The sequence below is a fragment of the Hypanus sabinus genome, chromosome 22, assembly GCF_030144855.1.
Source record: "Hypanus sabinus isolate sHypSab1 chromosome 22, sHypSab1.hap1, whole genome shotgun sequence".
Taxonomy (NCBI): Eukaryota; Metazoa; Chordata; class Chondrichthyes; order Myliobatiformes; family Dasyatidae; genus Hypanus; species Hypanus sabinus.
The window spans coordinates 28,600,636-28,654,757 of record NC_082727.1 but is presented as its reverse complement, the minus strand read 5'-3'; the positions used below and the strand labels follow the sequence as shown (position 1 = coordinate 28,654,757).

The 54,122-nt window shown below is 41.9% G+C and overlaps 1 protein-coding gene across 1 annotated transcript; it reads right to left on the bottom strand.

Moving 5' to 3' along the window:
* Positions 1 to 260: 260 nt before the first annotated feature.
* Positions 261 to 42,395, bottom strand: tmem26b (transmembrane protein 26b). The gene is made up of 6 exons (XM_059947381.1): positions 41,592 to 42,395; positions 25,186 to 25,315; positions 9,492 to 9,560; positions 9,024 to 9,220; positions 8,863 to 8,939; positions 261 to 1,753 (listed from the first exon to the last, which is right to left on the bottom strand). The coding sequence occupies exons 1-6, from the start codon at positions 41,780 to 41,782 to the stop codon at positions 1,413 to 1,415; spliced, it is 1,005 nt and encodes a 334-aa protein (XP_059803364.1). The 5' UTR covers positions 41,783 to 42,395; the 3' UTR covers positions 261 to 1,412.
* Positions 42,396 to 54,122: the final 11,727 nt, after the last annotated feature.

Genomic DNA, 54,122 nt, shown 5'->3' with positions numbered 1-54,122 from the left:
AGCCGATTACTGGATTTAAAGGGAGCACACTCACTGAAGATATTCACAGAAGGGAAGGTGAATCCGTTGAACAAAAAGGCTCCACAACACAGAATGAGCATCAGGAAGTAAACATTGTTATTGTGGAAAACATGAGGGAAAAGGATCAGGTTAAAAATGAACCTGTGATGAATACTGATTGAGCCCGGTCAGTAATTTCAGAAAATTACAATAAAAATCTATTACTAATAATCTACATATTATAAAATAATGAAAACAGGTAAATATAAAATAGCTCTATTTCTGGCTTTTGTTTAAGTGAAATACATTCTTTTGATCCAAAGCACTTTTGACTTTAAGTGAGAGATAGTTAGGCACTGAATCCAATGAGACTTCGCTGGATGATTTACAAAAGGAAACGCTGCCCCAGTGCTTTTCATCAAGTGTTAAAGATTCAGTGTCTGCACAGATTGGATACAGTAGCAGTACAGAAGATACACTGTGCATTCAACAGAATTCACTTAACACACACGCCCTGTTATCAAAGAACAGGCTGGCCTCCATCTAATCACTGCACTGCAGCAACAGTGCAAGAGTTCATGAAATTTACATTTATTCAGATAAACAGTAATTCTATTTTGTCTTCCTATGCATCTGAACACAGAATAACCCACAACAGACAGAAAGTTACATTTTCAACTCCACATGAATCCTTACAAAGAAATAACAATGTTAATTCAACCAAACTTTGAAACAAGGCACAAAGGGTGTTTTATGAAATTTACTAGTTACTTTAAAACATAAAAAACAAATAGAGTACAGACAATGCATTGGCTTTAGTTTGACAGGTAGCTGTGTGACCATTGAACCTTTAAAAGAAGTTATCTTCTGAATAAGGTGTTAAGCTCTCAATGTAAGTGGTAACTAATCAAAGAGGGATTTGCCTGATGCTTAGTCTGCAGTTATCTGTTACAAAGTTCAGTTCCTGTACATAAATTAGCTACCATACTTCCTCTAGTACAATAAGGGATAGCTTTGGATTTTCCAAGATGATGAAAGATGGCTCAAGAAATTAATCCTCTGATTTGGTTTTGGATGAGCAGGGACAGCGGTAGAGTTTCCGGGTTGTAAAGCAATATATTTCTAATCCTATTATTTCAAACGGAGGATTGGTCAAAGAACTGGAGATACACCAATACCAGTCTGTCTCTAACTCATAAAATCACATGCTGAGAAAATATTCCTTAAAATGATCCTCTAAATAACCCTGGAGGTCTACTTTCCAGCGCTCCTACTTTGGCACGTTAGTAAGCGTGTGATCCAACTCTGATGAAAAGCTTTCTATTTCAACCAATTGGACATGATGGTGGTAGCAAAATCTTGGTAAGTCCATGTCTAGTATTTCTTTTTTTTGCCCCAGTTAGAAGCACCTTTTACTCACAGACTTCTTCCAGCTCAGTGGGAGCAGGAGCAACATTGGCCTCAGTAATCGCTTGGTTTTCTTTCTGACAGGGCTGGCATATTTCTAAATATATAACAACCAGCCGATAAATCTGCAGCGTCAGCACTAAGCTATTCTTGATTGTGAAGAATAATAGCATCTGGTGAGCTATCTTTCTATTTAACATTAAAAACAGTCGGAAAATGAAAAAAGGTCCATCTTGTATAAATATAGTTATAAATATAGTCCAGAGGTCTGCTCTGTATTTGTATAGCTTTTCTTTCCATACTGGGAAATGATATTCTGTAAGTTTCTCGTCTTCTTCCTGCATCACTGGAATTAAATGAGCAACTTTAGAACTGTTGAAATTAATGTGTTATTTGGTGGATCCAAATGTTTTTGTGATCCAAAAGTTCTTCAGAAGTTAAAAATGAGGCATAAAATTTGTTGCTTATACACATTTTATTAAGTGTTACAAGAACAGAGGAGAGGAAGGGAGAAGCATGGCGAGAGATAGAAAGGGAAAGAGAAAAAGTGGAAAGAGCATGGGGGGTGGAGGGGAAGAGAAGAAGGTAGGAGCAAGACAAAGGTGTTGTGGTCTTCTTATACTAGAACATTGACAACAGTAAATAATAATGAAATTCCAATAGATAACATTTAACAAATTAGCCAGATTCAAGCAATGTGGCATCTGAACAATGACGTGCATGGCATAAAGGTGATTGAAAACACAAACAAGCATTGAAATATTAAACTACAAGAAAAATACATATCCTACACCTGAATCCAACAATACTATTTTCACTTCTTCCACTGGAGAACAACATGAAGAAGTAGGATGATTACAGGGTGACTAATCAACCAACAGGTCATAATTGATGTCCATGGCTATCACAGTGTGGTCTACCTAAGCACGCCTCCCATCACATCTCACTCCATAAACAAATGCCATAGAAAACAAGCTTCTGAAATCTGTCTCCCTATAATCCATCACATCTCGTTCCACAAACAAAATGCTATTCACAACAATCTGCTCTCACACCGTCAAGTCAGCAGAAAAAGTCATAGACTGCAGTCTACCATCACTGCACAAATTGTATGTGTCCAGGAGAAAGAAACAGGCAGCATAATTCATTGAGGACACTGCCGACCTTTTCCAAAATCTCCCTTCTGGAAGTGCTATAGGACTTCTTAAACAAAAAAATTCATGCTATCTTAAAAGGCTCTTTTCCCAGGCAGGCAATCTGATGAACCACTCCAGTCATCCCTCAACTTCTCTCTGTCTATTATCCCCATCACTGCTCTGATCAGTAAACACTTCAAACTGTAAATACATGCTGGTATTTATATAATTATGCCTTTTTATTCCATATTATTACTTAAAGCTCTATATTTTTAATATAATTCTGTATAACTGTTGAATGTTGTTCTTTTTGTTGCTTGCTATGCCCTGACCAACACAGCAAATTCCTAATGCATGCCAGTAAATATATATGGCAAATAAAGTTGATAAAAGTTGTGCCAAACCTCAATTCATAAAGCAACAGACAAGTGTCTATCACATCTTATTTCATAAAATATTTCATAAACTGTCACAGTATGTTGACAGGCTGACTAGGGGGAGTGCCATATTAGATCTAGTATTAGGTAACGAACCGGGTCAGGTCACAGATCTGTCGGTGGGTGTGCATCTGGGGAACAGTGACCACCGCTCCCTGGCCTTTAGCATTATCATGGAAAAGGATAGAATCAGAGAGGACAGGAAAACTTTTAATCGGGGAAGGGCAAATTATGAGGTTATAAGGCTAGAACTTGTGGGTGTGAATTGGGATGATGTTTTTGCAGGGAAATGTACTATGGACATGTGGTCGATGTTTAAGGATCTCTTGCAGGATGTTAGGGATAAATTTGTCCCAGTGAGGAAGATAAACAATGGTAGGGTGAAGGAACCATGGGTGACAAGTGAAGTGGAATATCTAGTCAGGTGGATGAAGGCAGCATACATGAGGTTTAGGAAGCAAGGATCAGATGGGCCTATTGAGGAATATAGGGTAGCAAGAAAGGACCTTAAGAAGGGGCTGAGAAGAGCAAGAAGGGGGCATGAGAAGGCCTTGGCGAGTAGGGTAAAGGAAAACCCCAAGACATTCTTCAATTCTGTGAAGAACTAAAGGATGACAGGAGTGAAGGTAGGACCGATTAGAGATAAAAGTGGGAAGATGTGCCTGGAGGCTGTGGAAGTGAGCGAGGTCCTCAATGAATACTTCTCTTCGGTATTCACCGCTGGGAGGGAACTTGATGACAGTGAGGACAATATGAGTGAGATTGATGTTCTGGAGCATGTTAATACTAAGGGAGAGGAGGTGTTGGAGTTGTTAAAATACATTAGGACGGATAAGTCCCCGGGGCCTGATGGAATATTCCCCAGGCTGCTCCATGAGACAAGGGAAGAGATTGCTGAACCTTTGGCTAGGATCTTTATGTCCTCGTTGTCTACGGGAATGGTACCGGAGGATTGAAGGGAGGCGAATGTTGTCCCCTTGTTCAAAACAGGTAGTAGGGATAGTCCAGGTAATTATAGACCAGTGAGCCTTATGTCTGTGGTGGGAAAACTGTTGGAAAAGATTCTTAGAGATAGGATCTATGAGCATTTAGAGAATCATGGTCTGATCAGGGACAGTCAGCATGGCTTTGTGAAGGGTAGATCGTGCCTAACAAGCCTGATAAAGTTCTTTGAGGAGGTGACCAGGCATATAGATGAGGGTAGTGCAGTGGATGTGACCTACATAGATTTTAGTAAGGCATTTGACAAGGTTCCACATGATAGGCTTATTCAGAAAGTCAGAAGGCATGGGATCCAGGGAAGTTTGGCCAGGTGGATTCAGAATTGGCTTGCCTACAGAAGGCAGAGGGTAGTGGTGGAAGGAGTACATTCAGATTGGAGGGTTGCGACTAGTGGTGTCCCACAAGGATCTGTTCTGGGACCTCTACTTTTTGTGATTTTTATTAACGACCTGGATGTGGGGTTAGACAGGTGGGTTGGCAAGTTTGCAGACGACACAAAGGTTGGTGGTGTTGTAGATAGTGTAGAGGATTGTCGAAGATTGCAGAGAGACATTGATAGGATGCAGAAGTGGGCTGAGAAGTGGCAGATGGAGTTCAACCCAGAGAAGTGTGAGGTGGTACACTTTGGAAGGACAAACTCCAAGGCAGACTACAAAGTAAATGGCAGGATACTTGGTAGTGTGGAGGAGCAGAGGGATCTGGGGGTACATGTCCACAGATCCCTGAAAGTTGCCTCACAGGTAGATAGGGTAGTTAAGAAAGCTTATGGGGTTTTAGCTTTCATAAGTCAAGGGATAGAGTGTAAGAGATGCGATGTAATGACGCAGCTGTGTAAAACTCTAGTTAGGCCACACTTGGAGTACTGTGTCCAGTTCTGGTCGCCTCAGTATAAGAAGGATTTGGAAGCATTGGAAAGGGTACAGAGGAGATTTACCAGGATGCTGCCTGGTTTAGAGAGTATGGATTATGATCAGAGATTAAGGGAGCTCGGGCTTCTCTCTTTGGAGAGAAGGAGGATGAGAGGAGACATGATAGAGGTGTATAAGATATTAAGAGGAATAGACAGAGTGGACAGCCAGTGCCTCTTCCCTGGGGCACCACTGCTCAGTACAAGAGGACATGGCTTTAAGGTAAGGGGAGGGAAGTTCAAGGGGGATATTAGACAAAGGTTTTTCACTCAGAGTGTGGTTGGTGCATGGAATGCACTGTTTGAGTCAGTGGTGGAGGCAGATACACTAGTGAAGTTTAAGAGACTACTAGATAGGTATATGGAGGAATTTAAGGTGGGGGGTTATATAGGAGGCAGGGTTTGAGGGTCAGCACAACATTGTGGGCTGAAGGGCCTGTAATGTGCTGTACTATTCTATGTCCTATGTTCTATAAACCATAGCACACACACCAATTCTCCATCACACCTCTCTCTATGAACCAAGTCTGCACAAAGCAGTTTCCAACATGCCTCAGTTCTTGAACCAACTGTGCACAAGTCAAGACTCCATCATATTCTTTCCCATGAACAGATGACTCACAAAACAAGCCCAGTGCATACCTCATTCTTTAAATCAAATCTCCGTCACAACTTACTCCATGAAGCATCTTCAAAAGTAGCAATTTCTAATATTGAAAACATTTATGAAATCCATCTCCATAAATTTTATAATTTATTATTTCCTTATGACATTGAGAAAAGCCACTTTGCCCCTTTGAGTCCATGCTGGCTCACAGAGCAATCAAAATCACCCATTCATTCCCCCTATAGTGTATTCTCTTCCTGTTCATCATTATAGGAAGGATGTGGAAGCTTTGAAGATGGTCCAGATGTCTGCTTGGATTAGAGAGCATGTCTTAGGTTGAGTGAGCTAGTACTTTTTTCTTTGGAGCAAAGGAGGATGAGAGGTGACTTGATAGAGGTGTACAAGTTAATACGCCGCACAGTTCGACTGGATAGCTATAAACTTTTCCCCAGGGCAGAAATGGCTAATACACTGGTTTTATTAAAAACCGTCTTCCTTTTTTTAACATACGGCATTTATTTAATATTTTATATTCACCTTCAACTGGGATTCCTGAATGCGTTATTTCTCTCGATGCGGAGAAAGCATTTGATCGTATAGAGTGGAACTACCTCTTTGCGGTTTTAGATAAATTTGACCTTGGTCAAATTGCTGTATCTATATCCTACCGCCTCTGTTTTGACTAATTCTCAGCAATCCCAGTTATTTAACCTTAAACGTGGCACCCGTCAAGGATGCCCTTTAAGTTCCTTTCTTTTTGATTTGGCTATAGAACCTCTGGCGATAGCATTCCGAAGCTGTCCTGAATTGACTGGGATTTGGGGGGGGGGGGTGTTGAGCATAAAGTTTCTCTTTATGCTGATGATCTATTACTTTTTCTTTCAAATCTGTCCACATCCTTACCTCCAATGTTTTCATTTCTTGATCAATTTAGCCAGTTTTCTGGCTAAAAGCTTAATTTACATAAGAGTGAACTTTTCCCAATTAATAAAGAAGCACAAGTATTAATATTTCGTGACCTTCCCTTTAAAGTAGTTCATAATCAATTTGCTTATCTTGGGATTATAGTTACAAGGAAGTTTAAAGATTTTTTTCATGAAAATTTTGCCAATATTTTATACACTACAAAACAGAGTCTGTCACAATAGTCACCTCTATCTATGTCCTTGGTAGGTCGTATTAATGTTATTAAAATGTACGTTCTCCCTAAATTTTTATATTTATTTCAATCTATTCCAATTTTTATTTCTAAAACCTTTTTTGATTCCTTAGACTCTATTATTTTGTCCTATCTGTGGAAGAATAAGCATTCTAGAATTAATGAAGTTTATCTTCAAAAATCTAAAGAAGAGGGTAGCATGGCCTTACCTAATTTTCGCTTATACTACTGGGCAGCTAACATTCGTTGCACTATCTTTTGTTTTTTTTTTCATAGCCAATCTGAGTGCCCTAATTGGGTAGCAATGGAGCTGAATTCCACTAAAGATCTATTTCTGCACTTCTTGGTTCTGCACTCCCTAGTAGTTTGTCTAGACTAATTGTTAATCCTCTTGTTAGACATACTTCACGAATATGGGCCCAGTTTAGGAAATTTTATGGTTTTTATGGTTTTCCCCTTTCTAGTCCTATCTTACATAATCATCTTGTTATGTAAGATGATGTATCTTACCTACTATGTATGATTCAACGTTCTATGATTGGTATAGAAAGGGCATTAGACATTTTGAAGATCTTTTTATCGATAATCGCTTCACATCCTTTCAACAGCTCTCTGCTAAGCTCAATCTGCCTAATGCCCATTTCTTTAGATATCTCCAAATCAGACACTTTATCAATCCTTTAATTCCCAACTTCCCTGAAATGCCCGAGAAAAATGCTATGGATTTATTTCTTTCTATTAATCCACTGGGTAAAGGATTAATATCCTTTATCCGTGATAAATTAGTATCCTTACGGTGTGCCCCGTGGATAAAATTAGAATGGCTTGGGAGCATGACTTAAATATCCCTTTATCTGATGAGATTTGGGACTCGATTCTCAAATTGGTTAATTCAACTTCTCTCTGTACTTGCCACTGTCTTTTACAGTTTAAGATTGTTCATAGAGCCCATATGTCTAAATCTAAATTATCTCGATTTTACCCTAATATTAGTCCTCTTTGTGATAAATGCAAAAGTGGTGAGGCTTCTCTTATTCATATGTACTGGACCTGTCCTAGCTTAGAGAAATTTTGGAAAGATGTTTTTATAATTTTATCCTGTATTCTGAATCACCACTTAGAACCTAACCCTTTAATTGCTCTGTTTGGTTTCTTGGGTGAGACAGATATACGCTGGAGTTCGACTAAATGTCAAATATTATCTTTTGCTTCTCTCCTGGCTAGATGTCTCATCCTCCTTAGATGGAGAGATGTTGCCCCGCCCACGCATGCTCAATGGCTTAACGATATGTCCTGTTTAGACCTTGAAAAAATCCATTATTCAATTCTTAATTCGGATATAAAGTTTCATAAGGTCTGGGGACCTTTTATTGAGTATTTTCATAATTTTCCTCTTAATTAAGTTTTTTCTCAGTCCCTTGCTTTCAGCTTTTTTTTTGGTAGTAGGCATTATTATCTTCTGTTTTTAAGTGTATTTACAGTTTTGGGGGTTTGAATGTTCTGATTTATATTTTCTACATTTTGTTTTGGTTGGTCTGGAGTTTTTTTTTGTTGTGGGGCTTGAGGAGGACAGTAACTTTACATGACTTCAACTTGGGTGCTTTCTCAATTATCTTATTTTGTATTATATTACTATTGTATGTTTATTTTGCACTGTACTCATTTTCTACTTTGTTTTTGGGTTTTTTTAAATTTGTACTGTTGTAGAAAATGCATTAAAAATCAATTAAAAAAAGAAATGGCTAATACGAGGGGGCATAATTTAAGATGATCAGAGTAAAGTATTGGGTGGGTGGCAGAAGTAAGTTTTTTTTACACAGAAGCTGGTGAGTGCATAGAACGCCCTGCCAAGGGCATTTAAGAAACTCTTAGATTGGCACATGGATGAGAGAAAATATGGAGGACTATGTAGGAAGGAAGGATTAGATGGATATTAGAGTAGGTTGAAAAGTTGGCACAACATCGTGGCCTGTACTGTGCTGTAATGTTCTATGTTCCTACCAACTCCCCATAAATTCTACCCTTCTCCCAGACACTGAGGTCATTACAATGATCTTCAATATGTTTGAGGAAACTGGAGCACCCAGAAGAAACACATGGTGAGGGTCAACACAGAGGTCAGGATTGAAACCAGAGTATAGGAGCAGCTCTATCAGTGTGTTCTGTGCTGTGCTAATGATGGAATAGAAAGCACTATTACGGTTTACCTGTAAGATCCAAGGGAAATTGCAGCATACTCCATGTCCACAGGGCCAGAATGGCAAAAACCAACTCAACACAGCACCTGAAAACAGCACCAGAGCTTCTTAGTTAATGATGCATAGCTCCAACAACAATGAGATATTTTAGATCTGCGTATGAAGCCCACCTGACTCCATTATCTGACAGTGTTTCACTCTTAAACTCCAATATATCAGCTGCTGTCCCCACAAACATTAGGAGCAGTTGGGATAGCTGGTCTCGGTTGACTCCTGTTCCCATGGGCAGTATCCATTTCCCGACTACAAGTATAATCAGAAGGGTTTGGTGCAGGCCTAGAATCCAATCAACATTCTCTAGAATTTTCTAAAGAAACATGTGAGATGAGAAGAACATAGGACAAATAAGAATTAAATCAATGATGCACACTCAAAGCTTTTGAGATTAATTTGTTAATTTTTTTTTAAATTTAGAAAAAGAGGTTGTAAACAATATACTTATTGGTGCCAATCTTTGCTATTAATGTTAATTAATGCTGGTTGTTTGCCAGCAGAAATACAGTTAGGAACCAAAATTAAATAATTTTACACAATTTTTGCAAAAATACTAAGAGTAAGAAAAATAAACAGGAACTTACAAATTTGAGTGTGGAACTGGAATTCATTTGACTTCCTCCATGTGGAAGTCTGTCTGGCTGGATAAAGTACTGTAAAAGAATCACCAATAAATGACATTGTTTGGCACTGCAGAAAGGCACATGCAAAAAACTTTAACTCAAGATTGACTGACTAAATGTCTGTAAGACTATAAGACATAGGAGCAGAATTAGGCCATTTGGCCTATTGAGACTGCTCCGCCATTCCACATGGCCGATTTGCTATCCCTCTCAACCTGATTTTCCTGCCTTCTCTCCATAAACTTCGACACACGTTTTAATCAAGAATCTATCAATCTCCACTTTAAATGTTTCCAATGTATGGCCTCTAGAGCCATCTGTGGCAATGAGCTCCACAGAGTCATTACCCTCTTCCTAAAGAAATTCCTCCTCATCTCTGTTCCAAAAGGATATCCTTCTATTCTGCAGCTGTGCCTTTTGGTGCAAGACTCCCCCACTACAAGAAACATCCTCTCCATTTACGCTCTATCTAGGCCTTTCAATATTCAGTAGATTTCAATAAGATCCCTCCTCATTCTTCTAAGCTCCAGTGATTACAGGCCCAGAACCATCAAACACTCCTAATATATTAACCCTTTCTCTTATAAAGGGATAATTCTTGTGAATCTCATCTGGACCCTCTCCAATGTTAGCACATCCTTTCTAAGGGGCTAAAACTGCCCACAGTCCTTTAAGAGAATCATTGCCCTGGATTCTATTTCTCATACCACAGATGTTGATTGACTAGTTTGCACTTGGCATTATTTTCTGCCTTTATTTTTGGCTTTTCCATCTGCCCAAACTCTTTTCCTATATCTGGCAATGCAAGTTCCTAAAGTTCCTAGAGCCTATACTTATCTGGGGAAATTACATGGCATTGGTGGGGCACAAGTATTGGATTATCAGATACACATTGAGATTCTGTAGATGCTGGAAAGCTGGAGGAACACCCACATAATGCTGGAGGAACTCAGCAGGTTGGGCAGCATCTGTACGAGGGGAATGAACAGTTGATGTTTCAGACTGAAACGGAGGAAAAGCCAAAGTAACAAGGTTGGCATAAAGGAAGTGGTACAAGCTGGCAGTGAATATGTGAAGCCATGTGAGGGGGAAGGTGGGTGAGTGAGGAAGGGGAGATGAAGTGAGAAGCTGGGAGGTGACAGTTGGAAAAGATAGAGGGCTGAAGAAGGAACCTGATTGGAGAGGAGAGTGGGCCATGGAGAAAGGGAAGGAGGAAGGACACCAGAAGAAGATGACTGGGTAAGTGAGGGAAAAGGGAGGGGCAAGAAGGGAGCTGGAATGGGGAATGCAAAAGAGAGAAAAGGGAGGGGGGGAGAAATTACTGGAAGTTAGAAGAATCAATATTCATTCCATTAGGTTGGAGGCTATCCGAACAGAATATGAGGTATTGCAACTATAACCTGAGACTGGCCTTATCAGGGCTGTAGAGGAGGTCATGGACTAACATGTCAGAATGAGAATGGGAAGTAAGGTTAAAATGTATAGTTACTGGTAAATCCCACCGATTGTGGCAGACAGAGCAAATGTTAGATATCTGCATTGGGCTGTAAGCAATTGGGTTGAGTTGCCATGTCTAAACTGAGATGTAGTTGTACTGTCAGGGTCTGGCTGAATTGCTGGCGTTTGGGTTGAGCTGCTAATTTCACAACTAGTTTGCAGATGTCTGGGTTGGATGTCAGGATATCATGTCAGATTACAGACGTTCAGATTGAGTTGTCAGTGTTTCAGTCAATTTATAGTTTTGGATTGAGTTTCACATATTTGGGCTGATTTGCTCATTTTTGGCTTGACTTGTCATACCCGGGTTGGATTGCATTAATTGGCTAAATTGTCAATGCTTGGTTAGAATTGACAGTACTTAGGTTGTTTGGTCAGCATCTAGGTAAATTTGCTAGTGTCTAGGTAGAGTTGATTATATTTGAGGTGTGCTGCTCTTTATTCAGGTTTGATTGGCTTACTGCTGTATTGAGTTGTTATTATTTTGGATTGAGTATTTGCTGTTTGAGTTGAATTGTCAGTGCCAAGGTCGAGCTGCCAGATTGGGTTGTGCTACTGTTGTCTAGGTTGAACTGCAGACTTGTACATTCAATTGCCAGCATCCAGGTTAGTTGCTGGGATCTAGGGGGAGCTGTTAATATCTAAATAAGTTGCTAACGTTGCTTTATCAATGTCTACTTTGAATTGTTAAGTCTGAGTTTTGTGGCAGGTGTCCATGTTGGATTGGTCAGAGTCCGGGCAGTTTTCCTGCAGTCTGTTATAATACTCCTCATATTTTGACAGGAATGCCCTTTTCAAACATTTTATTAATGGTGATATTGTTATTTGGTAATATTTTAATAAAGCAACAATCTGTTTTGCAGTACTTACTCACTCGATTCCCTCAGATGTTTACCTTGAACTTATTTGCCTTTTTTGCTTCTGCCTCTAGGGCACTTTTAAGTAAGACCAAGTAGACTTATTTTAAAGTAGGTGCCATGTTAGTGTAGTGATGAGCGTAATGCTGTAAAGTGCCCGCGACCAGGTTCCAATCCCGTCACTGTCTGTAAGGCCTTTATATATTGGTTTCATCCAGTTGCTCCAGTTTCCTCCCACATTCCAAAAACATAATATTAACTGGTCACCTGGCTGTGATTAGATGGCACACTTATTGGGCCGGAAGGGCCTGTTACTGTGCTGTAACTCAAAATAAATAAAAATGCCAGTCACTAGTTTGAGTTTCTGGAATTTAGTTTAAGTTGCCAATGTTTGGGTTGGGTTGCAAGCACCAACAATTCAAGGCATCTTGACAGACTTGTTAGCGTTTGTGTTGAGCTTTTAGTCTCTGTGATAAGTGGCTCATTTTTGACAGAGTTCTCAATATTAGTATTAATATTTGAATTGAGCTATTGGCAGCTGTGTTGGATTGCATGACTGTAATCCATGTTTGCATCAAGACTGCAATGAAATCCAGAGCCAAGTGGTCCTAGTGAAACTCAAATTGCAGATTGGGGAGCAGGTTATTGGACAGAATGTGCCACTTGATAGCACGGTCAACAATGGCAACCATCACTTCTCTGATGACTGAGAATAATCTAATTATGCAGTTATCCCCATAATTAGGTGGATTTCAGTGATGCAATGGTACTGGAAAAGCTTGCTGTTCTGGAGTCTAGATCTCTGGAACTATATCTGCAGTGTTGTCTGGTCCTGTAGATTTTGCTTTGTCCAGTGCTCTTACCTGATCTTTGATACCATGTGGAGTGAATCAAATTGACTGAGAACTTCATTTCAGACAATGCTGTCAAGTGAACCACATTGTTATGGGTCTCCAGTTTTGAAGGAATGGCAGATTTCCTCCCCCAAAGGCCATTAGTGAGTCACAATGGGTTTTTATGATAATCCAGCAGATTTGTGGTCAATTTTACTAAGAATGGTTGTACTTTTAAATTTCAATTTACTGACTGAATTTGAATTCCCAGACAAGTGGTTAGTCCAAGCCCGTGGATTACTGGTCTATCTGTTTAGTCAACTATTGTGCAACCATGTAGCTGTAAATTACATGTACATAATTGCCTGGTTGCCAGCGTGCTGCTGGATTAATGATGAATTGCAATGTTAACAAATTGCAAAAGATGAGCAATAGACTGAGATTGGAGGTTGGGTAATTTCACCATATATGTCAGTGAAAATAAACCCGATTCTGATTCTGATTTTGAAAAAGGACACAATGTTGCATGCCCGGTTGAAATTGCGTTGAGGACCGGCATGATTCAAATCAATGGAGAAAACCAAGTGGAGATTTCTGAACATCTGAATAGGAAGCAGCTTGTAATCACTTACTTATATGGAAAATGGTTGTGCTACCCTGCTAATAACTTAAACCACACAGAGAACTCACACTCAAGTTCCACCTTGGAGGTCTGGAAATTTGATTTTAGTTTCAAAACCTTTTCTCTGGATATACTACATATCCCAAATGTTGCAGCTATAGGATGTGCTTTGTTTTAAGAGTGAAGGATTGTGATGCTTCTTATTTTCTTGTTCCCTTTACCATGATACCTGTACATGCTTTCCATCATTTTTTGTTGTAGCATTTATTGCCAATATCCAATCCTGTCCACTGCAAACAATATGCAAGATTGGTGAAATGGCATCCAAAACTGTACCAGAGTTGTTCATACCTATAAGCAAGCACTAAAGTCCCGAGAAGACCTTGGCCAATGTCATTTCATTTCCCGACACTGCTGTATGCTAATCAGAGAAGAGGGTTATTTCTTAAAGACACGGTCCTCGTGGCAATCAGACACCAGCAACCCATACTTGCCTATCAGACAGGGAACAGAGAATGGAGTGCAGTGAGAAACAACTTGAACCTTCATTCAATGGGACATTCAAGTTCTGGTCAGGAGGAGAATCCTGGGTGCCTGGGCTCAGGGTCCACATGATCCCCACCAAGAGCAAAGCGCAAGGGGCAATCCCTACCTAATGGAGCAATGTTGTAAGCCATTTCATGTACTCAACCTTGGTCAAGATGATCTGCACACAAATGCCTGCACCATTTGCAGAGTGTAAACCATCACAGAAAGATACATTTTTGAAATAGATCTGAATTCTTTAACCAAAGTGTTACTCATTAGAAAATGCAGAGATAATGTACAAGTCAATTAAATAATCAGAACAGGCATTCATTCACTAATGTACAGTAATCAGTGCAGCTGCGTCTACATAGCAGGGAGTCCTTCTAACAAAGCTTCCTTCCTCTGCTCATCTGGGAGAAGAGCCCAGGGATGCTGAGGGAAAATCAAAGTCAAAGTAAATTTATTATCAAAGTACAGATATGTCACCAAATTCTAGCTTCACATTCATTTTCTTACAGGCATTTACAGGGAAATAAATAACTACAACAGAATTTTTGAAAAACTATACATATAATAACTGATATACAACCAATGCGCAAAAGAGAAATTGTCCAAACAAAAAATATATATAAATTATAATATACATATATATATAAAATACTGAGAACATGAGTTGTACAGTCCTTGAAAATGTGTCTGCATGTTGTGAAATCAGAATGGAGGTGAGTGAAGTTATCCACGTTGATTCAGGACCCGGATGGTCGAAGGGTAATAACTGTTTCTGAACCTGGTGCTATGGGACCTAAGGCTCCTGTACCGCCTGCACGATGGTAGTACTGAGACTCTTTGGTAAGCACCATCCGCCTCCTGCTGCTCCTCAGGCTCTGCCTTATGAAATCAAAGTGCTGGCCTCTGTGCCGGCACTGACTGCTGTCAGCAGTTTACTGTACGCAAGTGTACAGTGTCTCCACGCCTGCTTAATGGGTAGCCCCAGCACTGACGCAGACAACAAAATTGCATCTCAGAATAGCCAATGGCAATTTTAATTGCTCTCCTGTCAGTTGTCTTTTCTGAGCCCAGTTGCTGTGATTGGAAATCACACAGGGCGAGGTGCTGGCAAACTCCAGTGTAACCCTGGCATCAGGACTTATCACTGTAGACAGAGCTGGTCACTGAAAATCCTCAGCAGTGCAGTGCCCTTCAGGGTGACGTGGTGGCATCTATGATGCCTGGAGGCATGGCATTCACCATCAGGAAATTGTGAATGAGTAGAAACCTTTCTTGTTCATACCAATGTCCAAGCCCTTCATGAGAAAAGTAATGGACACACGAGTGCAGTCAATGCAGCACCACACTTCTGGGAAGCCAGCACTACCGGCAGATCCTAATGTCCCAGATGCCATCCATTCCATGCTGAAATCAAAGTAATTGAGATGATTTCTTCATAAATACAGTGAACAGTAAATTTAAAAACTTGGTTGAGAATGGATTATTATTTTAATATCAGATTAATCTATTTACTAGTTGTCATAAATAAATACAGTGAAATGCATCATTTGCATTAACTGCCAACAAACCCTCAGGACATGCAGGGGGTAGCTGGCAAGAGTCACCTCATATTTGGGTACCAACATAGCATGCCCACAATGTTCACAAGAGACACAAGCATCAACAATGACAGAACAACATCAAGAAACATTGGCATTTAACATAGCAAAAATTAACAGGAAGTTAGATAGGAAATGGCATATAAACATAATAAGTATTTTGTGTCAGTGCTCACTGTGGAAGACACTAGCAGTATGCCTGAAATTTAAGAGTGTCAAGGAGCAGACCACACTCCCATCCATCCATCCCCAAAGCACACACACAGACAGTCCGCTAATGCCAGGGCAGACCATCTCTGGGAGTTCAGTGGATTCATTGACAAACAGACATTAGGTTTTTTTCACTTCCCCAGTGGGCTTGCAGACCCAGTGCTCCCACCACTGCTCCTCGAATTCCATATATTCCATCAACCTTTGGGCTTTGATCTTCACTATCGGCATCAGGACTCGCTGGTGATGACAAAGGAGCTTCAGCTCTGCACTCACTGAAGTCAGGACCCTGAACGCAAGGCATCGAACTCCAGTCTCTGATTCATGTACATTGGGGGTAACTGGCTCCTCCCCCACCTCCTGTCCTCAAGGAACTCCAACCCCAGAATCTGCTGACAACTTACTGAGTGGGATTGAAAGTATTGTGAGGCAAGGTAGTTGAAAGACAATGTTACCTCCATGAAGCGAGCTGTCTGGCCATGTGACATGGCTGAAGGTCGTATATCTTAGTAACAGCAGCATTGAAAAGCACGGGCCTTTGGAAGTATAGGATGTGGAATCTTAGAAGATTCAGGAATAGCCTCTTCATCGATGGACATGTTTGTACGTCTTGCCTCAAATGAATAAGTTGGCCACCAATGCCCATAATGGTGCCTCCAATAATGGTCTACTGCAAGAGTCACTCATAAAGTGAGTATCTCAGTAGCTACTTGCCGGAGAAAACTGCATACTGAGCAGATTGATTCCACATTGATTCTGAAGCTGGCTGGTCACGGTTTTCTGAGCTAACAGAGTGCCCTTTAAATAACATTGTCCTGTCAAATAGTGAGAAGGGCCATCAACTGGCACTGTGTGTTTCTAAGTTTAATAGGATTGCTCCAAGACAGCTACAGTTTGGAGCATTCAGCTTCAATTCATGTTGAGATCGGTCTTAATCAGAATTACACAAGTAATGAGCTCATTAGGTACAGGTTGGGCCTGTATGCGCAGCAGTTTAGAAGAATGAAGGGAGATCTCATTGAAATCTCATGGTCATTGTGTACTGAAAGGCTTAGATAGAGTGGTCTTTGAGAAGATGTTTCCAATATTGAGAGAGTCTAGGACCAGAAGGCAAAACCTCCGAATGCTCGGATATAGATACTTTATTGATCCGAAAGGAAATTTATACTGTAGTGTCTCAGGCACATTATAAGTGCACAGATATAAATATTAGATGAGAAGTAGAAAGAATAAAATATAAAAGTTATCACAGAACAGTCTAACAGGAGTGGTCATCGCTTCCCTGGCCATAGGTTGACTCATTATGGAGAGTAATGGCTGAGGGTAAGAATGACCTCACATAGCGCACTTTGGAGCAGTGCAGTTGTCTTAGTCTATTCCTAAAAGTTTTCCTCTGTTCAGCTGAGGTGACATACAGAGGGTGAGAAACATTGTCCAGAATTCCCAGGATTTTCCATAGGGTCCTTTATTCTACCACAACCTCTAGTGTGTTCAGTTTGACTCCTATAACAGAGCCATCCTTTCTGTTGGCATCACCCATGTTGACACTATTGCCCCAGCACACCATAACATAGAAGATTGTACTGGTGACAGCAAACTGGTAGAACATGCGAAGGAGAGGCCTGCAGACTCTGAAGGACTTCAGTCTCCTCAGGAAGTAGAGGGGACTCTGGCCCTTCTTGTACACAGCCTCTGCGTTGGTGCCCCACTCAAGTCTGTCACCCAGGTGCACTCCCAGACACTTGTAGGTCCTCACCACATCTACGTCCTCACTATCAATAGTAACAGGGAGCAGTGCAGGTTTAGTCTTCCTAAAGTCCATCACCATCTCCTTTGTCTTATTAATGATGAGCTGCAGATGATTCAGCTTGCACCATTCAGCAAAGTCCTCCACCAGGGCTCTGTATTCATCCTCCCACCCTCCCTTTATACACCCAACTATTGCTGAGTTATCAGAAGATTTCTGCAGATGACGTGACTCAGTGTTGTATTGAAAGTCCCTTGTAAACAGAGATTAGTGGGAATTTCATTTGCCAGAGTATGATGAATCTGTGGAATTAGAACATAGAATACTACAGCACATTACAGGCCCTTCGGTCTACAATGTCGTGCTGACCTTCAAACCCTGCCTCCCATATAACCCCCCACCTTAAATTCCTCCATATACCTGTCTAGTAGTCTCTTAAACTTCACTAGTGTCTCTGCCTCCACCACTGACTCAGGCAGTGCATTCCACGCACCAACCACTCTTTGAGTGAAAATCCTTCCTCTAATATCCCCCTTGAACTTCCCCCCCTTACCTTAAAGCCATGTCCTCTTGTACTGAGCAGTGGTTCCCTGGGGAAGAGGCGCTGGAAGTCCATTCTGTCTATTCCTCTTAATATCTTGTACACCTCTATCATGTCTCCTCTCATCCTCCTTCTCTCCAAAGAGTAAAGCCCTAGCTCCCTTAATCTCTGATCATAATCCATACTCTCTAAACCAGGCAGCATCCTGGTAAATCTCCTCTGTACCCTTTCCAATGCTTCCACATCCTTCCTATAGTGAGGCGACCAGAATTGGACACAGTACTCTAAGTGTGGCTTAACTAGAGTTTTATACAGCTGCATGATTACATCGCAACTCTTAAACTCTATCCCTCGACTTATGAAAGCTAACACCCCATAAGCTTTCTTAACTACCCTATCTACCTGTGAGCCAACTTTCAGGGATCTGTGAACATGTACCCCCAGATCCCTCTGCTCCTCCACACTACCAAGTATCCTGTCATTTACTTTATAGTCTGCCTTGGAGTTTGTTCTTCCAAATTTTACCACCTCACATTTCTCTGGGTTGAACTCCATCTGCCACTTCTCAGCCCACTTCTGCATCCTATCAATGTCTCTCTGCAATCTTCGACAATCCTCTACACTATCTACAACACCACCAACCTTTGTGTCATCTGCAAACTTGCCAACCCACCCTTCTACCCCCACATCCAGGTCGTTAATAAAAATCACAAAAAGTAGAGGTCCCAGAACAGATCCTTGTGGGACACCACTAGTCGCAACCCTCCAATCTGAATGTACTCCATCCACCACTACCCTCTGCCTTCAGTAGGCAAGCCAATTCTGAATCCACCTGGCCAAACTTCCCTGGATCCCATGCCTTCTGACTTTCTGAATAAGCCTATCATGTGGAACCTTGTCAAATGCCTTACTAAAATCTATGTAGGTCACATTCACTGCACTACCCTCATCTATATGCCTGGTCACCTCCTCAAAGAACTTTATCAGGCTTGTTAGGCACGATCTGCCCTTCACAAAGCCATGCTGACTGTCCCTGATCAGACCATGATTCTCTAAATGCTCATAGATCCTATCTCTAAGAATCTTTTCCAACAGTTTTCCCACCACAGACATAAGGCTCACTGGTTTATAATTACCTGGACTATCCCTAATACCTGTTTTGAACAAGGGGACAACATTCGACTCCCTTCAATCCTCCAGTACCATTCCCATAGACAACGAGGACATAAAGATCCTAGCCAAAGGTTCAGCAATCTCTTCCCTTGTCTCATGGAGCAGCCTGGGGAATATTCCATCAGGCCCCGGGGACTTACCCGTCCTAATGTATTTTAACAACTCCAACACCTCCTCTCCCTTAATATTAACATGCTCCAGAACATCAATCTCACTCATATTGTCCTCACTGTCATCAAGTTCCCTCCCAGCGGTGAATACCAAAGAGAAGTATTCATTGAGGACCTCGCTCACTTCCACAGCCTCCAGGCACATCTTCCCACTTTTATCTCTAATCGGTCACTCCTTCACTCCTGTCATCCTTTTGTTCTTCACAGAATTGAAGAATGTCTTGGGGTTTTCCTTTACCCTACTCGCCAAGGCCTTCTCATGCCCCCTTCTTGCTCTTCTCAGCCCCTTCTTAAGGTCCTTTCTTGCTACCCTATATTCCTCAATAGGCCCATCTGATCCTTGCTTCCTAAACCTCGTGTATGCTGCCTTCTTCCACCCGACTAGATATTCCATTTCACTTGTCACCCATGGTTCCTTCACACTACCATTCTTTATCTTTCTCACCAGGACAAATCTATCCCTAACATCCTGATAGTCCAGGTAATTATATCCCTAAACATCGACCACATGTCCATAGTACATTTCCCTGCAAAAACATCATCCCAATTCACAACCGCAAGTTCTATCCTTATAGCCTCATAATTTGCCCTTCCCCAATTAAAAATTTTCCTGTCCTCTCTGATTCTATCCATGATAATGCTAAAGGTCAGGGAGCGGTGATCACTGTCCCCCAGATGCTCACCCACTGACAGATCTGTGACCTGACCCGGTTCGTTACCTAATACTAGATTGAGTATGGCATTCCCCGTAGTCAGCCTGTCCATGTACTGTGACAGGAATCCATCCTGGACACACTTAACAAACTCTGCCCCATCTAAACCCTTGGAACTAATCAAGTGCCAATCAATATTAGGGAAGTTAAAGTCAGCCATGATAACAACCCTGTTATTTTTGCACCTTTCCAAAATCTGCCTCCCAATCTGCTCCTCGATATCTCTGCTGCTACCAGGGGGCCTATAGAATACCCCCAGTAGAGTAACTGCTCCCTTCCTGTTCCTGACTTCCACCCATACCGAATCAAAAGAGGATCCTGCTACATTACCCTCCCTTTCTGCAGCTGTAATAGTATCCCTGACCAGTAATGCCACCCCTCCTCCCCTTTTCTCCCCTCTCTATCCCTTTTAAAGCACTGAAATCCAGGAATATTGAGAATCCATTCCTGCCCTGGTGCCAGCCAAGTCTCCGTAATGGCCACTACATCATAATTCCATGTATATATCCAAGCTCTCAGTTCATCACCTTTGTTCCTGATGCTTATTGCATTATAGTACACACACTTTTGCCCTTCTACCTTACTACCTTTACACCCTTTATTCTGCTTCTCTTTCCTCAAAGCCTCTCTATTTATTGGATCTGGCTTTACTCCATGCACTTCTTTCACTGCCCTATCGCTCCAGGTCCCACCCCCCTTGCAAATTAGTTTAAACCCAACCTACTAGCAAGGATATTGCTCCCCCTTGAGTTCAGGTGCAACCCATCCAATCTGTACAGGTTCCACCTTCCTCAGAAGAGATCCCAATGGTCCAAAAATCTAAAACCCTGCCCCCTGCACCAACTCCTCAGCCACGCATTCAACTGCCATCTCCTCCAATTCTTACCATCACTATCGTGTAGTACTGGCAGCAATCCTGAGAACGCCACCCTTGAGGTCCTGTTCAGCCTTCTTCTAGTTCCTGAAACTCACACTTCAGGACCTCATTCCTCTTCCTGCCTATGTCGTTGGTCCCAACATGTATCATGACTTCTGGTTGCTTTCCCTCTCATACCAGTGTTATGAGCAATGAACAGACCTGATGGAAATGGGATGCAGAGTTCCCCCCCCCCCCCAAGAACTATGAACTATTGCTGTTGCTATGCTGCTACTGAGAGAGGGAGATGCCCAGGCAAGAACATCTACTACAGATAAGACGGAGAGAGAGACTGTTGATTTATTGTATTTTGACTCTTCCTGGATTATTTACCTTTCACTACAAGGACGTTACTTTGCTCATTAACATTCCTCAGGAGACACCCGGAGTGGCCTGATTTGATGGACACAGTCATTCAGAGTTGATGGATAGCTGAGACCCCGTTAGTAGGGATAAAAGGCAGGTCTGGAGAGACACCAATGGACACTGACTGAGTGTTGGGAACCCACAGAAAGGTGGGGGTTTCGGAGACCGAGTCAGGATATCGGTCAATAAAGCTCACAGTGTGACGGCAGGACCAGTCGGGACTTGTGTGTGTGTTCACTCATGCCAGAGTGATGAGTCCACCACAGAAGAACAGTCTAGCTGAAGGACGGAGGGGTCATAACTGAATGGCCACAATGACACGACGGGCTAAAGAAAGCCACAGAAGGTTTGCCTGCTGCAGCTACCTAATCTCTCTCTCTCTCTCTCTCTCTCTCTCTCTCTCTCTCTCTCTCTCTCTCTCTCTCTCTCTCTCTCTCTCTCTCTCTCTCCTCTCTCCCTCTCTCCCTCTCTCCCTCTCTCCCTCTCTCCCTCTCTCCCTCTCTCCCTCTCTCCCTCTCTCCCTCTCTCCCTCTCTCCCTCTCTCCCTCTCTCCCTCTCTCCCTCCCCCCCCCAATGGTTACAATGACCATAACCACCTCAGCATGTATGAACTGAACTGAACTTTATACTTTTCTATGACAATTCATTTACACCTAGACATCGATACAGCTTGTTTATTATTGCTTATTATTATTCCTACACTTTTAGGTTTATTACTGCTAACTTGTTTTATATGTATATTTGCATTTTTGATACTGTATTGTGTAGTTTACTAATGAACACCTTTAGCTTTGGTACCACCAGACTCCAACAGATACTTCTTTCTCTGCTGGTCTTACACCCAGTTATGGGGTACATAACACCATGATATATTGCACCTGGTCAGAGACATCCCGGACCAGTATTGCCACATTGCCACAGACAGCTGTAGAGGTCAAGACACTGGATATATTTAAAATGGACATTGACATGTTCTTGATTAGTAAGACTGTTAAGGAGAAGACAGGAGAATGGGGTTAACAGGGAAAATAAATCAGCTAGGAAAGAATGGCAGAGCAGACACAATGGGCCATATGGCCTAATTCTGCTCCTAGAACTTTTGGAATTTTGGACATATGGTCTTATGCAAGTGTGTCCATTGAAGTAACTAACCCGATTTTGAAATTGGCAGTTTCATCCTGAAATATTAACAAGTGTGACCACTGATGGGTAAATTCAAGTTCTGTGCAATTAGCACAAAGAAATCAATTGTGTACAATCCAGTTCCTAGACATACTGGAAACACTATCAGTAGGAAATAGAATTCTGCATGGATTACTACTACAAGAACAGATATGACACATCATCACTAAACTGTTCTTCCATGACGGTATGTTCCCTTTCAACAAACAACGGTGCTCAGAGCATCTAGTTTTCATGATTTCCGTGAACCAGGGACAGCAGTGCTGCATCAAACTCTAAGGGCACACTTCAAATTACTTAATTAAGGGTTCTTTATTTTTTTTCATCATTTTTATCTCTTACTAAAACACGGTCTCATTCTTAACATGCATTAGGTTGACAAATATGATCCCAATTCCAAATCAGATTTATTGGATTCAGAAGTATTTATCACGTGCACATTGGAACACACAGTGTAATGTGTTGTTTGCATTGGTAACCAACACAGCCAAGGATGTGCTGTGGGCCACACATTCCAGCACCAACATAACCTGCCCACAATGCTTGGCAGAACAACACAGATCACAACAAAATAGAACACAACAAGCGACAAAACAACAACAAAACGGTCTTGTTCCTCCTTCCCACTCAAGCACATATGAAGTTCTGTTACCCGAGGGCAGGGACTTTCAATACAACACTGAGTCATGTTATCTGCAAAAATCTTCTGATGACTCAGCGATAGTTGGCTGTTTAAAGGGAGGACGGGAGGATGAATACAGGGTCCTGGTGGAGGACTTTGTCAAATGGTGCAAGCTGAATCATCTGCAGCTCAACATTAGCAAGACAAAGAAGATGATGATGGTCAGCTTCCAGCCTCCTGAGATTTCGTAGATTTGCAGACACTGGGACTTTGACTTCCCCAGCAGACTCACAAGCATTTGCAAACTCAGAGATCCAGCCATCAGGCCTTGAATACTGGACTTCTTCTTCACTGTCGGACTTCAATCTTCAGTATTGACAGAGGACTCACCGATGATGAGCAATAAGAAGCCTGGATGAGGACCCAACCTCCAGGCCTCAAACGCCAAACTCACCGATGATCTGACCAAATACTGTGCTCACATTCCGGTCTTGCTGTCTCCCGTTCACATGGCATTCTGATGCCAGAACATGATGACCTGGATGGGGGTATCAGTCCTCATCTCTGCTGTACTGCCAGTCCGACATCCAGTCACGTCCATGTCCCTGGCCTTTGGATGTGGAGCGGAGGCTGAGGTTCCAGCCTGTCCTCAGATCCTCCCTCTATCCCTGTCCCTAACCTGATCTCTAACTCCCCTCTCCATCCCTGAACCCATCCTCACAAAACTAAAAGCCTAAAAAACAACCAAGTCTAAGCTGTGACCTTGACGGAGACGGCAGCTCAGTCCCGGTAACTTTTCATGCAGCAACTTTTGTTAGTTTGAATTAAAAAAAAGGTTACTGTATAGTATTCCAATGCCAGCTGTAATTTAACTCTCCTTTTAGGGCAATTATATACCTAGACTAAGTTACAATAAATGAAGCTGCATTATAAGTGGTCCAAGACCTGTATTTCTTTCTTGAGTGAGACTGCTCAGAATACATTTCATTCTCTCTATAGAGTCCTACTAAGTCGTAATACAGCTGTGACATTATTTTATCACCTTTGTTTTCTTGCAGTATGAGCTAAAAATCAAGAGCCTACTAACATTTTGTGTGTTGCATCAAGATATAGCACATTGAAATTTATGGTAAGCAACAATGAGCCACTCTAAATTGAATTCTGAATGAGCAGTGCAATTTCTGAACTTGGAAAAATTAGCTGGAAAATTTAGTTCAATCCCAAATCATAAATAGAAAGTGAATTAAAGAGAAGCAAAAAAGGGAGGAAAAAAAGAGAAAAATCTTCAAAAAATCATTATAAAAATTAATTACAAAGAACTAAGATTCTGTATTTGTGAAGTTAATTTTCAGTGCAAAAGCAATTGCTTGGCATTAAATCTGATATATCACATAAGCTGTAAGTTTATGGGCAGGTACAGTAATTTCATGCAATTTCAGGTTCCAATACAAAGTCCCACGATGACATTTTGTTATAATGTCACTCCTAGAGGCACAGAACCACAAAGACCATCTCCCGTATTTCCAGGTTCATCATTGTGCACTACCGCCATAAATTGCTTATCGCCATTCGTGATGAGCAATGAAAACTCCAGTGTTATTCTTACCAATAAAAATCTGACTCTTTATGTTATAAAGATGAATAGATATTGGTATTGTTTCCTTATTGTCTCATTTACCAAAAATACAGTGATGAGCTTTTGTTTTTCTTTTCTGGACTGACAGAGGTAAAGTGCTGTTCCAATTGGTTGGCATACTATCCCGCTTATTTTAAAGATATAACATTTGTACATGCTACTGACTAGCTGACTTCCTTGTATTTAACATTAATGCTTCATGAAAGATAAATTATTTCAGCTATGTCAATTAGCTCCCCCACACATTAACTGCACCAATTTCTGCATTGAATCTAGGCTGCAAAGTATAAATATAAATATCATTCACTTACAGCAAGATAAACAAGAAATCTGTATGCCCGTGGAATTAGACAGGAAGCTTATTTTTATGGGCATTCAATAACTGTGTCAAATTTCATAAATGGAACACTTATGATACAACTAGGACAATCATACCGCACACGTTGAATTTTCCTTTGAAGCATCACATTCCTTGCTCTGTAATTGCTTAAAAAGCTGATGTACTTCAAGGATCCAAATTGGAGGTATTATGTTGATCAGATAAAAAAACAGTGCTGGAGAAAACCTGTTCAAGTGAGCACACAGAGGTGTTAGAATTCCGTAATAAATTTATTGATAAGCATTCTTTTGGAACTAGTACTTGTTCATCCATATTTAATTGTAATGAAACTTTCAATGAACATGACATTTAATGAGGATGACAAAATCCAAATTGTATAAATGTTGCCAAATTTATCAGTGCTGAGAGAGCGGATCAGCAGTTTGTAAACATCATTGACGCCCCAAGTCAATTGATGAGTTAGGCTAACTTACTAGTGTTAGTGCCTGTTGATTGTGCACAGTTTGAAAGGGCCAATAGAAGCATAATCTCTTACAATACTATGCTAAGGACTCACTAGTTTGCATTTATGTGTATACATTCATATGATTTTAATCTGTCCTAAAAGGGATTATTGCTCAAACAGTCACAGACGACAAATTACCTGTTGGTTGAGAGATCTGTGTGATATCACACATAAAACAGGAGTGGTTGGCAGTCAGGTACAGGAAGTAATTAGCAGAGAAAATTGACATTGAGATTTATTGCTAAGAAGATAGAATATAAAAGTCAGTTAGCTTAGCTACAACTATTTAAACATTCTGTACAATTGTGTTTTCCTTGTTCAGAGAAGGATATAAGACCATAAGATATAGGAGCAGAATTAGGCCATTTGGCCCATCAATTCTGGTCCAACATTTCATCATGGCTCATCCAACTTTCCTGTCATCCCCAATCTCCTGCCTTCTCCCCATATCCCTTCATGCCCTGAACAATCAAGAATCTATCAAACTCTGCCTTAAATATACATAAAGACTTAACCTCCACAGCTGCCTGTGGCACAGATTCACCACTCTCTGGCAAAGAAATTCCTCATCATCTCCATTCTAAAGGACACCCCTCTATTCTGAGCTGTGTCCTCTGGTCTTAGACTCTCCCACCATAGCAAATAACCTCTCCACATCAGCTCTATCAAGGCCTTTCACCATTCAATAGGTCTCAATGAGGTCATCCCTCATTCTTCTGAATTCAAGTGAATGCAGGCCCAGAGCCATCAGGCACTCTTCATATGACAAGCCATTCAATCCCGGAATAATTGTCGTGAACTTCTTTTTACACCCCTCCAGTTTCAGCACATCCTTTCAAAGGGGCTCAAACCTGCTTACAATACTCTAACTGAGGACTCACAAGTGCTTTATAAAGTTTCGACATTACATCCTTGCTTTTACTGTATATTCTAGTCATCTAGAAATGAGTAACATTACATTTGCCTTCCTCACCAAAGAGTCAATCTGCAAATTAACCTTAATGGGCATCCTACACAAGGACTCCCAAGTTCCTTTGCACCTCAGTTTTTTTTGTATATTCTCTCCATTGAGAAAATAGCTAACCCTTTCATTTCTTCTGCCAAAGAGCATGACCATACATTTCCCAATACCATACTCCATCTGCCACTTCTTTTTATATTTTCCTAATCTGTCTACATCCTTCTGTGGCCTCTCTACTTCCTCAAAACTACCTGCCCCTCCACCTATCTTCATATTGTCTGAAAATTTTGCAACAAAGCCATCAATTCCATCATTGACATATAACATAAAATAAAAGTGGTCCCAAAACAGACCCCTGTGGAACACTGCTAGTCACTAACAGCCAGTCAAAAAAGACTCCCTTTACTCCCACTCTTAGCCTCCAGCCAAACAGCCACTGCTTTATCCATGCTAGAATCTTTCCTGTAATACCATCGGTGCATAGCTTATTAAGCTTGTTTAACAAGGTGTGGCACTTTGGTAAGGGCCTTCTGAAAATCCAAGTACACAACATCAACCATTTGTCTATCCTGCTTGTTACTTCTTCAAAAAATTCCAACAGATTTGACAGGCAAGATTTTCCCGTAAGGAAACCATGCTAACTACCACCTATATTCTCATGTGCCTCCAAGTATCCTAAATACCTCATATTTAATAATCGACTCCAACATCTTCCCAACCACTGAGGTCAGACTAACTCGCCAATAGTTTCCTTTCTTCTGCCTCTCTCCCTTCTTGAAGAGTGGAGTGACATTTGCAATTTCCATTCTTCTGGAACCATTCCAGAATCTAGTGATTCTTTAAAGATCATTACTAATACCTCTATGATCTCTTCAGCCACCTCTTTCAGAACTCTAGGGTGTAGACCATCTGGACCTGGTGACTTATCTACCTTTAGACTTTTCAGTTTCCCAATAACCTTCTCCTGGTAATGGCAACTTCACACACTTTTGCCCCATGACACTTGGACACTTGGACACTTGGACACTTTTGAACTTGGGCATATTGCCAGCGTCTTCCAGAATGAAGACTAATGCAAAATACTTATTCAGTTTGTCTGCTATTTCATTGTCCTCCACTACAACCTCTCCAGCAGCATTTTCCAGCAGTCTGATATCCATTCTTGCCTCTCTTTTACACTTTATATATCTGAAGAAACTTTTAGTTTCCTCTTTAATATTATTGGCTATCTTACTTTTGTATTCCATCTTTACCTTCTTAATGACTTTTTCAGTTGCCTTCTGTTGGTTTTTAAAAGCTTCCCAATCCTCTAACTTCCTACTAATCTTTGCTCTATTATATGCCTTCTCTTTGGGTTTTATGTTGGCTTTGACTTCTTGTTAGTCATAGTTGTGTCATCTTTACTTTAGAATATTTCTTCTTCCAGGGATGTATATATTGTGTGGTCTTTGAATTGCTTCCAGAAGTTCCAGCCATTGCTGTTCTGCCATCATCCCTGTCAGTGTTCATTTCCAATCAATTCTGGCCAACTCCTCTCTCATGCCTCCGTAATTCCTTTTACTCCATTGTAATGCTGATCCATCTGACTTTAGCTTCTCCTTCTCAAATTTCAGGATGATTTTGATCATGTTATGATTTCTTTCCAGAAGGGTTCTTTTACCTTGAGCTCTCTAATCAATTTCGGTAAACTGCACAACACCCAATCCAGAATAGTTGATCTCCAAGTGGGCTCAACCACAAGCTGCTCTAAAAAACCATCTCACAGGCACTCTAGGAATGCCCCCTGCTGGAATCCAGCGCCAATATGATTTTCCCAATCTAACTGCATATTGAAATCCCCCATAATGATTGTAACATTGCCCTTTTGGAATGCATTTTCTGCCTCTTGTTGTAATTTGTAGACCACACCCTTACTACTGTTTGGTGGTTTGTATACAATTCCCATCAGGGTCTTTTTACCCTTGCAGTTCCTTGGCTCTATCCACAAAGGTTCAACAACTTCTCACCTATGTCACCCCTTTCTCAAGATTTGATATCATTTTTTTTACCAAAAGAGCAACACCATCCCCTCTGCCTTCCTGCCCATCCTTTTGAAACAATGTGTATTCTTGGACATTAAGCTCCCAGCTACAATCTTTCAGCCATGATTATGTGATGCCTACAACATTATATTTGCCAATCTGCAACTATGCTGCAAGTTCATCCACCTTATTCTGTACACTACACACATTCAAATACAACACCTTCAGTCCTGCATTCACCTTTTTCAATTTTGATACACCATTCTCAACCTTTTGATTTCTAACTTTGTCTGAGATCTTACCAACATCCCCCTACAACTCTAGTTTAAACCCCACTATGCAGCATTAAGAAACCTTCCCACTAGGATATTATCACGTTCAGGTGAAAACCACTCCTTCTGGTTCTGGCCTCACAAGCACACGGCATGGGTAAAAATCCTGAGATTATATCCCTGGAGGTCTGGCTCTTTAGCTTAGTACCTAACTCCCTGAACTCCCTAAGCAGAACCTCATCATTCACCCTACGTATGTCATTGGTATTTACATGTACCAGGACTTCTGGCTGTTCACCCTCCCAATTAAAAATGCTGAGGACTTCATCCGAGATATCCTGGACCCTAACACCCGGGAAGTAACATACCATCCAGGAAACTCGTCTCAGCAAACAGATCCTCCTGTCCATTCCCCTATCTAATGAACCCCCTATCATCACAGTGGGGCTCTTTGCCCCCATTCCATTATGAATCACAGAGGTAGACTCAGTGACGGAGACCCAATCACTGTGACTTTCTTCTGTTGGGTCATACCCCTCGCTTCCCCAACAGTATCCAAGGTGATATACCTCTTGTTGAGGGGGATGGCCACAGGGGACTCTGCACTAGCTCTTTAATCCCTTTCCCCTTCCTGACTATCACCCAGTTTTCTTTCCTGCATCTTGGGTGTAACTACCTCTCTATACGTCCTTTCTATCACCCCTTCAGCCTCCCAAATGATCCAGAGTTCATCCAGTTCCAGCTCCCTTAACACGGTTTGGTAGAAGCTGTAGCTGGATGCACTTCTCGCAGGTGTAGTGGTCAGGGACACTAGCTGTCTCCCTGCCCTCCCACATCCCGGAAGAGGAGCATTGTACTTTCTGTTTGTCATCTCTACCTGAAAATATCTCTGAATAGATATAAAGAAGAGAAGGCTTTCTCTGAGTCAAGCCTTTCTTTGCTGAAGCCTTGAAGAGCTAAAGCCTTAAGATAACCACTCAGACAATGGCCGCTGTGTTTGCCCCTGCCTTCCTTTAATTTGCTGTTATTAATTAACCCCAAACACCGAATGGCCGCTGGTCAAAGCTCTATTACTCTGCCGCGAACCCCTCCTGCCTTTTGTCCTTGGGCGGTGGATGTGATTGAAGACTCCTCTCCTCCAAACTCCCAATGTCCAGATTGGCCGCTGGTCAAAGCACTATGGGCAGTTCAGAAAAGGGTTCCTTGGTTGATTCCTGGAGTGGTTGTGTTATGAGAAAAGTTAAGCAGACAGGTGTATATGCACTGGAGTTCAGCAGAACAGGAGGTGATCTAGTTAAAACATGTAAAATGGTTAAATTGTGAAGAGGCTTGATACCCAGAGGTGGTTAAAATGCTACCTAAAGTATCTCTTCATGAGGGATCTTGGGACAAGGGATAAGGATTCAAAATAAGTGATAATTTTTTAAGAAAGAGAAATTCCACTCTCAAATCATTATGAATATTTGTCCCCAAAAAACTGCATGGGCTTAATTATTAATTGTACCCAATGCCAAAATACCTGGATTTTGATTCATTGGGGAACAAGGTTCACTGCCTTGTTATCTGGAGACAAGGCAGAAGCTGTCAGGTCAGCCATAGTCTAACTATATAGTGATACACATTTACTACTAGATCTTCTCCAATGACTATCTTCTGGCATTTCTCAGATTTTATTTTCTTGACATCAGAATTTATGGCAGACATTGGATGATGCTGCAGCCCATGCAAGTGTCCATGGTTACTCCTTTGGTTTGGAGACAGTGGGAGGAGCAGTAAGAGAAATTACTGAGGGTAATTATCAGGCCTGTAAGCCATTGGAGGGTGGTGGTGGAGCGGAACTGGCTAGGTCTATTGTCAAGAAGAGCGAAGAGCCTTAAGACTCTTAAGACTTCTTAAGAAACTTGAGAAGCAGTGGATACTCCCCGAGTAGATATATTTAAGACAAGGTTGGATAGATTTTTGCATAGTAGGGGAAGTAAAGATTATGGTAAAAAGACAGGTAGGTGGAGATGAGTCCATGGCCAGATCAGCCATGATGTTATTGAATGGCGGAGCAGGCTTGATGGGCCAGATTTCTTACATTCTTATAAGACATTCCAGATGGGGGATAGAAATGTATAAGGACTGGATGTACATAGTGAAAAGAAGGAATCCAGATCAGGGAGCTGAAAGTTACTGAAATGATGGAGGGCAAGTGTCACAGATATAGATAGGAAGGGACTGAACCAAAGGGGACAAAATGGAGTTGAGACAGGCAGACACAAGCTCAGTGGGACAAAAGCAGACAAAAGCAATGGGCCTATGGTGATAGTTAGGTTTATGGATCTTGGATAAGAAGAAAATATGGGCAGTATGGAATATGAGAACAATGAGGTTGGAGGCTGTAAAATGGGAGATCTTTGGAGGAGATAGGCTGTTGATGGTGTGGGAGAAGATGACTTGATGCTTCTGAATGGTTGAGAGGTAAGAGAAGGTGGCCGAGAGCTGCCGTCTGACTTCAGCAAATTAGAGGTCAGTCTGCCAGACTACAACAGCATTATCCTTGTCTGCAGATTTGATCATGAGGTTGTGATTGATGCAGAGAGAGTGGAGGGCAGAGCATTCAGAGAAATTGAGGTTGGAATAGGCAAGAGAGGTGGTAAAGTTAGGATGGTTGATGTGCCAAAGGCTGTTAGGCATAGAGTGGACAGAAGACCAGAGCAGGGTCTTCAAAAGGTGGAGGAGGGTTTAAGGTGGAAGAAAGGGTTATTGGTAAGGAGGTGGGAATTCCTTGCCAAAGAAGTATGATAGAGTCAGGGGCAACAGACAAAGAGCTTGACATCATGACGGACATGGAACTCATTGAGGTCTGTGCAACAAAAGTAAGGTCATTGTTGAGGACAAAACCCTCCTCTATAGAGAGGTGATGGTGGAATCACAGCAGGGGTTGCTAGAGTTAGGGAAGGGTAGAAGGTTGGAAGGGTCAGAGAAGAGAGAAGGGTTTCATAATTCAGTGAGAGTGGAAGGAAGACGGGGGCTCAGAGGAGGGACAAGGAGTAGAGGGGAGCCAGGGTGGCTGACGACTAGTGGTGGAAGTAGTAGTGGGACCCAGCCTGCACGTAGCCAGGGGCCGAGGTCCAAACTCCAAACCTTTAAATGAATAGGCCCACACAAGTCATCAGAGGTCCTGATAAACACTAGAATAACTGGTAAACTCAAGAACCTGTGAGCCTGTGTGAGTGAAAAAAAATGAAACAATCCAATCAATGTAAAAATAATAAGCACTCTGTCCGCTTCTTATTTTTTTTATGATTTATCTGCTTTCCTGTAAAGTATTGTGTTACTGAATCACACCAAGTACCCTTTTCAATGAAAGTTCAATGGCAATTTCTGGCAGAGTTTATTTAACTATTTGATCATGTATAAACCTGGAGAGGCAAGCAGGTAAAGCTAAGAAAGTTAGACAGAGAGCAAAAAAGCAAAATATTTGGGATTGCTGCCTAGCTGCTTCCAAGGTGCAAAAGCCGACAGTTAGAAAGCTGGGCATTTTTTAAGTTAGGAAATACGAAGGGTGATTGATAAGTTTGTGGCCTAAGGTAGAAGGAGTCAATTTTAGAAAACCTAGCACATTTGAATGATTATGCAGAAAATTTGAATTTAATAATTCATCATGGGTGATTGATAAGTTCATGGCCCAATGTAGAAGGAGATGAGTTATTAACTTCAGACTTTCTGCATAATCACTCAAAGAGTTGAACTGCATGTGCATGTAACAAGAGCTGTATAACTCATCTCCTTCTACCTTAGGCCACAAACATATCAATCACCCCTCGTGTATGATAAGTAACAAAGTGGAACCTCAGACAAACAACTAGTGCTGTGGATAGGATTAGGGGAAGGCCATTTGGCCCCCAAGATTTGTTCTGATCATCTAGAATTTCTTCTCTGATCTGTACAAGTTTTTCATGTTCGTATAACTCTGTTGTAAACTTCAGGAGAGGTAAACCAGAGGCCCATGAGCCAGTCCTCATTGGAGGTTCAGAGGTGAAAAGTGTCAGTAACTTGGAAGTCTTGGACAGCACTATCTCAGACGATCGTCCTGGACCTATCATATAAATGTAAATGCAAAGAAAGCACAACTGTGCCTCTATGTCATCAAGAGTTTGTGGCGATTCAGCATAACATCCAAAAATTTGACAAACTTCTATAGATGTGCAGTGAAAAGTGTCTGATTGTCTGCTTCACAGCCTGGTATGGGAACACCAATGCCTTTGAATGGAAAATCCTACCAAAGGTCGTGGATTCAGTCAGCACATCATGGGTAAAGCCCTCCCAACCATTGAGTTGAACTACTTGAAATGTGGTTGAAGGAGAGCAACATGCATCATCAAAGATCCTCACCACCCAGACCTGCTCTTTTCTCGCTGCTTCTATCAGGTAGAAGAACACAAGTGCCTCAGGATTCACACCACCAGGTTCAAGAACGTTTGCCGTCCCTCAACCATCAGACTCTTGAACAAAAGGGGATAACTACACTCCTCTATTGAGATGATCCCACAACCAATGATCTCACTTTAAGATTGCTTTATCTTGTTATTCCCTGCTCTAATTATTTATTACTATTTATTTATATTTGCACTTTCACAGTTTGTTGTCTGACACAGTGGTGTCAAGAAAATAACCTCTCAATGTCACAAAAACAAGGGAGCTGGTTGTGGACTAACCCCTAATGGAGACAGGCTAACCCCTATTGACATCAACGGATCTGGGGTTGAGAGGGTGAATAGCTTTAAGTTCCTAGGCATACACAACACTGAGGATCTCAGGTGGTCTGTATATACTGGCTGTGTGATGAGAAAAAGCACAACAGCACCTCTTTCATCTCAACCAGTTGAAGAAGTTTGGTATGGGTCCCCAGATCCTAAGGGCTTTCTACAGGGGCACCATTGAAAGCATCTGACTAGCTGAATCACTGCATGGTATGGGAACTGTAGTTCCCTCAATTGCAGGACTCTGCAGAGAGTGGTGCAGACAGCCCAGCGCATCTGTACTTCCCACTATTCAGGATATTTACAGAGACAGGTGCATAAAAAGGGCCTGAAGGATCATTGGGGACCCGAGTCACCCCAATCTCAAACTGTTCCAGTTGCTGTCATCCAGGAAACGGTACTGCAGCATAAAAGCCAGGACCAAGAGGCTCCAGGACAGCTTCTTCCACCAGGCCATCAGACTGATTAATTCACACTGATTTGAGTGTATTTCTATGTCATATTGACTGTTCTGATGTACATACTATTTATTATAAATTACTATAAATTGCACATTACACACTTAGACGGAAAAGTAACATAAAAGAACTTTACTCCTAGTGTATGTAAAGGATGTAAGAAATAAAGTTAATTCAATTCAATTTACTTCTTGCTCTTTTATTTACAGTTTACAGTTACTATTTATGTTTGCTGAGGATGCTCACACGAAAAAGAATCTCAGGGTTGTATGTAGTGACATGATTCTGATAATAAATTTTACTTTGAACTTTGCTAGGAAAAGTCTAAACTCAGTTTGAGCCTCAACAACTTTTAAGTATAGCAAATTACAACTTACAAAACTCCTAAGCAAGATTGCTCTAATTTTTATATTCGTGGTATACACTTCACCATTCCCCTCGCCAAGAAATAGTTTCTCCTTCTCTTCTTTGACGCATGATTGATAATACTTCCTTTGGGGAGAGTAAATTTTCATCTACTTCTGGATTTGATTTTGATTCACCATTCTCTACATCCCCTATAACTCATTTAGTCATCTGAAACAAATCAGTCTGATCAGTCTTATAGAAAGAAAAATCACTGCACATTCAAAGAAGTGATGTTTAGTTCTCAGAATATGACCCCCTTACATCTGAAGTAAGATGGAAGGTCATTGATTTTATAAATAAAACTACAAGAGAGTTTTTTCTTTGGAACTTGTTCAATTTTGGTACAATGTGTTAAACATTAAAAAAAAGATCTGTTGTGGTTTATTGACTAGTTCCAATGGTCAAAGTATGCTTCTCTGAAACTATATGGTTTATTGTTAACAGCCAGACAGGAAGTCATTTTTTTAATCTTTACTGTCTAGTGGAGCAGTTTCCATGAGCAGGCCCTCAGTTTTTCTTATCATCTGCTCTACATATTGCCTCACGTTAATTCATTCGTACACTGTATTTTTTAAAGTTAATTTTTACATAAAATTGTATATTGTCTCTTTCAACTTTCATAGAACATTTCCTTCTGGTGTTGCTTAAAACAAAAATGTATTTGCTAATAGCATGTGTTCTAATTGTTCAATGATATGTCCATCAATACTGCAACTGTTTTGCATTAAAATGCTTAAGTTATTTATCTTTTCCATCCAATTGCTGTAACCAAATGCATACACTGCATATCATCAAACTGTCAAATAAATAACTGCTCCAACCTCCAACCTAAACTTTTTGCAAAAGCAAAGTATTAAAGTTGGTCTTTGACAAAAACACTGTCAAAGGAAGAATCATCATAATGCAGGGCATAAATTGGGTGCAGTGTGCATCTATGGACCAGTTTCACAGTTGGGCAAAGAACACCCCCAAACCCACAGGACAGTGTTACCATCGCTAATGGAAATACCACTATCTGTAATTCCTGTCCTACACAACATTCTTACTTGGAAATACACTACTGCTTTTTTTTCATTATTTGTGGGTTTTAATCCCTATCTGGCATCACTGTTTCGTAAAACCCAGGTCCCAAAATTTAAAAAAGAGCTTTCAATAATCAATTTCGGTTTTTTTTTCTTCTTTGAACCTTGCTCAAAGAATGTGAGAAAGTTTTATACAGAAACAGCACAAAGTCTGAAATACTGAAACTCGAGTAGGCCATTCAGCCTCACAACCCTAATCAGATATTCATGAACCTGAGAAAATCTGTAGATGCTGGAAATCCAAAGTAACACACAATTTGCTGAAGAAACTCAACAGGTCAGGCAGAATCTATGGAGAAGAGTAAACAGACACTTTTTGGGCTAAGACCCTTCTTCTGCACTGAGAAGAAAGGGGGAAGATGCCTGAATTAAATGTGGGGGTGCAGAAGGAAAATAGGCTGGCTGGAAGGTGGTAGGTGAAAGCTAGGTGGGCGGGAAAGGTCAAGGGGGGGGAGAAGAAAATATGACAGGTGAAGTGAATAGTTAATAGGAGAAAGGGAAGGAGGGGACCCTGGGGGAAGTAATAGGCAGGTGAGAAGAAGTCAACTGTCAGAGTGAGGAATAGTGGGAGGGGGAGTTTTGTTCACCAGAAGGAGAAATCAATATTCATACCATCAGGTTGGAGGGTACTCAGACAGAATATAAGGTGTTGCTCCTCCATCCTCATCTTGACACAAGAGGATTGAAACGTCGGAATGGGAATGGGAATGGGAATGGGAATTAAGATGTATAGCAACTAGTTAGTCCAGCTTGTGTGGAATGTGCGGAGATTTTCAAAAAAGCAGGCCCCCAATTTACAACGGGACACACTGATGTAGAGGAGGCCGCATCGGGAGCACCAGACACAATAGACAACCCCAGAAGATTCTCAGGTGAAGTGTTGCCTCAACTGGAAGGACTGCTTGGGGCCTTCAATGGAGGTGATGGAGGAGGTGTACAGGCAGATGTAGCACTTGGGCCACTTGCAGGGTTAAGAGCCTGGAGAGGGATTAGTGGGGAGGGTTGAATGGACAAGTCAATCATGGAGGGAGCAATCCCTTTAGAAAGTGGCGGGGGGGGGAGGAGAAAATATGTTTAGTGGTGGGGTCCCTTTGGAAATGGGGAAGTTGCGGAGGATAATGTGGTGCATTCAGAGGCTGATGTGGTGGTAGGTAAGGATGAGAACACTCTCACTATTACGATAGTGGGAAGATGGGGTAAGTACGAATGTACAGGAAATGGAGGAGATGCAGGCGAGGGCAACATCAATAGAAAAGGGAGGGTAACTCCATTCTAAAGAAGGAGGGATGGAAAGCCATATCCTGAGAACAGATGTGATGGAGGTGAAGAAACAGAATAAAGGGAATAGCATTTTTACAGGAGATAGGGTGGGAAGAGGTTCTGATAACTGTGGGAATCAGTAGTTTATAAAAGATGTTGGTTGACAGTTTGTCTCCAGAGATGGAGACAGGGGAATCAAGAAAGGGGAGGGAGGTGTCAGAGATGGCCCAAGTGAACTTAAGGGCAGGGTGGAAGTTACAGGCAAAATTGATGAAATTGATGAAGCTCAGCGTGGGTGCATGAACCAGCGCAGTTGTCAATGTAGTGGAGAGAGTTGGGAAGTATAACCGGGGAAGGCTTCAAACATCGACTGTTCTACATAGGTGATGAAGAGGCAGGCACAGCTCAGGCCCATGAGAGTACCCATGGCTACTCCTCAGGTTTGGAGAAAGTGAAAGGAACCAAAGGAAAATTTGTTCAGGATGAGGACCAGGGTGATATTCATGGCTGTGTCTGCTTCAGCTTACAATTTTCTGCTTATGATCCACATACCTTAATATTTTTAAAGAGGAAAAATATCCTGTTGACCTGTTCTTGGAATTTTCAAATGGCTGCCAGTGTCCAGGGTCATTAATTTCTATTGCCGTATATGTGGAAAAATTGCTTACTGATTTCACTCCAAATTTTTATAACTTCAATTTTAATACTGTGTCTGACTCCAGCTTAAGACAAAAAGGCTTTCTGCAACTAAGACCGACTCCCAAGAATTTCAATTTGAATGCGTCTTCAAGTTTCCATACCCGAGAAAATAGAAGCCAGATTTTAAAAGAACATACTGCTGGAAATGCTCTTCCTCAACTATAAAAGAGATTGAATTCTCAAGAACATAGGAGCAAGAAGAAGAGAGGTCAAGTGGCCTCTCAAGTTTACCTATTATTCAATGTGGTCATGGATGATTCATGCTGTTCTCCTGGTCACACAATTCCTTGATCGTTTTAATATTTATCTATCTCCACATTAAATATATCTAATGATTTCCACCACTCTCAAGAGAAGAAAATTCCAGAAATGCAGTATGCTCTGAGAGGAAATGTCTACAGCCAACTCTCAATCTAATCTTTTCCAGTTGTGACCCCTTCTTATATCCTATAGTGGGAGAGTTTAAGACCAGAGGCTCTGGCATTAGAATATGAGGATGTCCCTTTAGAACAGAGAAGGACTTTCTTTAGCCAGAGGATAGTGAATCCTTGTACTGTAGTTCGTTGCCAAAGACAGCTGTGGATGCCAAGTCATTGGGTGTACTTAAAGTGGAGTTAATAGGTTCTTGATTAGTTAAATGTTATGGGGAGAAGGTGGGAGAATGGGGTTGAGAGGGATAATAAATCAGCTCTGATGGAATGGCAGAGCAGACTTGATGGGTCGAATGACCTATTTCTGCTCCTATGTCTTATGGTCTTCTTTGTGATTCTCACACTGGTGAACAGGATCACCCCTCATTCTGCTAAACTTCACAGAATACAAACTCAAACTTTTTAGCATCCCTTGATGGGCTACTCACACATCCCAGGAATTAGTCTGCTGAATTTCATGTGGACTGCCTCTAATGCAGCTATATTCTTTGTATAGGTAAAGGGCCCAAAACTGTGCACCGTATTTTAAGTGTGACCTCGCCAATAACTTGTACAGCTGCAATAAACTCTTGTATTCCAGCCCCTTCGCTATAAAGGTCAACATCCTGTTCGATGTTTCTTGTTGGACCTGCCTGCTAACCTTTCTGATTCAGCCGCTAGAACATCCTAGATCCTTTGTTCTGTATTTACTTAGCGTCTCTCCCTGTTGAAAAAACAGCTTGTCTTTTCATCTCTCTTCCCGAAGCCATGGCGTTCAGTCCCTTCCTACATCCATCCGTGACACCTCACACGCTCTTGGTCTTTACAAGGATTTCAAGGTCCCTGGCCTCCATCATATTTTTATTATGGATGTCCAGTCTTTGTACACCTCCATCCCCCATCAAGAAGACCTCAAAGCTCTCTGTTTTTTTTTTCTGGACACCAGATCTAACCAGTTCCCTTCCACCACCACTCTCCTCCGCCGAGCGGAGCTTGTCCTCACTCTACAGAATTTCTTCTTTGGGTCCTGCCACTTCCTTCAAATAAGAGGGGTAGCCATGGGCCCTCGCATGGGTCCCAGCTTTGTCTGCCTGTTTGTCAACTACGTGGAACAGTTTATATTCCAAGCCTACCCTAGTGACCGTCCCGCAATTTCCTACACTACATGGACGACTGCATTGGTGGGGCTTCCTGCACCCATGCTGAACTCGTCTTTTTCGACGCCTCCCTTCCTCAATCTCACTGTCTCTGTCTCCGCAAACAGCTTATCCACGTATGTCTATAACAAACTCATGGACTCTCTCGTCCTCGTCCCCCCTGCTCCCCGCTACTTGTAAAAACGCCATCCCCTTCTCTCAATTCCTCCGATTCTGCTGCATCTGCTTTCAGGATGAGACTCCATTCTAGAATCAAGGAGATGTCGTCCTTTTTCCAAGAAAGGGGCTTCTCTTCCTTCACCATCAATGCTGCCCTCAACCGCATCTCTCCCAGTTAAATCACATTTGCTCTTATCCCATCCTCCCGCCACCCTACCAGCGATAGGGTTCTTGTCCTCACCAGCCTCGGAGTCCAGCACATAATTCTCCAAAACTTCCGCCACCTCCAACGGGATCCCACCACCATACAGATCCCCCTCCATTTTCTGCTTTCCGCAGGGATCGCTCCCTAGGCGAGTCCCTAGTCCATTCCCCCCCCCCCCCACCCTTCAGATCTCCCTCCTGGCACTTATCCTTGCAAGCGAAATAAATGCCACACCTGCCCCTACACCTCCCCCCTCACAACCATTCAGGGCCCTAAACAGTCCTTCCAAGTGAGGAGATACTTCATTTGTGAGTCTGTTAGGGTTATTTACTGTGTTCGGTGCTCCCGGTGTGGCCTCTTGTATATCGTGAGATCCTACCCAAACGGGAGACCTCTTCGCCGAGCATCTACGCTCCATCCGACAGAACAAGCGAGATCTCCCAGTAGCCACCCATTTTAATTCCACGTCCCATTCCCATTCCGATATGTCCATCCACGGCCTCCTCCACTGCCGTGATGATGCCACACTTGGGTTGGAGGTACAACACCTTATATTCCGATGTGAGCAGCCCCCAACCTGATGGCATGAATATCGATTTCTCAAACCCAAATAACACCACCACCCCACTCCCCCTTTACCATTTCCAAACCGTTCTTCCTGCTCTCATCTGATCTCCTTGCCCGCCCATTGCCTCCCTTTGGAGTTTCTCCCCCCTTTTTTCTTTCTTCCATGGCCTTCTGCGTTCCTCTAGCATTTTGTGTGTTACTAGGATTTCCAGCATCTGCAGATTTTCTTGTTTATGACCTCTCAATTCCCTGTGTGAAGCTCCATTTGCTAGATTCTCAGGCACTACACTGCCTGTTTATTTTCAACAAACAAGTAAACTCTGTAAATCTCGCATTCATCATCTGCCAGGTCGTTAGGGCAAGTATCAAGCATCCGATGGCCAAGAACATGGATGAGAGGTGTATGGAGGGATATGGTCCAGGCGCAGGTCAGTGGCGACATTTTACCTACTCTAAGATCAATCTAACCCGTCCTTTCTACTAGCCCTCTATTTCTCTATCTTCTATGTGCCCATCTAAGAGTTTCTTTAAATCCCTTATGTATTTGCCTCTACCAGCTCGCCTGGCACGGTGTTCCACACACTCTCCACTCTGTTTAAAAAGCGTACCTCTGACATCCCCCCTATACTTTCTTCCAATCACTTAAAATTATGCTCCATCGCATCCATTTTGCTGTGGGGGGAAAACCTCTGGCTATTCACTCAATCTTTGCCTTTTATCATCTATCGAGTCACTTCTCATCCTCCTTCCTCCTTGTAATTTCTAGTTATACGTTTTCTAGTTATACTTCAGAATGCAAATAAAGTCCATGAAAATCATCTTCAATATGTATCCTCGGCATCTGGAATGAGGGTGAGACAGTCGTTTTTTAACATCGTATTGCGAAGTGCTAAGTCTTTTCACACAAATGCATCCGCAATTCCTTCTCTCACCCGTAGGAGAATGCAAAAAAAAAATACAGTTGCCGGAAAACTAAAATAAAAATGAATATATTTAGGAAACGGTCAGCATCTATGGGAAGAAATAAAAAGATTTACTACATGTCAGTGTTGGCAAGGATCTTCTATCTGAACTGTCCATCAATGCTGCCTGACTTGCTGAGTGATCTCGTTTTTTTTGGGGGGGGGGTTAACTTCTCTTTGTGTTAAAACACAAGGGATAACTGCAGCATTAAACGCGGTGAAATCCCGTCACTTTTGCTTTGCCCTCAACTCCGTGTACACTGAGTCCTCGTACAGAAACGCTGTTGGTTTCATCGTGTTGTGTTTCTGCAGTAACGATTAAAGAAAATGATCGTCGCTTCAAATCAACTTTGAACGCCCACACTTTTAACTGTCTTCGCAATTCTCAGTCAATTTAAAATGCAAAAGGCGTTCGAATGCCTGAAGTTTTTGTGTAGTAACTCTCTGGCTGGAGTTTCCGGTTAAATTTATCAGCCCAGGATACCGATCAACTAAAAGCTGAGTGTTTTTTTAAACCTAAAAACAATAACCTCCTTGTTACAAGCTTGCAGTTAAATGAGAGAAATTGGCTCTTTTGCCTAATATTTCAATAAAATATTCACATGTTGAACTGAGAATCGTTCTTACCCTTTGTAATCGGATCCTTTCTGGATAACGATGGTCACTATCATTTCTACAAAGATCAGCAACGTCAAAAGTAGCAGAAGGTAGTACATGAAATTATTCGTTACGTAAGTCACCCGCCAGACTGCGATTAAGGCGTGAAAGATAAAAATGAGTCTCGAGACAACAGCGCTCAGATATACGTGCCAAGCCATTGTCCTGGTCCTGAAATCACACCCGAGACACTGACCAACTTTGAATCTTGACTCAAAGAAGTGAACGAGGGGTGATTTTATTGTCGGTCAAGGCTTTCCCGCCCACAGTACTGATCCAGTCTAAACTCCTCCCGCTTGAAGATTCAGTCTCCAATAGTAAAGTGAACAGATTAATGGATACAAAAATATTTACAACCTGGTAGAGGAGGTATATTCTGGCTACTATCACCCCTTGTTCTGAAACCATTCTATACAGTTCTAGATTACACCACAGGGGAAACTTCTTCACAGAATCTACCTCAAGATTGTCTTTCATTTTTCTAGAGATCAGTCCTCTTAATCCTACACTGAAGTCCTCAAATCTAACAGACAGGGTGAAGTAACACTACTAGGAGGGGAGGTGATTAGTGTAGTGTTTAGAAATCATCTTTGCACAACAGCTCATGATTCGATTTAGAATTTGGGTCATGCTATGGGATAGCAAACAGCAAAAAAAGAGTAAAAACTATTTCTGGCCCATGAAGTAGTAGTTGCCTAGAAAATTAGAGATGCATGTAGTAAGGATAATGCAGTAATCATGGGAAACTCTGGAGGAACTCAGCAGGTCAGGCAGCATCTATGGAGGGAATAAACAGTTCTTAGGACTGGAAAGGAAGAGGGAAGACATCAGAATAAGAACATACAGGTGGGGGGGAGGAGTACAAGCTGGAAGGTGACAAATGAAACCAGGTGATTGGGAAAATGAGTGGGTGGGGGTGGCTAAAGTAAGAAACTGGAAGGTGATAGGTGGAAGAGCTAAAGGGCTGAAGAAGGAGGAATCTGATTGGAGAGAAGAGTGGACCATAAAAAAAAGGGAAGGAGGAGAGACTCCAGAAAGAAGCAATGGGCAGGTGAGAAAAGTTTGGAAAAGGTTTCAATAGGTGCATTTACTGTCAGAAAAACGTATATAATATACATCCTGAAATTCTTTTTCTTCACAGACATCCATGAAAACAGAGGAGTGTGTCAAAGAATGAATGACAGTTAATCGTAGAACCTCAAAGCCCCTGCCAACTCCCCCTCCCACACACAAGCAGCAACAAAGCAATGATCCCCCACCTCTCACCAGCAAAAAAAGCATCAGCACCCTCCACTGAGCACTCAAGCGTGCAGCAAAGCACCAATAAAGACACAGACTTGCAGTACCCAAAAACTACATGTTCACCCGATAATTCAACATACCACAGTCTCTCTCTGTCCCTAATAAGGGAAAAAGAGGTGCCCCCATTTCACAGCGAGAGGGGAGAGATAACAAACAACTTGCTGATTTATGATGTTAAAAGTCAATCATAAGAGATTTATGAGGTCAAAGTAAATATGTAATCACCATATGCAACTCTGAGATTCATTTTCTGTTTTCTGATTCAACTCTGAAATTCACAACCGAAGAATAACCATGGTAGCATCAAAGAAAGACTGCACCAACTGGGTGTTCAACAAATTGTGTAAATAAAAAAAGAAATAATAATAATAGTGAATAAATAAGCAATAAATTTCGAGAACATGAGATGAAGAGTCCTTGAAGGTGAGTCCATTGGTTGTGGGAACAGTTCAATGATGGGGCAAGTGAAGTTATCCCCTTTGGTTCAAGAGCCTGATGGTTGAGAGGTAATAACTGTTCCTGAACCTGGTGGTGTGAATCCTAAGTCTCCTTCTTCCAGATGGCAACAGAAAGAAGAGAGCATGACCTTTGTGGTGGAAGAGAATGGGTAACAGGGCTTGGGGAAGAATGATCATAATAATATGAAATTTTGGACTAGGTCTATAAGTGATTCAAATGGATGTGAAACTAGAGTCTTAACTCTAAAAAAGTAGGAAAGGTATGGCAGTGGACCATGGAATAGATAGCATTTTTAAAAAAAGCAAGCACAATTTGCAGAAAAATGCATTTCTTTACAGCACAAAATCCTAAAATGACAAACTATTGGTTGAGGGTCCAATGTCTGCAAATCCACAAATCCACTGGAGGCTGAAGGCTGAAAATGGCCTGTCTTGGGAATAGAGAATGTTCTGTGTCTGTGCGTGGGTGTGTGGATGGGAGGGGGTAAGGGGCTTGTTTTGTTGTTGTCTTGCTTCTGTTGTTCTTCGTTGTTGTTTGTATGAACTACAAACATGGTGAACATGCTATGTTGGTGCCAGATTGTGTGCTGACATATGTGAGCTGTCCCCAGCACATCCTGAGGTGGGCTGGTTGCAAATGATGCATTTGCCTTCTGTTTCAATGTACATGTGATAAATAAATTTCAACTATCCATTCTCCACAGACTAAAGAAATTAAAGATACAAGAGCTGAACCCCTAGTATATGCACTTTGAAAATGAAAATAAATCTCCACTTGGTATGTTACCTAATTTCTACAGATGTACTGTGGAGAGAATTATGATCTCACCAACTGGTATGTCAGTTCCAATGCACAAGATCACAAGAGGCAGCAGAGGGTTGTAGACTCAGCCAGTTCCATCACAGGTACAAGCCTCCTCACCACTGAAAGACATCTTTGAAAGCTGGTGCCTGAAGAAGGCAGCATCCATCATTAAGGACCCTCGCCATTCAGGACATGCACTCTTTGTGTTACCACATTCAGGGAGGAAGTACAGGAGCCTGAAGACCCACAGTCAACATTTTAATAACAACTTCTTCCCCTCTGCTGTCAGATTTCTGAATGGACCATGAACCCATAAACACTACATTGTTATTCATCTTTTGTACTGTTTATTTATTATATTTTTAAACTGCAACTTAACAAATATTTTTATGTCTTGTACTGTACTGCAGCCACAAAATAACAAATTTCACAACATATGTCAATGACTGTAGAACCTGAATCTGATTCTGACAGCTGTGTGTCACTGTTATTCCCTGGTTCCCTTTACATTTCCTTTGTGCCACGATTGGGACCGTTGACCCCTTGTTTTCCTTTAATTCATTGTTTCCCTGTGTTTCTTGGGCTCTGTAATTAAAGGCACTTGATTCTCAGCTGAACCAGCTGTATATAGGGTCTGGCTTACAGCTTCGCAGGGCTAGATCGTCACCAGAAGTCACTGAAGCAAGTCAAGTCTTCTGCCCAAAGCGAGTGCCAGTAAGTTGCCTTTCCTCACCAAAGCCAGCCCACTAAGTTACCTCGTCTGAGAGAGCTGCTAAGCTACCTCACCAAAGTGGGTCCATCAAGTTAACCTACCGGAGTGAGACAAGAGCCACTGTCTGTAGTTCCTGGACCACATCGAGAGCTCGCCACTACTTGGAGCCATTTCATGTCAAGATAAAGAAGTGTCCATCATTATGTGGTTTTGTCTCTTCGTGTTCTCGACTCCGCTGAGTAGGTCCGACCGTTTTGCCGCTACTCTGAGTTGGGGAATTCTGTCTCTCCATGTCCTGTGTCCAAGGAAGAGTCCCAGCTCTGTGTCCTGTGTCCAAGCAGAGTTCCAGCTCTGTGTCCTGTGCCCAAGAAGATTCTGAGCTCTATGTTCTGTGTTCCGGGTTCCAAGTCCAGGCTCCGAGTTCCGAGTTTCAATCTGGCTTCCATGTTCCAAGTTTCAAGTCCAGGTCCTGAGTTCTAAGTTCAAGTCTAAGTCCAGGTCCTGATTTCCAAGACCAAGTCCAAGTCTGGGCCCTGAATCCAAGCCCAGGCCCTGAGTCCCAGTCTAAGTCCTGGGTCTGAGTCTGAATCCAGCCACGCTTATTCTCACTTCTGCTTTGCTTACTCCTTGATTTCCCTCTGAACAATCCTTGCTTCCCAGCTTTCCTTGTAATTATTAATAAACTCTATTTTGTTAACGCTACAAAACGTGTTCGTATTCTGCATTTAGGTCCACCTATGCCCTGCACTTGTGACACTGTGAGCTCCTTACATAAAGAGACAGCAGAATTTTAAATGGGAATAAAGAAATAGAATTATTCTTTGTCACACAAAACTGTTGATAAATTAGTGATTAAGGATTTAGTGAAAGCAGGAAACAGACGGAACAGATCTACAAGTCCAAATAATACTTGGGAATTTTGATTCAGAATCAGGTTTATTATCACTGACATATGTCATGAAATTGGTTGTTTATAGCAGCAGTACAGTCCAATACATAAAATATACTATAAATTACAATAAGAAATATATATATAAAAATTAAATAAGTAATGCAAAAAGGGAGCAAAAATAGTGAAATAGTGTTCATGGGTTCATTAACCAATCAGAAATCTGATGGCAGAGAGTAGAAGGTTTCAATAGGTCCTTCCATATCAGAGGGTAATGCAACCAGTCAGAATGCTCTCTGTGATACATCTGCAGAAATTTGTTAGAGTATTTGGTGACATTGTACATCTCCTCAAGCTCCTAATGAAATATGGCTGCTGGCATAGCTTCTTTGCAATTGATCAATACGTTGGGCCAGGATAGATCTTCAGAGATGTTGACACCCAGGAACTTGAGACTTTTCACTCTTTCCACTGCTGACCTCTTGATAAGGATCGGTGTATGTTCCCTCTACTTCCTGAAGTTCACAATAAATTCCTTGGTCTTACTGACATTGGGTGTGTGGTTGTTGTTGTGACACCACCATTTAACCAGCCAATCTTTTTTTCTCCTGTAGAGCATGATAAATCCTAAGGACCCAACGATCTACTTCCAAAGGTGGAGTCTTTAGTGATAATAAATACTCTGGTTTTTTTTATTCATCCTGTGTACAATATACCCTTGAAATGTTCCTAGGATTGGAGAGTGGCAGTTTGATTTTTTCTATTGAATAAAATAGGTAGATTGAAAATAGGAATCAATAGCCTAACAGTGGGAAGGAAAATATTGGTATCTATGAGACCATAAGACATAGGAGCAGAGTTCAGCCATTGGACCCGTAAAGTCTGCTCCACCACAGCTGATTTATTATCCCTCTTAACCCCATTCTTCTGCCTTCTCCTTGTATATCTTTGACACCCTTACTAATCAAGAACCCATCAACCTCCACTTTAAATATGCTCAATGACTTGGCCTCCACAATCATCTATGGCAATGAATTCCACAGATTCACCACCCTCTGGCTAAAGTAATTCCTCCTCATCTCTGTTTTAAAGGGACATCCTTCAGTTCTGCGGCTGTGCTCTATGGTCTTAGTCTTTATCAGTTTTGGAAGCCTCCTCTGCAGGAGTGGACGTTTCCAAAGGACCTGCTCCTGTGTTGTACAGGCTGAAGGATGCAATAACAAATCACCAATGCAAAATACTCTGCAGATGCTGGGGTCAAAGCAACACGCACAACACACTGGAGGAACTCAGCATCCATGGAAACGAACAGTTAACATTTCGGGCCGAGACCTTTCATCAGGATGGAAGAGGGAGGGGGCAGGGGCCCTATGAAGAAGGTGGGGGGAAGGTGGGAAGGCGGCCGGGGGGTGCCAGGTGAAAGAACAGTAAGGGGGAAGATCAAGGGGTGGGGGAGGAGAAGCAGGGAGGGGATAGGCCGGAGAGGTGAAGAAGGAACACAAGGGGAAAGCACTATGGGTAGTAGAAGGAGGCAGAACCATGAGAGAGGTGATAGGCAGCTGGAGGAGGAGGCAGAGTGAAACTGGGATGGGGGAAGGGAGAGGGAGGGAATTACCAGAATTTGGAGAATTCAATGTTCATGCCAAGGGGCTGGAGACTACCCAGACAGTATATGAGGTGTTGCTCCTCCAACCTGAGTTTGGCCTCATCATGGCAGTAGAGGAGGCCATGTATGGACATATCTGAAGGGGAACGTGAAGCAGAGTTGAAGTGGGTGGCAACTGGGAGATCCTGTCTGTTGTGGTGGACAGAGTGGAGGTGCTTGACAAAGTGGTCCCCCAATCTGCGTTGCGTCTCACCGATGTAGAGGAGGCTGCACTGGATGCAATAGATGACCCCAACAGACTCACAAGTGAAGTGTTGCCTCACCTGGAAGGACTGTTTGGGGCCCTGAATGATGGTAAGAGAGGAGATGTAGGGACAGGTATAGCACCTACTCTTGCAGGGATTAGTGCCAGGTGGGAGATCTGTGGGGAGGGATGCGTGGACCAGGGAGTCAGGGAGGGAATGAACTCTGCAGAAAGCGGAGAGAGGTAGAGAGGGAAAGATGTGCTTGGTGGTGGGGTTCTGTTGAAGTAGCGGAAATTGCGGAGGATAATGTGCTGGATCCGGAGGCTGATGGGGTGGTAGGTGAGGTCAAGGGGAACTTGGTCCTTGTTGTGATGATGGGAGGATGGGGTGAGGGCTGAAATGCAGGAACTGGAGGAGATGCGGGTGAGGGCATCATTGATGACAGCCGAAGGGAAACCACGATCCTTAAAGAAAGAGGACATTTGAGATGTCCTGGAACGGAAAGCCTTATCCTGAGAGCAGATGCGGTGGAGGAACTGGGAATAGGGAATAGCATTTTTGCATGTGGCAGGGTGGGAAGAGAGGTATAGTTGAGGTAGTCACCAATCACCAATTTGCTCTGAGTAGATTAGACATGGACTTACATTTGAACATTCTGTTAGAGACCTTCCAGGATAGCATAGAAACAACAAATAATAAGAAATATTGTGGATGTGATGCACTTGGAATTCCAAAATGCTTTTGAAAAGATTACACACAAAGGGTTGATCTACAAAGTTGGAAAACATGGAATTGGGCTTAATGTACTGTCATGAATTTAGGATTATTTTTGAGACATAATGCAAAGAGTGGAAATAAACAGACACTTCTCTGAGTAGTAGGCCATACCTGGTGGATTACAGCAGAGAACGGTACACGGTCTCCAACGACACGCAGTCCATCGCAATGATCTGGCTGAGGAGACTTTATATTGAATTTCCAAACTAGATGGGACACTTATTATGTAAAGAGGCTTCAAGGGCATTAGCACAGGAGGAGTACACTGCAGATGGAATAATAGAGAAAATGTTAAATTGGCCTCTTTTTTGAGATTATTTGTTAAATACTAAGAAGTTAGGTGGTGCTAATATTCAAAGGGATTGAGGTTTACTTTTGTATGTCACTGGAGGCCAACATGCAGGTGCAACAGGAGGGCAATTGGTAGCCTTTTTATGAAAGGGTTTGATTTTGAAGTATAAGTAAATCTTGTCACAATTAAATAGGTACTTAGTGAGATCATGCCAGGAGTTTCATGCGTAGTTTTAGTCTTCTTCCCAAAGAATGGTTGTGCTTGCCACTGTGGGAGTACAATGACAATTATCTAAACTGGCTCAAGAAATGAGGTTTGACATACAAGGAGAGACTGGGTAGATTGGAACTGTATTCATTAGAACTTTGAAGCATGAGAGGAGATTGTATTTAAATTTGCAAAGTCCTTGAAGGACTCGACAGGCTAGATGCAGGCAGGATGTTTTCTCTGACTAATGAGTCTAAGGCCAATGGCAGAGTTGGGACTGGGAATAATCCATTTAAAACCGGAATGAGGAGAAATTTTCTCCCCCAGAGGATAGTGCATCTCAATCTCAAAAGGCTGTGGAAAGCAAGATCAACAGATTTCTGGGAGTTAAGTATATCAAGGACTGTGAGGGATAGTGCTGGAGGTGGAAAATCTGAAGAATGACAGAGAAAGCTCCAAGAACAGAATGGCCAACTCCTGTGCCTCACTCATAAGCTTGCAGTGGTGCGTCCCTTCCCCAATGACCTACCCTCCAGGGAGAGGAAACCCAATAGAACCAACAGGACTGTGTGCATTCAAATCACCTGGAGCTGCAACAAATCAGAGTGCAAGGGATGAAGGAAAAACAAGATGAAGTGAGAAGATTTAGGAGCAGTGTTTTCATTTAGATCAAAGGAAACAAAAGGGTGGAGATAACTGTTGATATGTGCAATAAAATGAGTGAAATTCAGGAGAAAACAATGTGGTTTTAAAAAAAAATATAATAAGTATTTTAAATCTAAAACAAAAGCCGTGAAATGTGTGGGCGTTTTTAATGTATTTTCATTTAAAGAGTAACATTTTTAGAATTTCTTGGGAGATTCATCACGGGGGAACATCTGGGTTGACCAGAAATGTTTTTATTTAGCTAAGGTTAAGGCCTTTTCTCCGGCAACGAACTGTATCCTGTTTACACTAAACTGAGTTTTCACTGTATGTTGTTCAAGAATATAGAAATACAAGCAAATTGGAATATAGCAGAGCAGAAATATAAACACATAATCTTAAAAGATGCTGAGGAAGACAATAAATCATCGATGTCTCCAACGAAAGCAGCAGGGGGATTTAACCTCGTAGCGTTTTACTGTTTACTGTTTGCAAAGTTGTTTATCAATCTGAGATTGTCAGACAATGTCACAGTATGTCGACATCCCACCTCTCCCGGAAATTCCGGGAGTCTCCCGTATATCGATAGTGGCTCCCTGCCGCCTGCAAATTATATACAATATCCCGGAAATCGATTTTTTTGAGAGCGAGCGAGAGGGAGAGGGAGAGAGAGGGGGGGGAGAGAGAGGGGAGGGAGGGGGAGAGAGAGGGAGAAAGAGCAAAGGAGAGGGAGGGGGAGAAGGGAGAGAGAGAGAGGGGGAGAGAGTGGACGGAGAGAGCGACAGAGAGAGCATCCTGGTTGGTCTCTCTGTTTTAATATACCTAATTACTTGGCCTCCTCAGCCACCTGTGGCAATGAATTCCACAGATTCACCACCCTTTGGCTAAAGAAATTGTTCATCTTTGTTCTAAATGGACATCCTTTTATTCTGAGGCTATGCCATCTGGTCCTAGACTCTCCCTCCACATCCACTCTATCTAGTTTTTTTTTCAAAATTTGACAGGTAGCAATGAGATTCCCCTTCCCCATTCTTCTAATCTCCAGTGGGTACAGGCTGAGAACCATCAAACACTCCTCATACCTAGGACCATCTCAGACTTTCCTGTATTCTGCTAGATGGGAGGGTGGAGAAGAGATAATGTCCAGTGGGTGGGCTCATTAATTATGTTGGTTGCTTTACCAAGGAAGACAGAAGTGCAGAAGGGAGGCTGGTTTCCATGATATCCCCATTACATTCACATCACATTGAAGCACTGGAAGTTTCAAATGGTGTTCTGATGAGTTGTGGAGATTGGAAACTTGGAAAGAATAATGGAAACCCTATCCTTGTTCTGGATGGGAGAAAAAAGGGTGGGAATTGAAAGAGAAACTGATGGAAAGGAGTTGTTACCTGAATCAAAGGAATTGTTATTGAATCTTACTGATTCAGTATTTAAGAGCTACTGAATCATTCAAATTACCAATATTTCTGCTCTGTCCACTACCCGGCACTAACACAAATCTGTTAGAAAGCACTTCATTTTCCCCTCATAGTTCATATCAACCTCACTATTTCCCTCAAAAAGCACATCCTAAATTCAATGCAAGAATCATCTAAATAGGGTATTCTACTCTGCTTTTTTATTGAGGCAAATAACAAGACAGTACATCCAACAAAGCATCCTTTGCTGAAGGCAAATAACATTCAACTTACCTGAAGCATTGGATGTAACAATGTGCCCAAAGTAGTAACACTTGACAAATATAAAGGTATGTACACTCTCAGCAGAAACTACATTGTTCCAATGATGCTCAGACACACTGTCTCTCTGCAGCATTAGATCCAGCGACAAAGTCCAAATGGTATTGAGCAGAAATCCCTTGGTGCTCACTGACAGCTCCTCAAGAAAGCAAAGCAGGGGAGATCTTTATCTTCTGTCGACTACTTTTTCATAACTTTTAAATATCCCAGAGATTTAGAGATACTTAAAAATTAGTAAAATTGAAGTCAATTATAAAAACAACTCATGCCAAGTTTCCACATTTCCTAATGACTTTTTTCTCAGATATGATCACTGCAATCCATAATCTTTTGGAGCTGAGCTTTTGAACCACCTATACAACCTAGTCACTTTTGCAGTGTGAACTGAATGTCAAAGGTGCAGGATGGTTACGGCATGGCGTGTACAAGCTGAATTGAGGCAGGGGGCCTGGCCCCAAGTGTGGGGAATGAGCCAAAGTTTGGCCTTTGCTGGAGCGGATTTGGAGGCAATTCAAAGTGGCAAAATCGAGGCAAGGCAGAGTCAAAATGATGGGGCCTGGACCCAGGCCTGAAAGCAAGGAAAAACACAAGGTTTGATTGACTTAAACATCAGGCCACTTCGAAAGGTCAGGTATGGGCCAGAGTGAGGCAGCTGACTCAAGTCCAAGAGCATATCAAAGCGAGTCTGAGAGCTAGGAAAGACCTGAGGTTGATTGACTTAAGTGAGAGGCCTTATTGAAAAGGTCAGGGTGACAGCCCCAGGGGTGAGGGATGGGCCGGTTCAGCTCATTGCTCTGCAAGGTTTACTTGTCTCTGCGCTGAACTGAGGATGAGGCCTTCAACTAATGCGCTCCTGAATCAGCTGCCGTGATGTCTGGCTTCATGGCTGTGGATTCACTTTTATGAACTTCAGTTCTGAATGCTATTTACTTACTTTTATGGTTTGCATGATTTGTTGTTTTTTCTGCACATTGCATGTTTGACCATCTTTTTTTATTAAAATTGGTTCTATTGGGTTTCTATTTTTCGTGGCTGCCTGTAAGGAGATGAATCTTAAGGTTGTATATAGTATATATACTTTGATAATAAATGTAGTTTGTTCTTTGAGCTGTGAACATTTGAACTAAAAAGGGGCTATTTAGCCTACAGAAATTGCCACAATAGTCTACAGTGGATACAACATCACCAGCTTTCCACTTGGCCTTGGATCAACTGGACAATTGTAATATCTACGTCAGGCTGCAGTTTATTGATTTTAACTCAGCGTTCAACACAAACATACCCTCAGTTCTAATCAACAAGTTCCAAAACCTAAGTCTCCATAACTTCCTCTGCAACTGGACCCTTGACTTCTTCACAAGAAGATCACAAATAACATCTCCTTCTTGCTAACAAACAATATGGTGTGCCTCAAGGCTATGTGCTTAGCTCACTGCTCCACTCACTCTACACCCACAACTATGTGGCTATGCACAGCTCAAACACCATCTATAAATTTGCTCATGACACAACTTGGTGACACAGAGGTGTACAGGAGTGAGATAGTTCAACTAGTTGAGTGATACTGCAAAACAACTTTGCACTCAATGTCAGTAAGACCAAGGAATTGATTGTGAACCTCAGGAAAGTGAGCTTGAGGGAACGCTCCAGTCCTTATCGAGAGATGAACAGTGGAAAAGATAAGCAGTTTCAAGTTCCTGGGTGCCAACATCTCTGAAGATCTTTCTTGGGCCCGACATATTGATGCAGTTACCAAGAAGGCATGATGTCAGCTATATTTCAATAGGAGTTTAAGAAGACTTGATATGTCACCAGAGACACTCACAAATTTCCACAGATGTACCATGGAGAGCATTCTAACTGGTTACATTTTCATCTGATGTGGAGGGGCCATTGCACAGGATCAGAAAAAGCTGCAGGAAGATGTTATCTCAGCCAGCTCACATAGGCATTATCCTCCACAGCATTGAGGCACATTCAAAATGCAATGCCTCAAAAAGATGGCATCTATCATTAAGGATCCCCATCACCCAGGACATGCCCTCTTCCCTTTACTATCATCTGAAGCCTGAAGACACACACTTAACATATCACGAACAGCTTCTTCCCTTCTGCCGTTAGACTTCTGAATGGACAATGAACCCATGATCACGACCTCACAATTTTTTTCCTCTCTTTTTGCACAACTTTTAAAATGTTATATATATATATATATACACACATATATTTATCATAATTTATAGTTTCTTTTTATTATTATGTATTGCAATATACTGCTGCCACAAAACAACAAATTTCACAGCATAAGCCAGTGATTTTAAACCTGATTATTTCTGATTCTGAGTCCTTTGTGACTCACAGAGCAATCACATTCTCTGAATATTTTCCTGAAATTTTATTCTTACAAAATTCCCTTAAGTTCTACCAGCTGTAGGATCAGTTTACATCAGCTAATTAACTTCTGAGTTTGTATGCTATTGCAGTAAGAAAATTGGTACATTCCAGGAAAACCCATGGTTTCATGGGGAGAATGTACAAATTCCACACTGAAGTCAGGATGGAAACTGGGTTCGCTGGACTTGTGAGGTAGTTGCTCTATTAGCTTAGCCTTGAAGAGACTTTTTGCTCTCATTTTGTGCCACCGGCTATCATTCCCTTGCCACTCTCTCCTAACTCCATTCCCTCCCCTCCCCTACCTTTCACAACCTGCCTGTCATCTTTCACCCTCTTCTCAGACCATAGATCACATTGGACATCTGTTTCACTTCTCCCTTCTCCTCTTCATACTGGCCACCTCCCCTCTCCATTCTCAATCCTGATA

Bases quoted from the DNA above. Each gene is read 5' to 3' on its own strand.
- tmem26b (XM_059947381.1), bottom strand. From the start codon at position 41,782: ATGGCTTGGCACGTATATCTGAGCGCTGTTGTCTCGAGACTCATTTTT. The intron at 25,316-41,591 runs GTAAGAACGATT...TCACTTGAACAG, and splicing joins AAAGGATCCGATTACAAAGG to GTTTTCTCCAGCACTGTTTT. The intron at 8,940-9,023 runs GTGGGCTTCATA...TGCTGTTTTCAG, and splicing joins CTGTCAGATAATGGAGTCAG to GTGCTGTGTTGAGTTGGTTT.